A 55,319-nucleotide genomic window follows, 5' to 3' on the forward strand; every position below is an offset into this window, starting at 1 on the left:
AGGAGATATAAAACATTTACACACAACACAAAAATTGTAAATAAATTATATTTATAATAGATAGAAATTCATAGATTTTGTCTTGTGAACAGTTACCTTTCAGCAGATTTCCTAATGCGGAGATGTAAGCAAATGAAAACCCATTGCTTCTTAATTGGTGCAAACATTGACCTGTGTGAGCCTGTCTATCTTTTGTTTTAAAATTTCCATTTTTCTTTTTGCCTCGGACTAGCCACTCCCTTGCTCACAAGTTCCATCTAAATTCATACAAAAACCCTAAAAAGATCATTTAACACACAAGTTAGATGGAGCTCAGTATTGCCAGAAAATGTGTGATGTAACTAGCTATATTTGACAAAATACATCTGAAAAATCACAGGTGACAGTTTCATAGACCACTTCAGTTATCAACACCTACAACTCTCCTTCACTAAGTAAACTAAATAGAAATAGTTTTAAATAAATGATGGACAGCACCTGTTATCCACAGACCACCCTCACCCAATACAGAACTTTACAAGCATTAGCCCTGAACTTCTAACTGAAGTTGTACAAGGTAGCCCCTACAGAAATCAGTGGCCCCTGCATATCATGGAAAGCTGCTCATCAATTAGACCGTACATTCCTTAGGGCAACAATTATGCTCCCTGTTCTCATACTGCCTAACTGCATTATCAATGGACAGTAAATAAAGTTACCCCAAATAACTATTTATTATGCAAATAATGCTATTAAAGCAAAACCTGCCAACAGTTCACACACCAGACTTCTGTCCCGCACTTGCCTGGGGCCTAACTTCAACAGAAATGGAAGTCAGTGGCATTTATCCATGAAGAAGAGTTTGCAGGGCTGTGGCCTGGATTAAGGTGACAACATAAGGTGGGTATGGTGTGACCTATAGGGATGAATTTGAAGTTGGTGATCAAGGTCCTGATTCCCTAGTGCATTACTCCCAACTTATGCCACAGAAGTTCCACTGAAATCATGCCATATAAATATGAAAGAACTAGAACAAATACTACTTTCTTTCTTAACTGAGGATTGACCTTGTCTTCTACATCATACAATCAGACAGAAAACCTTAAAAGTTCCACAGCCTAGTTAATCACAAGGTGTTGTTGAGAGACAGTTTTCTAGTTATACATTTTTGTCTGTTCACTATAAGACATGCTTTGAGTAAAGTTACACGTAGGACTGCATGTAGAACAGTAATAGACAGCCTCTCCAATCAGCCCTGAGCCCTGCATACTATTACAGATGTCATGCTCAGTGCTTTTCTTTAAGTCATCCAGTGCAACATTGTTATCTACATAGTTAAAAAAACAAGTTTGATTCCATGAACAAATGTGAAACCATGACTATTTAATGAACTGCAATCATTTAAAGATATTTTCTATGAATGGAACTATAGGTCTTCTAGTTTATTTCCCAGAGTTATTTGTTCAGGGTTTTAGCTGCCTGCTCAACTCCCATTGACTTAGCTGAATTTTCTAACTGAAACCAGCACAACATTTGAAAATATAGGGGACAGTAGGTCATCTCAGATGCACCAAATAACTTCTGGAAAAATAACAGGAATCTCTGGATCCCCTAGTAAAGAATAGCTCACAATAGATACATTCAGATTCTGAAATGGTAGATTAGCACTGCAAAACAGTCAAGGTATTACCAGCAAAGGAACTGACAGGATTGCTGTAACACATATCCGTTTTAGAACTGTTTCTAACTGTTGTTAGAGCTGTTTTAGTTCGGTTTCTTTTTAAGGGTCTTATATGCAGTAAGAGTGCTACATAGTCACAAGTCCATCTTAAATGAAAAAAAATCAAGAACCATTATGAAAGGAATGCTCAACAAGTTTACAAAAGGATAGAGGTGTAACTCCTATGCTACCTGCTCAAATCTAGCCAAAGGTGGTAGTTACAAGCCCTGGACACTCATTATAGTTAAGATGCAATTAATAGGTTAATCCTGCTTGAAATAGTAACCCAGCATTGTGTTCATGCCAATTTAAGGCATGATAATACAGTAAATGAGCCATAAAAGTTATTCCTCATATAATGTGTAACAACTTTGTGGTTCGTTTTTATCATGCCTTAAATTAAACACGTGGCCAGTTGGGGCTGGTCCATGACAGATCCTGACACTCAGCTGTGTATCAGGATCCAGCATGAGGCAGGTCCAGGGTCCAGGATGTGACCATCTCTTAACCAATTGGGCAGGGGGCATAAAGAGTCCCTGGATCTCTGCCCAACCCCTGGAGGCAGAGAGTGAGTGCAGTGAGCCTGAGATTTGACAGCATCTCCCTAATCTTGGGCTTACTGCATACCAGATCTTTAAAAGCTGTGTGTACAGCTGGGCCGTACATGTGGTTCTCTCATATCCCTGGCGCCTGGGGACCCCAGGATCTAGTAGCCTCTCCCAGACCTCAAGGTGCCTGTGCACTGGGGATATCAGAAAAGGGTCCAGCATGACAGCAACCTGGGATCAAGGGGAATCTCTCTGATCTGCAGGTCCCCCTGCTCCAGGACCCCTAAAAACTGTGTGCACACCCAACTGGAGTTTTGACAAGCCATTGACTGTTGGCTGGGGCCTGGGACTGGATTAGAACTGGTTCCAGTCTCTTGTTCAGTCACCGGCCCCAGTTGATGTTCACCTGATTGTGGACACCAGACTATCAACTAGCATTATGATCCAGGGTTCTCTCTGTACTGGAAGTAAGGTGCAATTGGGATTTAATTACCATCCCAAAATTGTGCACCCTGCTACACACGTGGCATGGCAGGAGGCATGATTGTTGGGTTCATGGATTAGATCCCATCATGCCTTTAAGTGAACATCTGGCAGCAGCCACAGAGTCATTATCATGTGTATCTACATACATTTTAAAAGTATGTTTACCTGATGATATCCCAATGCCTTTCCTAAGAAAGGATCTTTCAGCCTTGCCAACTACAAAAAGCTTGAAGTTATTCTGACATTTTAATAATGCATAACATCATATATATGACAGACTATGCAGTTAGACATGCATAGGGGTTACTGAAAGAAAGGTAAATCAAAGAGATGGGTATGTATTTCATTTGAATGAAATGCACTACTGCAAATGAAGTAGTTCTTGTATAGGGCCCAATTAGTAGCTTACCCGAAATTTCTAAATAATTTTCCTGCATATCAGTGTCATAATTAGAAGGAATGCTCTATACTTACATTTCTGTTTCCAAAAAAAAAAGTGGGGAAAGAAATCAAGAAGCATTCTTAATGGAAAGTCCAAGAAGTATTCATTTCTGATACACAGATACTCACCATCAACAGTTTCCACTTTATCAGTAGTCTTATCAAGAGATACTTGGGGACAGGCCAACCATTGATTCCTAATTTGGTTATCTCCAGGCAAAGGGCAAGGCACAGTAGGCAATGTAGCAAAGCCAGTACTCAGCACTGTCTGCAGGATTCATGCTAAACATGCAGGATTATAAACTACAGGTGTTTCATCTTTCACCAGGGTTAAATATTCTCTTTGGCTTATTTTTCTTCTCAACAGAAGTTAGCTTATACCCCAATCACATGAAAGGAGGCAGGGAAACCCAACCTTTCTCCATCTTTACAGCCCCGGCACCAATCTTGAAGTCAAATAGGGAATCCAGGAACTGCACTAAATTTATGCACAACTTTCCCCTACTAGTCTAAGATGGATAATCAGAAGCATAAAGAAACTGGCAGCACCCTTAGTTATACCAGGAAAGCCTCATTCTCTGGAAAAGAGGGATTCCAGGGATGTATACTATCTAGTGTTCTGCTGCACTGGAAAGCCCGCCTGAAACTCTTCAAGCTGGTAATATGGCTATAGATAAGGTGAGAATCTGGCACAATAGACTATGTGGGACTAGCCTAATAACTGTGACTGTAACTATATTTCTTTTTTATAGCTGCTATGAAGTCCTTTTTTTCCAGAAGAAAAGCTGAACAAGAATGCTGTAGTTCTCAAGTTTAAGTAAAGTATTACATTTTTAATGTAGTATTGAAACTAATTATCTGGACTTGCAAAAGCTAGAGCAAAGGAAGTGTTAGTTCAACAGTTATCATATCATGTTGGTTAAGGTATTGAGCATTCCACCTTCCTAAATAAAAGGTCTAAAGAAAAGCTGCTAGGACCACATATCCTATGAGACAGCCTCTAGCTATCAATTATAGGCATGCTCCTCTGTTTTTACAAACATGGCAGTGGTAAGGGCAGGAAAGTGCAAAAACATGTTGTTTTTCATCTGTTATCTAAGTTGTGACTTGATCCCTAAGGAACAGGAGGCAAGAAAATAGGAAAATAGCTGCAGGGGGATATTCAACTTTACTTGTTTGAAGTGCAATGCTGTTTATTTCCTCACATAAATAGTGCTAAGGAGAACTGGTCAAGGTAGATCAAACATGTGAATTTACTAACCAGTTTACATCAAGCCATTTTAGTTTTACCACAGAAAACACTGTAAATCCAGACTAGCTTTACCTTAAACAATATTGCACAGGCACAGAGGAGGCATGTAAGCCACCTATTTGCCTTTATTTCAAGCCTGATGCAGCAAGTTGGGCATGGGCAGTGGTTGCTGTTGGACCAATGAGCTCCGAGTGTGGAGTCTTTTGTGGAGAAACCTCTTGAGAGCAGTGGGGCTCCATGTGAATACACCTTGGCACTCACTGTAGGATAGGGAGCATGGCTAGCTGCAAAACAATTTCATTCTGTGGAAAATTCAGAAATGTAGAAGTTTATTTACATTCCTGTTTGGAAGGAACACAAGGCCTTTCACATATTTTGTGGAGGGTGAAGTGACTGGGCACTCACCTGAAAATATGGCAGACGAAGGTTCAAGTTAGTCCTCCATCCAATGGAAAAAAGGACTTGTACTCACATCCCAAGTGGCTATCAGTTATTTTGATGATAAACAATAAAATGTTTAACTAAAATGTTCCTCACTGACTAATCAGGAGATTCATTTATTAATCCTGAAAGATGAGAGACAGTGACTTTAACCCCTTTAAAAATGGGATACATTTTCCCTGATAAAAAGGGTCATTACATGTTAAAAGGAACACCACCAACAATTCTGGATTCACACTTTTCCTTTTACTTGTATATTGTTTATTAAAGATAACATTTATTATTGTCATGTTTGTTAACATGACAATGGCTCCTTTGCACATAACCCAACAATATTGTCCATTGTTAAATTGAATATGAATATATATGTTTTCAATACACACTATACATATAGTGTACGTGTGTGTGCATGACTACAGACATTTGGAAGAACCTCCAACCACTACCAGTTTGCTCAGGAAATATTAAACTGTCATATGATTTATATATGCGCACACACACATATTAGTAATCACATTTTAACATTTGTATATGTATACACATATATGTGTACACACACACACACACGTCATTACTATAGGTATAGTAATGACATTTTAACATTTTATGGGCAAACTGGTAGTGGTTGGAGGTTCTTCCAGATTTCTATATTAATTTATGAGTCTACTATGTTTCATAGTAATTTATGAGTCTAGTATGTTTTTACTAAGTTCCTAATATGAACGTGTCTTATATAAAATCATCCCGAGCATTTAACAGCTGTTAGTTGAGCTGCGAGTCAGATCATTTCAATTCATTCCAAAACTACTATCCCAACTTGTACTAGCTACCTTGATGATGCCAGTATGAAGAATCCAAGCAGTAAATACACATTTGGAAGTAATTATTTTGTCATTTCTGCAGGGGCTCCCATCAAAATCAAAGGTGAGAAAGACTGGTGGCAGAGTTGGAGGAATCTTGCATTAATGCTGCTTGCTCTATATTTCTTGGAAAACAGTGTACTACAGTTTCCAACTCTAGCATCTCTCACCATAGCCTTTATAAAGGAAATTCAGAAATCAAATATAATTGACCAAAATAAATAAACTGAACCCCCTCAATGACCTTAAAGAATCATGTAAATACTTGGAAATGTTTACACAACTGCTGTCATAATTTCTGCTACGCAAACACAAGGATGACTAGCAAGATTTGTATTTTTCATGTGCTAATTACAATGCCCTGCAGCTTCTAGAACTAAAAATAAACCTCTTTTTTGTTGAGTAGGTTAAAAAATTGCAACTCGTGTGTGTATTTACAAAAATACCATTTTCAAGTAGATTGACATCAGCAGACATGCAGATTTCTTCTCCCCTCCAGGCACTAAATTGCTGATGTATGTACATGATCACTCCTTGGCATAGTTGATTTTCACATTCTGCATGGTGGCACATTTTTAGAATAAGTGGCACATTGAGAGGCATGGCTGTGCTAGTGAAGGGCACACCAGTTGGGATTAAAAGGTGAATCTATACCCCAACATTGAATTCTGATCTTTTTTTTTTAAATGTCAGATTTGAAAAAACTCAGGTACAAGTTCATTAAGACTGTTTATTAACATCCTTAAAAGTTCAGCTCAGATTGGAAACTCAGTGGTCAACACAGTACCCATAACACTTCCTGGGTTACTGCATGTACTGAGCAGGCAGCATGTGCATTCCATTTTCTAGACAGTACTAAACCAAACCCTTAGAGTATGGTCTATAATATGCAAGGAGCAATAAAGATAAGAAAAAAAGCAATGTATTTAGCAGAAATAACTGCTTATTTGCTCTGACCACCTGAATGACCCCTGATATATACTGGTATGTATATGCTATAGATGCTCATTTTGGTAAAAAGAGAATAAGCCAAGAGATAATAGTGTGTTTTTCCCTTTGTGCTACCTCTCTTTTTTGCTAGGTACTTGACCTTTAATATGGTCTTTCTGAATCCACCAGACCTGGGAAGCCTTGTGTTAATTTTTCTGTAACCATCTGATTGGACAAGAAAGCAAACTTGACTCTTTGTATTGGTCCTTCACTGATCCTGCTAGCATCCACAGGATTCAGTGGGACACGTACATCCTTAGTATGTTCAGCAGATATGTCTCAGGTGGATATAACTTTAAAGTACTGATTAGCAAGCAAGTAGATAACCTATGAAACCCCTGAAGGTAGCTGCCATTTGTGAAGTTTGTGAATCAAATAAAGAATGTCAGTATACTTCTTAAATGACTCTGGTAGAATAAGGATAAATACTAAGGCAAGAAAACTGATTTAGGTGTAGAATGAACTCAGGCCTTTGCCCAAACTCATATTCAGCTAAATGTAGATCTTTTAAAACATTCAAGAAAACCACACACCAACATGTGTTACCATCTCAGTCCAGTGCCCGAGAAACATCTCCACATCACAAACATCATCCATCAGTTTGGTACACACCTGTCTTGGCTGGAAGGTAAACGACTGAATGCGAAAGGACAATTTCCTCTCATTCTTTGAGAGATTCTCCTTTTCAATTCAGGGTGGGGGGCACAATGCTGGGGAAAATTCCAGTGATACCACCCAGCACATAACTGAAGAACCAATGTCAGACTCTAAACTTGATCTTCCACTAGTATAAATTTAGTTCGCACACACACAACTATAAGTAGTGTATGTTTTTACAGCTTTGTTTCTTTACTTGAAGCAGCACTAAAAACAGGAGTGACAAAGAATCTCAATAAAGATATCTCTTGTATATGCACTAGAAATTACCATTGCTAGAAATCTCCTGAGAAATGCTGGTTGGGATGTATTCAACAGAGCAGTTTTCATCAGGAAATGCCAATTCAGAGTTAAAACTTTTCATGGTAATTACTGGGTTTTGACAAAACTTTTATTGACACGAGACAGAATCTCTGGTCAAAAGGTAGGAGTCACAGTCAATACTTTCTAATAGCATTGTGGTTATGGCACTCAGGTCCAGGTTCAACTCCTCTCACATTTAAAGAAGGATTTGGATTAGTCTCTCGCACTTGCTGCCAGGCTACTAACTACTCTGGGGTGCTTTTCCTTAAAAATGGGAATATCTTCATTTCACTCCAGTGCAGAATGGAAAACTACCTGAAGTCTCAAAACTTTGTTGTGGAACAGGAAAAAAAGTTCCCTTCTCCCCCCATAAGACAAAAAAAAACTTGATGTCTCTATCCTGAAGAGGCCTCCTAATTTTGGAGTCCCATGATAAGCTGTTGTTTGTGATGTGTGCTTAGCCTAAAACTGCTTACAACCTCACAGACAGCGAGAGAAGGTATATTGCATGTATTGGTTCATGGCTCCTTGGCTCAGCTGGCCAGCACAGACATTTTTATACAGTGTGAATGGAAAACTACAAGCATTACAGGCAGACCTAACATCCTATTATATAATGCAGTGTTTTGAAATCATCTAAAAGCTCATGCTCTAAGCAGCAGTTGGACCATGTATGTAAAATACTTCTGGAATGCTAGAGCATACTGGCACAATAACATTTGTAAAAGATGCTGAGCATGGACATGCCAAAAAGTTCTTTAAAAAATAATGTGTAAATGTGGTGTAGCATTTCAAGGGCATACAAAATGCTAACTATTCTGTACATTGCCCTCTGACTACATTCTACACATTTCTTTCCAATAGTCATTCTGACTGCACATAACTGCAAAGCACTGAAACTAGACAAATGCTAATACTATGTGCCTTGCTAGAAGAGAAGAGGTACAAAGGTCAGATTCCACAGCTTACGTTTTGCAATAGCCAACCACAGAAAGGGGCAGTTTGGATACGTATATGAACACATGAAGGACCAAGGCCAGATCCCACTTTCATTACTTAATAGGCAGTAAAAAAAGAATACTCTATACAATCAAGCTCTCTTTCCATGCTGTCTCTCCCCCTTTGACCTTCTTCTCTTTCATCAAGGCAAATGATGTGACATTTAGTCACATGTACAGGCTCTGTTTATGAAATCAGACTTATTACTGAACAGGTCTGTGTGGAATGTAACAAGCGACTTGAATGGTTTAAAGAATAAAGGCTACAGATGTAATATTTCACAGAGACTCCCTTTGTAATTAAGGTTGCAGCCTAAGATCGGAGTGTTAATAGATCTTTGCAATTACTTGCTTTTCTGAAGTAGGAAAATAATTTATACACTTTGCCCAAGTTCATTTAAGTACATTATTTGTACCATACTGAAATTCAGCTCTTAATCTGTTAACAACTCTCAACCTTGTCCATCCAGTTTAACAAGGAATATGTTTTTTTTCCCTTTAAGAATGGGGGGAAAAAACAGCTAACTTAAACAGTAAAATCTGGAAAACTTCACTTCATAACCAACTTCTTTCTAATTTTTCATCAGTGTCTTTCCTGGTTATTATTCCTTAATTTATTATACTAACTTCTGCAAGCCTCAAGCAAGGTTGAGACCACTTTGGGTCAGGCATCATACACACAGTAAGAGTCAGCTCCTGTCCTGGAGGTTATACCATCTAACAGAAAAAAAACTGACAAAAAGGCAAAGGAAGCAACCAGCATCACCATAACACAGATGAGAAACTGAGGCACAGACAAATTAACTCATTTAGGCCGTGTGTAGACAAAATGAGAAGCACGTGTGCATAACACTTTAAAGTGGGCTAAATGCTTTTACACCGCTTTAATGGTGTCGGTGTTTGCACGCGCCGGTGGCATATTGCACATTCATTCCAACCTCTGTAGGAAATTCGGAGGCATAATGCGCCTTAAATGACTTAGGGCACTGAGCTGCCCCTACAGTCACAGAGCGAAGCACCAGGCTCCATGCAGCTCAGGGGCTCTGCACGAAGCCCTGCAGGCAGCCTGGCAGCAGCCCGGGAAAGCAGGCTCTGTCCAAGAAAATCAACAAGCCTGATCTGGCCCCTGCCAAGCCTGCCTGCCTGCCTGAGCTGTGTGGGGGCCTGGTGCTTCCCTCCACAGCTGTAATGTCTCCTGGGACCGCCCGAGCTGGGTGCCTGTAGGCAGGTGACACCTGGGGAGGGCCGCCGCTGTCGCTGTCGTGGAGGGAAGAACCAGCCCTGCCTCTCACAGCTCAGGGATCACTCCACCCACTGGCAGCTCACCCTCCCCTCCCCGCCAGAGAGGCAGGTAAATCAGTGGGATGTGTGCACAACACAGGGGTTTAATCAGCCCTAAATTGAAGTGATGTTTTTAAAACTCACCGCTTCAATGTAGGGTCCCCGTTTAGTCTCCACACACCCTTACACATTAAATCTGCATCATTCAGTAATTGAACCAAGATCTCACAAATTTCAGTCCAATGCCTTAAAAATCACAAAGGTTAACCTTATTCTTAACAACACTTTTCTTGTTGGGTGCTTTTAAATTTGCTAATGGAAGACAGGTGGAAAAAATCCCCTTGCCAAGACAGGCTTGATGACTAACTTACCTTGAAGCAAGAGGCTTTTCCGACTTGCTTGGCAGAATAGCTGCTTGCATAAGGGTGCTGCTTCAAGTCCCCTACATAATAAATGAAGGACATGCACAGGGCAAACAAAGCTGTAGCTCTGTTGATTAAGCCTGGACTGGTGTCTGTCCACTAACAAAAGATGCACACATTGAACTGTGAATTTAGAATGGCACTTTGATGTACTGTATATTACATCTTTAAGGTGCTGACAGTTTGTTCAGGAAGAGGATAACAACAGCTACACTCAGACCTTAGATAGCCTTCTACATCCATACCTCTCAAAATTCTTATTAAAAAACCTGTCATCATCCACGTTTTACAATGATGGAAAGTGATACACTAAGGGAATGACTTCTCCATCGTGACATATCAGGGGCAGAGCTCATAACAGAGCTTCACACTCAATTCCCAGGTCAATGTTCTTGTGCCTGCACCAGATGCAACTTTCCTCCAAGGCCAGCCTAAGATAGGGGAAAACAACCACCATATCAAGGTGCCATTCTAGACCCCATCACATTTCTGCTCTAGAAGCCAAACACATTACTTTGACTGTACCTTCTCTCACCTACCTATAAGAACATGCATATAGACTTAAAAATAAGAAAAGGAGTTCAACACACATGTTCTACTACACCTTTAAACTTCTCTGTCCATGAAGAGGGAGAGAAAAGAATACATACTACTCATGCTGCTGAAATGTAGCAGCTGCCTCTCTCCCAGTGAACTGGAAAATTGTAGGAGCTGCAATGTCTTGTGCTCAGGCCTTTATGGGTACATACACCTGCACTGATCTAAAGTTAGAGCAATAACTATAAAAAGAACAACTTGCCAACTTGACATTAAAGCTGGAGCTTTCATAGCTGCCTGCTTCCTACCTTCAAAGTTAGGCAAGATTCACATTGCCCATGCTATTATGAAGCCTGGGATGTTTTTAAAATGTCTTGAAGCTGAAGCTACTGGTTAAGCTTAATGAACTTTGTCAAATTTGCTAATTCTAACTGACAAGCGCCACTCTTGGTCTCAGATCCTTTTGTGCAGGCTTAGTAATGGACAGAATTGGGGAAAAATACATTTTTCCTACGCATTGACTTGTAGATATTGTTAGTTCTGGCTATAGATCTGACTACTGAATAGATTACTCAAAGAAGTGTTCACTGAGTAATGGTCTAAAAAAATAAAAAATAATAAAAAATAAAGAATTTAACTGTCCTTTGTTAGACATAATCAACCCAAATATTCTTATATCCTGTTCTTAGTTATTCAATCCAGGCAAATAAAATAAATAAATAAATTCCCAAATCAGTCAGAGGAAAAAGGAAGTGATGGGTATGTCTACACATGCAATCAGGCTCCTTAAAATGCTCCAGGGTGCATGTCTACACATGCATGTGTGTCAGAAGCAGATTGTGTCTGACAGGACCAGCCCAGTCCAGGGTTCTGCCCTCCTGCAGGAGCTTGAGGAAGTCTGCAGCACCCCTAGATGCTAGCCTCAGGCTGGCAGGGGTCACAGGGCTTGCCCTGAACCCTGGCAGTCAGGCGAGCTGTGCCAGCTCCTGGGGCAGCTCCCAGCTGCACAGAGCTCAGGGACCATATCAGTTACTGGGAATATATAGTTTTTATTCAATTGCTAGATTACGCCTTTTAGTTGTATAGTGTAAGGATTAGAATCCCCCAACCATATGATCCCCCCAAGACAAAAAAAAAGATCGCTTTCCCTGTGTATTAAAAAAACACCCTACTCTTAGTTATGGGAAATGAATATTTTTTTCTCATGCTGTGATTTCTGAGGGAAAGTAGGCTGTACTGATAATTTAAGCAATTTGATTATGAGATGCTCAATAAATATAAAGGTGGTAAATGAAGATGGATTTAACTGGGAGCAAGGTACTCAAAGTTCTATCACTGAGAGAAGGATTTTTTAACTCAGTTGATAGGACAAAGCATGCCTCAGACAACCAGCAACCTTGGTTGGATTTATCAGCAAAAAATTTCATAGATTTCATAGACATCAGGGCTGGAAGGGACCTCGGAAGATCATCGAGTCCAGCCCCCCGCCCAAAGGGCAGGAAGTCAGCTGGGGTCATAGGATCCCAGCAAGATAAGCATCCAGTTTCATCTTGAAGGTGTTCAATGAAGGCGCTTGAACCACCTCCGGTGGCAGGCTGTTCCAGACCTTGGGGGCTCAGACAGTAAAGAAATTCTTCCTTATGTCCAGCCTGAAACGATCTTGAAGTAGTTTGTGACCATTCGACCTCGTCATCCCTTGGGGCGCTCTGGTGAACAAACGTTCCCCCAGATGCTGGTGGTCACCCCTGATAAACTTGTAGGTAGCCATCAGATCACCCCTGAGCCTGCGCTTTTTCAGGCTAAAGAGCCCCAGGGCTCTCAGCCTGTCATCGAATTGAACTGCTATAAGCTTTTTTGCAATGAGAAATTTACCAAGCACTATGTTTCAAACTATCCATAATCATTTCAGAAGGAAGGCTGGTATATAATTTTATGATGAAATAAAATTATATACCTGTTTGTTTTTATAAACATATGGCACCCAATACTCTGGTGCCAAGTCATGCATTTCAGCAAAGAAACAGACATTTCTAGCACAGACAATGCAAAAAGAGATTAGATAGAATGTGAATGGGAACTTTTAAGAACTTTTTTTTTTTTTTTTTTTAAAGAATTGCTCTCATTCAGATTAACCCAACTTTTCCAAAATGTCTTTCTTGGTCATTTCTAAGGGCTCATGAAAATACAACAAACCCCAAAACCAAACAAACAACAACAACAACAACCAACAACCTTATTTTCCAGGTTGGTCAAAAAAAAGTCTGTCAAAAAAGTTCATAAAAAAAAAATTTGATCTTGCTGAACCTAGCCAAAACTTCAAGTCCACAGAGTAATACTTATACTGCTCTCCCCATCAGTTAGTGCACTGTTCTAGAATGAGGGGACTAAGGCTGAATCCTGAAAACTTCTTGCCTGTCTAAAAAAAGTAGTATGGATGGGGAATTAGTCCAGTAACCAAGAGAATTGGATTTAACTAAACCTAAGCCTCTTTCTTTTAATGAGGTTAAAATTAGGTCGTAAGAGTTAACCCAACATGCGCCATAAGCTTTGGTGATATACCATAAAGTTTACCATTGCATCTCAATAGGAATGTTTGCTGCCTTCAAACCATGTGCTATTTGGGACTTGCCCAGTACCACAGATACACAAGGAATGTCTCAGACCTCAAAAGAGATCAAAACTGTCAAGTCAATTAAAAGATACCAGCCATGATGATGGGGCATCATACCTGGTACCTGCATTAGCCTAGAACTATCAAATAAATGTTCATGGGTCATTTAAAAAGGTGGGACAGTCCTATTGAAGTCAAAAGCAGTCAATTGCTTTGCATAGCAATTTCTGGGCAAGAGAATAATTGTAATGTAAACAATTCATGAGGGAGAAGCTCTTCTCAATCGGCATATATCTTTACATTCTGTCATCACACAATTCAAAGGCACTGCTCAGTGCTGTGCCTCACCCTCATAAGTTATTTTGAATTGTACTTCCCAACTGTATTGGTTCATACAGTTTGAGATTCAAGGTGCCAGAAGCAAACCTGCACAATGTGCCATTTAATTAGTACTAATTCATGCTAATTCCAGCAATATGCCAGTGAATGAAAGAAAGGCCATAACTAAATGGTGTTCAGAACTGCAGACAGCGCTCTGGATATTGAGGTTTGATGACAATTTTCCCACACACCCCTAACAGCATTTTCTAATACATCTGAAAACTTCTGAAAAATGTGTGGAATAAACATTTAAAAGAAGCAAACCAACTATCCAGTTCTTAAGGACCTTTAAAAAGTACTCTTGGCATTAGCACAACTCAGCTCCTATTACAAGTCCTGGTGAAACTGCTGTTAACAGCACTGGGAAAACAAGTTTAGTCGATGCTGAGACTTTTATGAAAATCCTACCAAAGGGGTCTGCCATGTTGCTTAGCCTTACTTTAAAATTTCATGCAGATATAGATTCCAGGCACCACTTCCTTCCCTAAAGAGACTGCAGCTTTGCACATATATGGAGAGAAAACAAAATGAATTGGCACTTTTATTTTGAGGACACAATGCCACAAGTCATACATGTCCTGACTCCGTTTGCCATGGTTGTGCTTCGCTTGACTCTGATCTTCTCTGAAGTAGTCCCAGACTAGCCGACAGAGCACCACCACTGCCAGACACCCCACAGGGAGCGAGTTGTTTATCTTTTCTATCATAGAAGAGAAGCTAAAGTGCTGCTGTTCTTGGCAGCCAAGCCTTTCTGAAGAAAAAAAGAGGAGGAAGGGGAGGGGGAACTTCATCTAAGCAATCAAACCTGTTGGACAAGCCAGGGCTGCTATAGAGAGAAGCAGAGGGTGGGCTTTTCTTTCCTAGTGTGTGCAGTGCACACATACAAAAGCCAGCCCCAGTACACTCGGCTTCTTTTGAATTGGACAAGCTCTCCCTCAGCCAACAGATTGCTGAGCCGGGGACTGACGTCAGAGGCAGCCCTTGGAAACTGCCAGTTTTCTGGGTTTGTTCAGATGAGCCTGAAACTCTTCAGATGCGAGCTGGCTGGATCTACTATGGCTGGCTGAGGCTTTTATACTTTGAAAGAAAACCCCACCATCAAGATTTTGAGAACTGCCAAGGCTTATGTACATACTACAGAGGAAAATGAGGGTAAGATTTCAGATCTTTAGTTGTTCAGCTATGTATGTGATCTGTGTGTATTTGATTGCAATGCAGAGCCTTATATGACACTTTTTGCCATGGTGAAAGCTTGAGCCAAATTTTGCTCTCATTTACATCAGTAGAAGACTACAGGTTGTTTTAAGGGACTCAGTCCTGGATTACTGCAGTGTAGCGGAGATCAGAATCTGGTCATGCGGTCCTTTGAATTCTTTGTTTTGCTGCCAAAAAAGATGTTGGTTAAACGAATGGGATCCAGTTGTTCACCTTAGAATTTCTGCAACACCCTTAAAAGAATGTTTTAAGCAAGTTTTTAAAAATATATATTTATGGCAGTTCAGTTTACAGTCTTAATGCTGAAATCTAAAGAGAACTCACCTGTAGCATGCGGCATGTTTTCAAGATTATTTTGCTTGCACTGATAAATAGGATGTCACCAATTTTCTTTCTTTGGCTGTGTGTCTGTGCTAGTCAAGGGTATATACATATCAGAAAGGAGTGCCACTGTCTTATTTATTATGTGACTGGCAATTGCAGGTGGATTTTAGACTTGACATGAAAGACTGTACAATGTCTTCAAGATTTACATACCCACTTTTGTTGAAAATCAAAGAGACTGGGACTGTATATGTGAACACTTTCTGCTATATCCAGGGGAAATATCCCAGAAGCAGTGTTAGCTTTAAAAGTGACATAAAAACACACTGGCTTTTTAAAGCAGATTAACTTATTTTTCAGCACTGCCAACCTCCCATAAAGTCAAGGTATCTTGGCTTATTCTTGAACTAAACACATAATTTCTGTATTGAATTTTAGTGTGGTGATTATCATGGAGCTTTGCTTGTTTATAAACAGATTACTTGCCAAAGGCTTGGAAGTGCATTTACTAGGATTTAACACCGGGTACCACATGGCATCAGTTCCCAAAAAGACTCCCCCCACCTTCCCATCCCCCCAGAGTAAAATCATGAGGACAGTGTTAAATTTGGCAGTGCAGCTTGATACTTCTCATTTGAAGTCATTCATTGTTTATGGTTAGGTTGATCAAGCATCATATGCAATTAGCATAAGAGCTGGTAGCCCTTTACCTACTAGAAGCACAGAATTGTCCACATCTACATTTCAATTAACTAGAAAAAGATTTATTACTCCTCCTTCCAGAAAGGATCACTTGAAAGAGAGAGACGGAGACAAAGAAAGATGATTTCCAATATGTTCTAGAAACAATTCACAAAGAAAACAGAATGTTTCTCCCCTCCTTTCCACTCCTACCTAGAAGCTCTATAACTAAATAGTTTCAGTAGCAGTGAGAGTCCTTTTACAAATCTGTACAGGCACCTCCATGCCATTATTAGCCAAACAGCACATACCGTACATTATTGCAACGAGTGACTATCAAAGCTATTGGAATGGACCTTAAAAGGAACAAGAAAACAAATTACTAACAAGTTGCATAATATGCATAGCTAACTCGGCTTCCTCGCCTCACACTCCCAGAGGCACAGTTATTTGTCAAGCTCTTTACATGCTGTAGAGCCCATGTCTTGTGTTTCAATTTGTAAAATACATCAAAACATTAATAGGGAAACACTTGGCATCGTACCATCAAGTTTCATATATTATAAGCCCATAGGTCCTGCACATTGTGTTTTAAAACATGAATCTTAATTATAGTTTAAAAGGGGCAAATACTAGAAGTATGTTGACACACAAGGTAATATTCACTGTTCGGCAGCTGCCATGTTTTAACTACATTTCTCTTATTCTATTACATGTGTGTGTGTGTGTGTGTGTGTGTGTGTGTGTGTGTGTGTTTGTATTGGCATAAATAGAAACATGCTGTGCTAAAGGCAGTCAAATGAAATTCTGTTCATTTGTTTGCCTGGAATAAGAAACATAACTTCCCCACCCCACCTTGAAGTACAAGTACTAGTAACTGACATAGCTCCAGTTGACACCCCTACCCACATCTGAATAAAACTAAGGGTAAATCTTGTGCCTTAGCTATTACATACTGCAACATCTGTTTAAAGAACTAAATGCTGAAGGCCTTGCTGTTGTCCAATAATGTTGCAGATGTCCTTAAAAAAAATCCTGTGGTGAGTATGATTTGTTTTCCAGCAGGTAACTATTTTAGCAGTAACATTTGCCAATAAGTTTTAACTTCTGCATGTACTGCATTGACTTCACGTTGCAGTCAGACTTCTCTATTTGCATATGGTGACTATAACACAGTTGGGCTTGTGGCCACAAAAAAAAAAAGTATGGTTTTTTTTGGGTGACTGTTTTACTTAGTGGCATAAAAGGCCAGGCACAAACATGGGTGTGAGCATTCAGACTTACTTAACTCACACTATGAAATCCTAGGTAAGGAGACAGTCTTGCCCAGATGGTGCATCCCCAACCATTTCCAGTCCTGTCCAAATGGCAAAGGACATGCCAGAGATGACTCACTTCTGTCAAGATCTAGAATACCATGTATCCAGAAATGCTGGATAATTTATCATCACATATCCAGATCTAATCCTCTCTCAAAGTCCTAAATCCAAAAGCTTAGAACAAGGAGATTATGTCTTTGTAATGCAGTAGTTTGGACAGTGCCATAATTTTTACCTACGGGAGATTTCTTCTTGAATTGACAAGGCGTTTCACACTGACGTTTCTATATCCTTATTTGTGATGGACTGAAAACCTGATGATGGCAACTGCACACAGGGGGAAAAAGTTAGTTTGGTTACACGTAATTTTAAAGCTAAAAGCAATGTTTTTAGGCTGACAGGAGTGGGGGTTCAGAACTCCCCCTTTAAAGCCCAAGCTGTGTTCACTCAGATGATGTAACTGACCACAATTTATGCCTTGTAAACACTATGCATACTCACAGAAGACCTTTAAAGAAAACTGAAAACTTCTCTTTTTCTTCTCCAAACACCACAGGAAACTATGCCCCAGACGCCAATATTTTCCAGCATGCTTGGTTCCACTTGTAGTGGGCAGGTGCAGCCAGACATGGGCGAAAGGTGTGGTGATCCTGTTTACCAGGATGGAAATCTCATCTCTGGATCACTGGAAGCCCTGATAGAGCGCCTGGTGCCTACCTTGGACTATTATCCAGATGTAAGTAGACATTTGAGGGTTTCTTTCTATAGCATTTAAACAGAATCAGGATTCTAATGCAGGTGCTTTAGCTTACTGTCTTGTTCCGCTTGAATCAAGATTAAGAAACAAGTCTAAAGAGCCATTGCCTGCCCTCTGATAATCAGCCTCATACTTACATAAAGTGATGCCCAAGTAGGAGGCTCCCCCTACCTGCCTGAATGGGAATATTTATTAGAAAGATTAAACCCTGGCTAACCCCATTGGTACTTCACGAAACAATTAAAAGTGGCATTAGCAGTAGACATTTCGATCTGTCTAAGCTTCCTTTGCCCTAATGCAGCCTAGATTGGCTACTAACTAGACTCTGCTCAGGGGAAGTACAGAAGTTCTGTGTGCTGAGGGAAGCTCAAACTCTTTAACTTCATTTTACATATTCCTTTAGTTTGGTTGTCTAACCAGCAAAAATATGTGTGTTGAAAGAGAGCATTTTAATTTTTATATATATATATATATATATATATATATATAAAAATCAGGATCATTGTATGTAGCCTTAATGACATTGAGCTATGACCCACTTCCCAAACCTAACAGAAGCTTACATTTCTCTTCTTTTGTTCAGAGCCAACTTTGAATAAAATGCAAAATGCTCTCTTTCAACACATTTTGACTAGCCTGAAATTCCAAAATGTCTCTTTCTCAACCCAGCAACAGTTTTGTTATGGTTTCAAATCTCCTCACCACAATCCCCTGAAATGAACACCACGTCTAACCGTAGGGTTCTAAACTCAGGATGTCATTAAGAGATTATTGTATTACTTAAAATGACCTACTGTGTCTCATAAAGGATGGCTGCAAAAAAGCAACACAATTATATGGCAAAAATTGGGTTTAAAGTCCTGGGAAAAAGGGTAAAGGTATCCAAACCCTTTGTTTAAAGGCTACCCGAGCAATTAACTATATCAAAATCACTACTGCAGTGGGCTATGCTGGAAAGAACTGTATTGCAGTGCAAATGTTTGTCAGATTGATTGATACAGGATCTTGGATTTCGGATTCATGTGAGGTAACAATTTAAAGATAAGCTCCAAAACACCACCAAAAAAGATAACATTACACTCCTACTGACACCGAAACCCAGGTGTATGATGTGGGAGATTTATAAAAAATATGAGGTAGATAGGGAATGCTTCAACCTTCCTATTCAGAACTGTTGCCCTGTGGGGTCAGGCCAACTCTCAGGATCTCAGTATTGCGCTGTTAGACAGGAGGGTGTGACACAATTGCACATATACAAACACACAAATCAATTAGGTGCACACACACACACACACACACACTACCAGCTCAGGCACATGCACACCCAAACCAGCCTAGGCACATGCATACCTATCACCAATTCAAGCACGTACACACTAAAAATTAGACAAAAATCAATTGTCAATACCTGCACACTCAGTATACATACACAGATCACTAATTTGTATATCATGCACTCAGTGATATTATTGATTTTTATATGTGTGTGTGTGTGTATATATATATATATATATATACACACACACACACACACACACACACACAACCCACCTACACATACACACAGGTAAGTTCCTAACTTGGATGGTACAGTGTGTATCTGTGTGCTTGGGGTACCTGGGGTAGTTGGGGGAAGGTTAAGAGTGAGAGAGAGTCAAAGTGTAGGGAGTGAAAGTTGCCAGAACCAGGATTAAAACTGTTGGACTAGAGAGAAGCTGGCTGAGGAACTGAGGCTTGGGGTTACTTAAGATCAAGTGGCCCCAGGGTTACTCAAGGTCACTGGTACAAGGGAAAGGAAAGGGAAAAAAAAGCCTGGTGGAGGAAACAGCCAGGAAAGAGAGAGAGAGAGACAGAAACCTAGGAGCTTGGGACAGAAAACTGAGGCAGACAGTTGATATATTGTGGATATTGTGAGGGGTAGATAAGTGGTGGCAAGGAGGAGACAGCCATGAAAGAAACTGAGGCAGAAACCTGGTTGCTCAGGGGAAAAGGAAAAGGCAGTGGGGATAAGATAGTGGCAAAGAAACAGGGGGTTTGGAGGCAGAGAGGAGCTCAGGACAGGTGTTGGAGGTGGCGCTGAGCCAGAAGCAGGAGAGGGAGAAATGAGACCGAAGTTAGAGGATCGAGGAGCAGACATTGGAGCAGGGCCAAACCATAGTAAAGCAAAACCCAACTTAGGGGTCCAAATAACAATTTTATTAAACAGACAACACGCTACACAGCCCCATGAAGTTATTGGTTCACACACACACACACACACACACACACACACACACAGCTATTTTTAGACCTGCTTCCATTGTCTCTCAAGCCCCCTCGTTCATCCCCATCATTCAGGAACCAAGTTACATAGGAGGGGTAGGTGCGAGTCATGGGTTACACAACCAGGCATGGGGATAAGATGGAGACTTGACACTACAAGATGGAAACTTGACATGACTTATGCTAACTTACATATATAGACCTAAAACAGTAATCACACAATATAAAAGCAGTAAAAAAAAAAAAATAAATTAAAAAAAAAAAATCAATACAAAACATAATAATTATCACTTATAAAACAGTGGATATCTATATCAAAATATCAAAATAGCAGGGCACTTATTTGCAAATAGGGGAGAGAAAAATAAAACTTACTACCTAAAATAAAATGTTAAAGCTTATCCTGCATCTTAGCTTACTTATACTTATCTAGGGAATAGAGACGGAGAGAAAAAGTCAGAAATGGTTGGGGAAGGGGAGGGAATGCATTTTAACATAAATTTTAAAAAGAAAAACTGGGGGGGTTGCTACAGAAATAGTCCTAAAGCTTCTATTTGACTATTCATAGTTACAACTGTACTTCACTGACAAACGTACACATAATATCCAACTTGTTATAACAAGTTATAGACTTAACGACCTCCATTTATTCTGTTATTTTTTATTTAAATACACACTATACAGCAGGCACAGTTTGTTCTTTTTTTAAGACACTGTTAATGCATTGAAAAAAGCAGCAGGCAGAGTTTAAAAAGTGAACCTGAGTAGCTTTTTATTGCTGTAGCTCAGAATTCAGTTCCCTGTTATGTATACTGTACACAGCTATAAAATCCTTGGGTTTTTGCCTGCAGCTGGCCATTTATGAAGTAACTGCTCATAGAAGTCCCTTAGTACAAACTGCATTTATAACACAGTTGTTCTGAAACCTGTTCCCCTATCATAAGTGTTATCCTTAGGATTTTAACATGTAATCATTGGATCAGAGGAGTTACTATGGTTTCTATAGAACTGCAACCATGCTCAGATCATTACAAATCAATAAATCAAAGTCCTCACCATAAGGACCTTCCAGTATTTAAATAAACAAGCAGACAAGTGAGAGGAGATGGGCTACAATAAAAACAAATCAAACTGAGCCCCTAGGGAAGAGAGACAGAAAAAATTGAATTAGATCAGTCACCCACCCAATTCAACAGGAGGACACATTCCTTTTGGAAGGTCAGATCACCGTCACTGCATTCATTTTAGCCCAGAGGGTTAACTATTAAAAAGAAAAATACAAAAAGCTTTACAGTGTAAAGACAAAGCAGCACCTGAATCACCCCCAAATCCAAGTTTTCTGCATTTTATCCCACTTACAAATGTAACACTTGAATTCTCTGCTTGAAAAGAAGTTGTCAGAAAATTTCAATGACACCTCATTTACTCAGATCTGGTCTGTGCCAGAAGCCTACACCAGATACTCAAGAGAAATAAATATCCCTCCCATGGTCATCCTAATGTATTTTACCCCTAGTATATGCTGAATAGCAAAGGATCTCCAGTTCAGTTTTGCTTAGTAGAACAACCAGTTACGTCAACATGGATTTCCCAGTTTCTACCATAGCACATTTGCACGGGCTGTGTTCCCAAAGCTGATGAACTAACATCCCTAAGTACATGGCTTGGAAAACATTCCCCTTTATGTCTGTATTAAGCTAAAGATCACAGTAACCTTTTAGGCATAGAAAGGAAAAAACAAACATACAGTATCTTCCCTTGCTAGTTACAAGCAAAATAAGACTTCTATGCTATATTGGCAGAATGGAAGAGGAACGAAGAGGTCAGTAGGAGCAAGACAGCAGCCAAGATAAGGGCCAGCTCTTCTGTACTGCCCTTTGGAGGCTTGTTTGTGTACTGAGGCTTAGTTGGCATATGGAGAAATATATGCTCACTACACAGCACCATTCTGGGGGTCAGGAATGGAATGTACCGTCTGCAACCCTCATGCCCAAGCAAGAGAATGTTTCGACTGAATATTTCACAAACAAGAAGTTCCAGAATGAGTAGCAACGGCACAAGGAAAATAATATCTTTTTCCCTGAGAAGGCATAAGTACATTCTTGGGCCATAAAGTAACAGTCCCTTATTTAGTCTTTGCTCTTACTCTCTTAAAAATAAATAAATAAATAAAATTCAACACATCTCTTAGCAACAAGTTTAACCACCAAAGGAATCTGCCTCCCTTTTTTCTAATAAAACACAAACCCCTTTTGTGTCAGCTTAAGTTTTCTAAGTGCTGAGGGCCCTTTTTTCTCTCCCAAATACCTGTCACTTTTGTAAGATAAGTGGGGCATAACTTTTGACCTTTAAAAATAAAGGAAAAAAAGAGGAATTCCTCCCTCCCTATCCCAACCTCCCTGCACACACTTTTTTGTCAAGCCCAGCTAGTTGCATAGCTGAATTTCTTTCTCCAATCTTAGTTGTGATGACAGGAAGAAAGAGTGTAGAAAAATATAGTGTGTGTGTCTCCATCTCCTACTTTTGTTCACAGAATTGCTGTTTTTAAACCAACTTTAATCTGGGTTAAAATCCCAGCTCATGGCCCACACACAAAGGGAATGTGGTGATCTCATCCTAGTTCCAAGTACATTGATTTTCAACCTTTTAGGGCAATTTTGTATCTAACAGATCAAGCTACGTCTACCCAGTAAAAACTTATTGTGCTCCAGATATGGGGCCCTCAGGCTGATTGTATTGCTCTAGGCAGGCTTCTTTCTGAACTGCCACACCCATAGCACTTCAGACAGAGTGAGTGCCAATAAGTCTATTCCCTGCATTGACATGACTTCTGGTACAACTCTGCCCTGCCTTTTGTCTCATCTAGGAAGTCATTCTGGAGCACAGCTTTACACAGACTAAAGTGCTGATCCAACTCTAATTCCAGTCACTTATTTCAACAGAGGCAGCAAATTGTGATGGCCTGAAGCTCATATAAGCTTCAGTGGTCAAAGGCAGGGTTTATTTGGGTACAGCACATAACACCTAGGGGTGCCTATACACGAGTAATTACTGAGCATTGGAGCAGACTCAATTAATCAAGTCTGCTGGAGCATGGTAATTACTGAGCTCCAGCAGACTCCAGCATCTCATATCAGCTTCCCTGCACTTAAAAATGGTGGTGGGGGTGGTTTAACTATAGCTAGTTCAACGTGCTTTAGTTAAAGCTCCCCTGCCACCATTTCTAAGCGCAGGGACCCTGATACATAGAGCAGCTCTTGGAGCTGCTCTAAATAAAAGTGCACCTCCCCAGAGCACGTGGAGAAATGCCCTTGATGCCCATCAGCTCAGTTTGAACAAATCACCAAAATTCTCACTGTAAACAAGGCAGTGAACTGAAAAGAAGCCACATCATCCCAATACAGAGTTACACAAACCTACTACTACATTAGAGATTGTTGTGTAGCATCAGCTGAACTCATACAATTGAATATGAAGCGGGCAGAGACCAATAGGCCAGTTGCATTGTTTAGATGGGGGAAGGGGCTCTACTTTGTTCTGAGATAAACAAGAGCATAAAATCAGTGTCTGACTGGGAGTTATCCCTGGTTTATACCAGCATAAAGTGTCATAGTATCAAGATAGAGAAGCCTAGAAAAAAGTGGCCAGATCCCCCAATCTGGTAAACAGGCTTTACTCCATTGACTTTACTAAAATTATTCTGTTTTACACTCATTGTGAACTAGGTCTCAGTCATTTTGTGAAAAACAGTAACCAAAAAACAGTGCTATGAGGATATTTAAATGCTGGAGAAGCCTGTTCTGACATAGTACAGACATTACTTTTTAGAATGGGCATGAATAAAGATGTCTGGATTAGGAAGCTTTTACCCTGACTGCCTGGGCACATTAAAACTTGCTTCCTAAAAACGAGAAGCAACACTCTGGATTTGAAAGAACTGGTTCTCTCAGTGAGATTGTCTTGCAGTCACTCTGGATAAACAGTTTCCCACATCACAAAAACTTTCAGGAAGGAGACCCAGACTAGAATTAGTGTGCAAGGCTAAATTATATCTTGCCTTAGAAGAATGTGGCACAGCTTATCCGAGTGAAGGTCATTGACAGGTCAGTGCAGTTTACATTTCAGCTGCCTAGCACTTACCTTGTGTAAAAGGCAACTCTTTTGACAGGCTCTTAACCTACTTAAACAATAGTCCCTGCTCTCTCCAAAAAAGTCAGAGGGAGGATAGAAGAAACAAAAAATCCCAGCAGAGTTGAGAGAATCATTTTACTCCCCCTTTTCCCTAGTAATTTACAGAAGGGGACGTGAGGTACTATAAAAGCCAAAGCTACTGGAAACATTTCCTGAACAAGAATTTATACATAGTCTGATTAAAGACATAAAGGATATACCCAAGAGGTAAAAAGTCCCTCCTCAGTTACACCAGGCAAACTCAATGATTGAGTCAATGGGGTCACAGCCATGTAAGTGAACTCAGAATTCAGCTAAAAGAAAGAATAGGAATAGAAGAGAAGCTCCCCCCCCATGCTTCTGTAACTTCTTTGCAGAGTTCTGGCTTTGGAGGCTGGTATAAAAATTGGCATAAATCCAAGTCCTCAGTAGAGCTTTGCTGAGCACCACCATCTGAGGACCTGACCCTGAATCACCCCTATGTCTCACTTAATTTACTGCAGGTTGATGTAGAAACTAAGAATTTAATACGCCATGCTGGTTATTCCTTCCCCGTTTTAATTATAGGGACGTTACTTGGACCAGTAAGATTACTAAAACCCAAAAGTGAACATTTCATCACCTCCTCACCCTGTTCATCATACCTTCTCGTCTTATTCTCATTTATTCTTCTCTTCCAATAAAAAGCCTCCCTTCTGTCAGGGACAGAGTTGACTTTTTAATGTATATACTATGGTTCTTTCATTTTTTTAAACTCAATCTCAATATTAAGTTTACCATAAAGCCTTTCTTTTACTCTTTCACTTCTGAAGTGTTAGGATGTTGTGTGTAATGGACACTCTGGAAAAAACAGACTGTATTTCATTAATAGCCATTTGCCAGCAATTAGATAAAGTCATGATCTTCTACTTGGATTCATAAAGGTCATCGTCATTATGATTTAGCTGAGTGTTTCTGCAGAAAGTAGACAATAGAATATAGCATGCAGCAGATAACATTATCCTGCTAACTGTCCTTAAATCTGCAGGTGCCTCAGTTTACTAGCACTATTGTGACAGGTGGGGAGAGAAGGGAGAAACTAAATTAAGTTTACACACTTGCTTGAATTTGTCATGCCAATTCAAGTTTGGCTGTAGGATCTGTAATTGAAATTCATGCTCAAGTGGTTGACAACTCCAAGCTGAACCAAATCAAAGTACCTAAAGAAAAAACAAAATCTTTAGAGACAGTATTATTTAATAGGCAGGAGGATGTTTCTAGTCCTCATGGGGTTACATCTCATAGGCCTTTAAAGAAGAGCAGTCACAAATCAACCATTTACATTAGGAGGTCAGAAAGACATGGTGGAACAAATTTTACCTTCTATTATATGAAGGTATACTCAATCAGATTAGTGAAACTGCCTGGGTATAAATTAAAACAGAATATAATACATTTTTTTTCTTTAAAGTACTAAGAACCAGATCTTTATTCCACTATTGAATACCTAGGTTGTATTTAGGTCTCTAAAACCACTGACATATGTTCATTTAAAAGGCATAATGGGCTCTCACCCCGCATATGCATGGCAGGATGTGGGATTTTGGGATCAGAGATCAGAGTCTAATTGTACCCTAATTGCTGGGACAGGAGGAACCCACTAGCAAGTTGAAAGCCAGGTGCCTAACAATCGGCTGACTGTCATCCAGGTTGTCATCAGGGTTCCCACTGGCCTGGTGTGGTCCCTACTGGCTAGCAATCAGCTGATTGGGACACACAGTGGATTGGGACACACACTGAAGCTCCAACCGGCCCAGTGCCATCCTTGCCAGCCAAAGACAGCTGACTGGATCACCAGTTGGAGCCTCACTGAGGTCCTGATCCAGCCAACAATTGGCTGATTGTCTATCCACGGGGACCATGCAAAGCCAGTTGGAGCACCTGTGCAATCAACCAACTGACAGCTGACAACCAACTGTCTGCAGGTAGGGACTGTATTGGGACCAGTTGAGACCCAGTGTGATCCACCCTGCCACATACTCAGTTTAAGGCATGATGGGAATCTAGCCACAAAATTCTTACATGTATTTTGTGAAAAAGTGTTGTGGTTTATTTTCTTTTTTATTGTGCCATTAGTTGTCTGAACAGATATGTAAATAGGTTACTATTTAAAATGGGATTAACTGGTTAATCATGTATTAAGCGTAACATTTGTCAGATGCCTTAGTATTCTAAGTACAATCATATTCCACCCTGTTCCAAACCCTGAAAAAACAGGATAGACAAGATGCTGGATCCTTGCTGCTTTATGTCCCTTAGTCGTAAGGCTATGATCAAGGCACATTACAGAAATAAATACATTCCAGGATCTCAAACACCATGGAATAGGATTGCAATTTAGAAATAGGATGCCCAATAGATGCAATAGGATCTGCCTTGGAGCACAGAGTCTTAATAAGAAATTGTAATGCTTAGAGTTTATATAGCACCGTGCAAGCTCAAGAGAATCAGAACTGGGCCCCAAATAAGCAGAGACTTCTACTGTCTCAAAACCGAATTATTGTCATATGGGAGAAAACTGAGCCAAAGTCTGTACCACTGATTGTGGGAAAAAAGCACCGAAAAAAGAAGTCACACAGGGAACAAAAAATTATGGCTGCAGTTTGGAATAAACATGCGGTACAGTAGCTTTCTGCAGCTAAATAAAAACCAATTGTTCTTAAAGGAACAAAACAGCATAAATAAATAATGGTGTTCAAGAAGGCATAGTAACCCATTTTGGACATGTTTCATTTGTCTCTTTGGTGACTGATGATCTCTTAGGAATACGTAGTTTAGCATCTTAAATAGTTTAGGAATCTAAAAACAATGACTCTTAACAGCTTTGAAACATGCTGTATTTCCTCCTAGTGACATTAACTGGCTAGAAAGAACAAGTGAGAAAACAAGATATAGGAGGAGATTTAATAATTAGGGAAATTCACATTTGTGATTTCTAGAAGATAGTTTTCCCTTGTAGTCTTCAAGGTGGACAACTGATTTCTGTGAATGTGGAGTAATGTTTTTTTTTCCTTCCTTTTCTTGTTGCTTCTCCCTCCATCCTTTTCCCCAGAGGACTTACATCTTTACTTTTCTACTGAGCTCACGAGTCTTTATTCACCCACATGAACTCCTGGCAAAAGTGGGGCAGATCTGCATTAAACAGAAGCAACAGCTTGAGATGGGGACCGAGGCAGAAAAGGTAAATGAATGAACAATTGTTTCTGCAATGACCTAAGCTTCTGCCACATTTAATTTTTCTCTTTCCTTTTTTTTAACTGTACACATACATAAAAAAACAAATGGACATAGGGAGAAGTATGTCACAGAACTGGTGACCTCTGTGCTTACATCACAAAGCTCTGCTAAATAATTTAAATGGGCTGCAGCTTTATAGTACTTCCTTCTCTAGTGGGCATACACTGTAGTGCCTTTGGTCACTGTGAGATACTGAATATTCAAATTGTTACAATAGGCTTTTTAAATATTTGAACAACTAAGTATAGCAAAGATTGCAATTTGGTGTGTCACAGATTTCAGTTTATCAACAAAGGCAACTCTGCAGGTCTTATTTATATTCTTAACTGACTGACTTTAATAAACAGATACCAAGTGTACTAATGAGGGGCAACCACCCAGCAGGTTTTGGTTTCAGTAAGCAAGAAGTCTGATACAGCTTTTGAATCATTTCCCAAACCTTCACCCTTCCTGCTCTGCAAGCAGCCTATGGAATGCAAAGCTTACAAGAACAAGCTTTCTCGGGCCTTCGTTCCATTAAGGAAAGTTTTAAATAGCTTCCCACCAAACTGGCTTAAATAGCTTGCCAAAATTGGTTCAGCCCCAATGGCATATGTTTCAATAGCAGTAAACAGGCACAGCAGTAGGGACATGTAAAGAGCTCTCTGTTTGCCTGGCAACAACTCAGCCCCAACTGGCCCTTGGGATTACACCATTTGAAACCTGGCTTTTTTCTGCAACTCCCCTCATCATACCACAATACAATCAAATACTGAGCACCTTACTGTAAACTGACTGAAAGGCGAAGGTGATGTTTTAAGCCCTGTGTCAACTGGAAAATCTCTGAGCAAGGTTAAAATTTGATAGTGTAGTGCTTAAAATTGTAACTTGGCAACAAATGACAGAGCTGAACCTATGTTGATAGCACTGATATATATTTGAAAATTTCCAGGTTTTGTTTTTTCTGTTAGGAACATTTTTTCTTGAACTATTGTGGTATTTCAGATTTCATCTGATATTGGGATTTGCTGAGGGACACAGGAATGGGAGGATACCAGAAATATTATCAATGCTGTCAGTGACGAGGATTCAGATCCAGTATACAGGCATGTTTTGAGACTGTTCTTTTTGAGTCCCCAAATCTGCAATGCAATTACATTTGTAATTTTAGGCACAGTAATAGTTGCACTGCTTAAACACCTTGTTGAATCAGCTTCAGCCAATTAAACTGTCCATATACATGAAGAATGAATTTGATTGCAATCAGGAATGAAACCTTCCAAACTCACAGGCAGGATACTTAGGTTTAAAAATAATTGAAATACAAATTGAGAAGCCTCATTGCTAAACAGTATACTTCAACATATTCCTGCTAAAATAAGCCTCAGCCATTCAAATGTAGTGGCTATTTTTGCTTAAGACATGAGATGTAAGGGCAGGGCATTATGTGTGGAACTTTGACACTCAGTGGCATAGAAAACACAGGTAACTTACACACACAGATGACGCGGCAAGAAAAGCAAGTAGCAGAAGGATATCAACCAGAGCCATTCACACTCCTGACATGCATACTCTTACACCTTCTGTTGACAGTTTGGAAACAGGCCTAAAGGAAAAATCAGCTAACAGCAGGGCATGAAAATAAATCGTGTGCATTTGGGAGGCTGCTTTACTTTACACCTCCTGTTCACTATTTTTTTTCCTGCTTTACCCCCTCCCCTCTCTCCCCTGCAAAGTCCTATCAGCCTCCTCTTGGGTCAATTACACTTGTTTTCTATGCTCACTAGACACAAAATTATGATTCTGTATGATTTGGATTTGTTTATGCAAATCACACTTCTGTGCATCTTGTGGGCCTCTGTGTGCCTTTGGCCAGCAATCTTCCACTGGTGTTGCACGAGCTTACACCCAAGAAGAATTTGGCCTGTTAACATTTGCAAATCATTTGCTTTATTTAGCTACTCTGTAGGAACATAACACTGATCTCACAGGTGATGTGGAGCTTACCAACTGAAATCACTCTTCATGGAACCTAATGGATCATGACTGGGTTTCAGCATCTGCAAAAACCTTTGAATTGAAGTACTGCTGCAGCAGGAAGTCACTAGCACAAAGAGTTAAATAGAGCTGATGCTTCTTATAAGAGATTTGCATAAACAAATCCTAAATAAAAAGCTGATTCCCTTGTTATTTGGGTAGTGCATAAATATGAAGCGCTGGCAAGGAGCCAGTCTGAGGTTATGCACCACAATGCTTATCATTCCCACATTTCTGACGTCACAGCCCTGTAGAAAGTATTCCAAGGCACTAGCTGACAGATTAAAAAGGAGTGTGTTCTAGTCTGTCAAGTACACCCTGTAGTAGTACCTGGTGACCAGCTAGAAAACAGGTCTCATAAGTTAGGGCATCAAGTGCAATCATAAACCCTTTCAGTAAGAAAAAAATTTAATTTTCCAGGAGCATAGCAAGATCAGACAGGGCCAGAAGTGAATGGTTCAGAGAACACCAGTGTTGCCCAAAAATAAACATAGTTGCTGAAAGTGTGGTATATAAGGAATGAGGAAATGGTTTTGCATAAGAAAATGTTTGTGCCCAAGGACAACTTTGTTTTGAATTATTATTTAACTTGGATCGTGACCAATGTCTTCCATTGCCTGGAATTGTTCTACCCATCATTTTAATTAAGTCTATTTTACTGCAGACACAAAGAAAGTATACAAGCTTCTAACAAATTTTACCCTACCAAACCACCCCCTTATTAAAGGCTTCCCTTTCCTACAGCTCCTCCAGTTAACCTAATTCCTGACCCTCAGTGGTCTGCACCCTGCAATGTGAGACAGTCATTGTCCCTATGGTTCTGGATTGGCACAGGTACTGAAGACCATGAGAGTGAATTAAAGAGTTTTTCTTGAAAGGTAGAGAGCTATCATTAAATCTAGCAAACACTACAACTTACCTTATATGTCTGCTATCCCTCTGCCAGTGTTGAGTACTGAATTCACAGTCTTTTTTTTTTTTTTTTAAAGAGAGAAAACAAATAGTCAGAGCTTTCATACGTCAGGTGGTGAGCCAACTTCAGGGGAGCAAAGACAATTTAAACTGAGGAACTGGACAAGAACCTTGCTATATTCAATAGATATCAATTCACACTTTTTACTAAGTATTAATGTGCTGTGTTAAAATGTGAGAGGGGATGTGAGAGTGGGCAAGAGTGTGGAGTTGTCTTCCTATAACAAAGCACTCAAGGTCTCTGTCCTATTTTGCAGCTGTGGATAGTCATTATGTGGTGCAGCGTTAAGCTAGCCTTGTCCCCTTTTAAGGGCCCTTTTCTATCGTTCCTTGAAGTGAATGGGTGTGTTCTCCTAACTTCACCAAAAGAAATATTCATTCCCACAGAATCTAAAAAGGTTTGGATCAGGCCTCAGAAGACGGGACATTTCAAATCTGAAGCAGAGATATGGAAGAGTGAGGAGGATATAATTTTGGAAGCATGTCATAAATGTGCCTGTTGCTGCCACCCACACAGATCTTCTCAATGTTGTATCTGGGTTATCACAGATACATGCATCAGCAGAAGCCAGTCCCTCTGTGCTGTGTTTTATCAGCATGCACATGAGATAGGAATCTCATATTTTGTTGTGGGGATGGTTTCCAGTGTTGCACTCAAAAGGAACATCTCGTTTTCATCAGCCATTCTAAGAGACTGATGAAATAATAAGTTTTTGTACACCTGTGTTCTTGCAGGGTAACGCAGCTTGTAGTTCATTTTACAAAAGATTCCCAGCTTTCCACAGGGACAAATCCTGACTACTTGTGAATGTGCTAGAGAAAACACACCTCACCAATAAAACATTATTCTAAGTAAATGCTCAAAGCACCACAGAGCTTTACAACTTTGAGGAAAGAATGTGGATTCCCCCACCCAAGCTTCCAAATGTAAAAGATGCATTGTCAAGATAATCAGTATTAAAAGCAAATGTACAGATATTTGGTGATGTTAGATGTTAAAAATGGCCACCTGATCAGGATGCAAAAGGTTAGTGGGGGTGCTTGGGGAGATCCAGGGGACAAATAGGGTCCGTGGGGGGAGGGATCAGAGAGGCTCTCTGATCCCGCCCCCCCCCAACCCTTCCTCTGCATTACCTGCCACATGCCAGAAAACTTCCTCTGAATACAACTGTGTTGGCCCCAGCAGCTTTACCTGGGGTCCTGGGGGCCTTGGGGAATTGCAGCCACAGCACTCCTGCAGCTCGGAGCCTGGGTGGCAGCCAGTGTGACTCTGGCTGGCCAGGCTCTGGTTTGGGGCGGTGTGCACTGCTGCCATATGAGCTACCCACTTTTTTTCAGTGTGGGTTTTTTTGACCCCATGAGATCTCCCGGGGCCAAAAAACCCCATGCGAGGTAGCAGTGCAGGGAACACCTGCATGTGCAACGTGGCACACATCCGCACTCATCTGGACATGGCCATGGAGTGCAACTTACATTCTTTTATTAAGCAGCCCCGGCTCCCATTCCCACTCTCTTAGTAGTTCATTTCTGAAATGTCCAAACCCTGTGTGATCTAATTTTAAATTCATATTAGCCATCATTAATTCCCACACTGATTGTACTTCAGTGAGCTGTTAAAAAGAAAAAAAGTCAGCATAAGCAGCCAGTTAATAACAACAGACAGGGAGAGTTCTTTCATAACACTGACCCGATGTTTGGGAGGGAATTCCCACCAGGGTTCTGGGAAGACATTCTCTTTCGACTCAATGGAAAACCCATTCGTTTCCTCAACTGCTACTTTTACTTGCTAGTTCATTTTCGGTGGATTCCAGCAGGCGTGGTGGGGAGGTAACTAGAGGGAAGTACCTTGCCAGTTCCGAGGAGGAACTGCAATTTGCATAGTGGAACTTTTTTAGCTGACAACTGAGACTGTAAAAACCCAAATACTTATTCACAACAACAATCTTCCTCTTTTTTAGTGCTTCATTTATTCTTAGTAAGTCTCTTAATCGGAGATAAGGATCAACAGGACTAAAATTAGATGCTTCCTGTCCCATCAAGAGCAGATTCTGTCCTTATTTAGACAATGTGTTCACATGGATTTGTACTGACTACAGGGAAGAATTTGGCCCTTGGCAAAATGCAATGTCTCTCCCAAATGACTAGATATTGTCCATAATTTACTCTAGCATTGGACAGACATCGGCAGTTACTGAGTTTTGCAGAGTAACAAAAATGTCATCTGCCTCTTTGAGCATACCTTGACCAACACAGTATCTGACATCATGTTTCCTGCCTTCCCAATTGGGATTCATCACCTTCTGCACAATAAGACAGTTCTTGCCAGGAGTGCTGTTTGAGGTGCAGCATCTTAGATAAAAATGAGTGAGAACGTGTGTGCAGTCTGCTAGAAGGCACTCAGTGGAGGTGCTGCTGCATTATGACACTGTGGTGAGCTATTCTAGCTTTGTCAGATAGTACGCAACTTAACAAACCATGTTTCTAGCCAAAGTTGAATTTTACTGATAGCTTGGATAAAATGCCAAGTAATCATGGAGTATGGGGAAGTATTGTTTATTAGCACCGTCTCCAAACCTTACAAGATAACTCCCTCGATTTTACTAGTGCAACTCTCTTTCCCCACATAGACAGAAGTAACTGGCATCTCAGTTATATCTGATAGAATGTCCCTGGAGCATTCACTTGTAAGTGACCAAGCTAGAAAATAGCTTCTCCTTACTTTGAATGATGGTTTTTTTGTGTAAGAGCCAACATTTTACTTTCAAGGTCCATTTGGTTTTAAACGTAGCACAATTGAGTGGGTCTGATAAATTTCTAGAAAAGAAAAATTTTCTTTGTAAGAGCTTCATGTGAAAGACACTTTGGTTAGAATGCTGTAGCCTGCATATATCTGAATCAAGATAGTCCCCTGACCTTCTGCTAATGTAAATAAGAAACAAATCTACTCCCCCTTGGAATTGATTGCATGCACTTGCACAGACCTACCATTGTCCTGACTTTTTCTAACTAGCTTTAAAAAAAATTATCTTCAAAAGGAAGCATTAGTGGAGTCAGGCCATCAGCTGTGAATCTGATGCTGTACAATTTTAAATTAGCAATGGTTTCTTTGCACGATACCACTGCAAAGATTTTTCAGCTGTGGATAACAGTTTAATTTTTTCTGTCAAGCAAACACTTCCTTCAAAGGCCGTAAAAAAGGCCTGTGGGTCAGTAATTAACTAATCTCTATTGCTCTTTAGGCAAAGCTAAAATCCTTTGCTGCCAAGATCATTCAGCTCCTGAAGGAATGGACTGAAACATTCCCTTATGACTTCCAAGATGAGAAATCTATGAAAGAGTTGAAAGAGATTGCTCACCGGATCACACACTGCAATGAGGTATGGTGGGGAAAATAACCCAATATACAAGAACAAGAATGATACTAACTTAGAACTAGTTTCTCTCAACATGTCAGGTTTGCTCTCCTACTTTCTTTACATTTCCTCAGCAGTGGCTTAACTCAGTTTAGTAATGCTGACAGCTAAGTGGTGAACTTAAGGGTCAGTTAGTAACAAACTCTATATAGCGATTTGCACTTGAACCAGCACCAGATTATGGTACAGAAAATGAAATGGGAGGGAGGAGATGGAAGACTGGTTGTAAGGAATAACACTGAAATTGTAAAATATCGGTAAGAAGGTCGGGTCTGGAGGTCTCAGGCTTGGTTCCCAGTGATAGCCATGATGACAACAGTAACATTACCAGGTGTGATGCTATGTTTATATTAGCTCATCAGATTTCCTTTGAGCAACAGTCTATCTATTAAACTCTGGTCACATCACAAATCCAAAATCTTTGAAGATATTTTTAAGATGAGTCACAAAGAGCTTGAGGTACAAAAGGATTTTATGCATGCTTTGTTGATTTGTGTGCAGAAGAATGAAAAGCAACAAGTCTGACAGAATTCTGAAAGGTAGTTATAAGACACGATGCACTCGCACACTGCGTCAGTCCTCAGAAGGAAGTAAGCCAGTTTTATTGTATTGACAACATTGTTTACCCTCCATACTACCAAGGAAAAGTCAGTGTCTTCAAATGGAAAAGGAGGAAGGATTATGGTATGCCATCTGCCACAGTTATAAGTGCAGGGAAGGCCAGAAGTTGATTGGCAGGGATCCTACCATGACAGGAGGGTTTTTTTCTTTTTCTTTTTTTTAAACATCTGCCATTTGCAGTAAGTCCAGATAATTTGCAGTAAGTCCAGATAATATAGCCTTCTGGAAATGCTGTGGCTCCCCCCACTCCGCAAGATCCATTGTGCACAAAGAAATTGCTAGTTGCTAAGTGTACTTGCCTTGTTTTATAAAATAGCTCAATGCACTGGTTGTTGAGGTTTCTGGTACCATCCATTTATTATGGTATAACAGCATTTATCCCTTAAACAAGGCTACATACCAGGTTCTCAGTCTGCAAAAGGCTAGGTTGCCTCTGACCCCTAGAAATGTAATTTGATGACCTGACAAATAGTAAACGGTTTCCAGGATCACTTCAGGCCTATTCTTTTATGCTGTAATAAATTACTTAACAGTGTCTAAGCAACACCTTTTCAGCTTTTACCTTTCCGGCTTCCCCAGGGAAGCTCTCCTTGAAATACAAGACATTATGAGTTAATAGAGAACAGATGCAAGACAACAGTACTGAAGATGACAGTATATTTGGTCTGGAAACTTGAGGATGGCAAAACAAATTGTCATGCTTGAATAAGCAAAGATGTAGGACAGATATGATCCCAGCACAGGTAGGCAAGACACAGGCATATTACAGACGCAGTTCTCTGGAGGATCAACTCACATCTGATGTGCAAGACATTACTAAGATTTAACTGACCCTTGTTTAGGATCTTTCAGGATGCAGTTTCTTCCAACATTCAGGACCATGCATTTGAGTTTAGGATTAAGCAACAGCCCTGTTCAGAGTCAAATTTACTTCTGACATCAGCAAGGGTGAGTTGTGTACTCAATGGCACTGGAAGCAAGCTGGGAGAACTTTAGGGTAAAAAGACCACTGGGAAAAAATAAAAGTCAAGCTAAAACAAAATCATCAATCTAGAAGACTGTTTGACTATAGTTGCAAAAATAGGTGATCTCTAAATTTAGAGTAGCTTTAGCCACTATTTAATTTCCTGTTTCCATATGATTCACATCTGGGGGGGGGGGGGTGTGTCATTCCCTTCTCACTTACACAAGTGTCAGTCAGACATAACTGAAAGCATGGATTTACAGTATAAAATCCAACATAACAGGGATTAGACTCTTAAAGAACACCCTATCCCCATATTTCTAGACATGTGTAGCACAATAGCAATAACAGTTTCAACCAGCTGCTGTTTAGCAATAATCCAGTTGCTTCACCAAAATAAGATATGCTGCCTTCAGCTTCTTATTTGATTCCAGTTGGAAACAGATTATTGCTTTGTAAAGAAACATTCTGACAACATTATTGCTTAATTATCATATACTGTATACAAGTATTTAGTAGTCATAGTCTCTCACATCTGTTACATAGGTTTCGGTCATCATCACATGTTAATGGCATCGTTGAATAACTACAGACCTATTTCAGTTCTTTGAAATGCATCCAGTTAACTCTGGCTGCAGACACATGACAGCAACATTAACCCTTAGATGGCCGTAGTACCAAGCAAATGAGGCAGGGAAAATAGGTGATTAATTGCATAGGGAAGAAAACAAGGAACATTATCAGAAACATTAGTTAACCATAGAAAAATGGGGCTGGAAGGTACCTCAGGTCATCTACTCCAGTCCCATGTCCATGGCAGAATTGTCTCTAGCTCAGCTATCCTAGCCAAGCATTTGCCTAGCTCACTTAGTGGTTCTCAGCCTTGTTAGACCCAGGAAGCCTCTTGAAAAATGCCTGCTCTTAGTATTCACCGTTTTCCTGACTACAGAAAACTAGAGTAATTCTTCTGTTGCAAGAACTCATAAAGACTACAACAGGTCATAATGCTTCTGATACTGTGGCTTTCTATGTGAAATCTCTGGATTTAACTTGTGAATCATGTGTAGGTGCTTGCACATTTTAGAGGGCCAATAATGCATGACACCCCTATAGAATATCATGGCACCCCAGGCTGCCACAGCATCATGGTTGAAAATTACTAGTTTAACATGTTCTTAAAAACTTCCAGGTATGGAGGTTCCACAACCTCTAAGTAATTTGATTTGTTCCAGTGGTCAGCCACCCTCATAATTAATAAACTCTTCATGATATCCATCCTAGATTACCTTTGTTTCAAATAAGACCATTAACTGTATGCCCTGTTCCTGTGTGAGACTGCCAAGGGTCAGAGCAGCTGGGGCATTTAGAAGGTGCTGCAGCGAGATACAGGCACTGGAAAGTGAACTCTACCATGGAGTATTTGCATCTTCTCCTTTTGACTGGTTGGGTGTGAAAGCAATTATTATGCCAAGCTAGAACAGTGCAGGAGAGTCTTCCAGCCTGGGAATTCCCAGGAGTCTGTTCAGGGCAGCCAGACTTTAGTTATGTGTGCGAGTCTAATAAATACTTTGTCTCTGTCAAACGAGAAAGAGACCAGAAATCATTATGCTGACTTTCAGTCTTTCATTACTCCTGTATCTAAGTGACTAATAAACCTTTTGAAATGGATTTGGAGCCAAAATGAGCTGCTACAATGACAGCCAAGCTACTGGGAGCACAGTTATGGAGGAGGGGGTTAAAATGTTAGTAAAGCTACACAGATGCCTAGGGTATCCTGAGCTGGGCTCAGAAACCACATGATAAAGAACTTTGGTAACTGGATAGAAGATAGGATGCTAGGCAGCATTTATGTAGCTCAGGTAGAAATTCCTTGTTGATACAAATCCCTAATCCAAAGTAAAGGCTCTTAATCAATGATCCTCCCCTCTTATGCTCAGGAAAATGGAACTGTGAAGAAGATCATTAGCCAGATGACACAGAATCTGTTGATGACCCTCTCAGCACGGAGTCAATACCAAGAGATTAGAGAGAAATTTCGGCAACCTGTTGCTGATAAAGGAACCATCCTTAAAAACAAGCCGCAGTCAACTCAGAAGGACATACTGAGTGTGTGTTGTGACCCTCTCATCTTGGCACAGCAGCTGACTCATATTGAACTGGTGAGATTTTGATGTTGCTCTTTTAAATCAGTTCACTTTGTTTACCATCTGTGAATGTGTTCTTGCCCAGGCATTAGGCTTCTGTCTTCAACAGGAGTCTTCAGCCTAATTAAATGCTGTCATCTAAATGGTGACAGTAATGAATGAGGGCAGGTAGATAGGTTTACGAGGGAGGAAAACATACATGTCCCAAAAATCCAGAGGCAACTTTATAACCCAACTATGATGGAAGCAACCACAGAGCCTCCCAAAATGTTTAGCTTCTTCTTCAAACTCTACTGACAGAGAATGAAGGTGAGGAGACCTCGCAGCCACAGTAAAAACTTCTTACCCAGGCCCCAGTTGGCACATGACAAGACCTACGGTCACAACTAAACAAAAGACAACACTTCTTGTTGGTTCCCTGGATCAAACAAAAAAAGTAGAACAAAGAGAATTGGAAAATATCAAAGTGGCCTTCACGCCTCAGCTCAATTCCCTGTCAACATCTGCATGTGTACAACTGACAACCTCTTCTGTCATTCTAATGCAGGAAAGGGTGAGCAACATTTACCCTGAGGATCTGATGCAGATTGTCAGCCACATGGACTCACTGGATAATCACAAGGTATGTGTGTAGGGGAGGAAATCAAGCACAGCCAAAGTAAAGAGCCTCAAGACTTCAAATATGTATGGAATATCTATTAAAGGCAAGGAGGCAGCACAACTCAATGGTAGTTCCACTTCAGCTACCTGAAGATGAGATGATTTGGTTTGGTAGCACTGAATCTAGCAAATTTTCAGTGCCCAAAGGGATATGTTATTCTGTTACTTATTCAGACTACTTTATGAACTGGCTACTACTACATCATGCTTTTTGAAACTGTAAGTATGTTAAATCCAACAAAGTTGATTAAGCAATCAAGTTCATTAGCTCTCTCTCATGTTTAGTTCCATTCAAATGGCTGAAAAATAAGACAATGTTCAAAGGCAAAGAATAACTAAATGTTGAACAGAGCATATAGGACATCACTCATAAGAATGACATCCACCAAGCAGAGAGGGTAGCCTACTGGGCTCACTTCTTTATACAAGTATTATAGCTCAAGAAGGTGGAACTTGCAGTTTCATATATTCAGTAAAGCAGTACAAGAATCCTGCAGCCTTAGTCTTGCTGCTTCTAACTGTGGGTTTCTTCCTGTTACATGTGGCCCTTTGTGGCCTGCAAAACAGCTGAGAGAAAGACAGGGACTGTCTCTTCCCCCAAGTTTTCTGATACTTTAACACTGGCACAATTAGAAATTTAAAAGACAAAAAAGGATGGAGACAGAATTGCCCTTTCTATGTATCCTATTCCTTGGTTCCTCAATAGCAGGAAAACTATGCAGAGATTAAAAAGCTTTATACAATGTTCTCTACACAAAAAGGTAGGAAAGATCCTTGCTTTTCTCATCCTTTTGATTAGGTATTTTAGCAGAATTTGCAGATATGTTGAATCTGACAGGGCTGTGCCATAAGCACTTCTGCTGTGGCCTCAACCCCTTGACCTCCGGGCATCCAGCCACTCACCCCAGTGCCAACACCGCCAGAACAGGCTGATAGGAAAGATTAATAATTCACATTACTAACCAATAATTCTGGCTCCAGGTCTTGTTATTGGCAGGGAATCCTTTAGAAAAATGTTGCTTAAAGCTAGCATGTCATGGTCTCACCTATTAACTTTCTTTTGTTGTTACCTTTAAAAAGGATGTTAAGAAGTCTGGACATACAACAGTATGTGTGTTTTGGTGAGGGAAGGTAAAGGGATAGAAAAAATAAACACATTTGGCCAAACCATAAATCCATGCCTGCTTCTTTCACAAATCTTCAGAGGAATAAAAAGAAGTATGTTCAGCTTGCTATTTTCTAAGAAGTCTTTTTCCTCTTAATCCAGAGCCATCCACTTAGATTTTCTAATTACTTTAAATGAAATAGGGGTTTATACTTAGTAACAACAGCACACATTTACTGTCATCTTCATCAGGATTTAGTATAGGATTAACACAGAGCTTCTTCTCTTTCAGTGCCGGGGTGATGTTACCAAAACCTACAACTTGGAGGCCTACGACAACTGGTTCAACTGCCTTAGCATGTTGGTAGCTACAGAAATTTGTAGGGTAAGTATGGATGAAAAGAAAATACCCAAGCAATCATTCCAAAAAGACAAAAAACCCACCACAATTATGATGTTACATGTATGGAACCAGATCCAGCACAATTTTAATCATATGAGCAGCCTCTTTAAAGTCAGAAAGGTTACATGTGTAGAGTTAGGTATATGCTTAACGTTTAAAAGTTCAGAATGTATTTCTGGGTAGTTTTTATGTTACCAGCAGTCATGGCCAAGAAATAAAACTTTACAAATGCTACACTGAATAGAATTTTATGAATGTTTTTATGGCACCTGTGTCTTCCCAAATTTGCCCCTCTGTAAACAAAGGTTTTTCTACATTGCAAACACACTGTCCTTTTAGTGCACTGTGATATCATGGTTATTGCCATCAGAATACCTTGTGCTGTTACAAGGACAAGGTTAAGGATCTTGCATAAGGATCAAGGGGAAGAAACAGGGCAAGCAGACAGACGATCTATGTTAAGAACTGTAACATACAGAGAAACATATTCAAGAAATGCTTTCCATTAATTCCTTTTCTATACAGATTTCCCCTCTCTCAAGTGAGTTCACCTTTCAACTCTTCTATAGCTCTGGGAAGAGCTCCGGGAAGAGCTCCCAAAACTCTGGGAAGAAAAATGTTACCACTTTGAAAACATTTCAGAGTAGAATGCACTTAGACCTCTGAAAGCTTAAGGCAACTACTTTAGCTGGTATAAATTAGCGCAACTTTTCTCCCTTTTATCATCTTTGGATATGACCACAAGTCCTTAGAACAGCAAGCACAAGGAAGATCCTTCTGCATGCCTTACTCCTAAACTGAAAAAAAAATTGGTTTTATGGGAAAAGGATAGTTCAGTTATCATGCCTGCTTTATCTACAGACCCTCTGCTAAAAGTACCATTGCTGGAGCTTCTGGAGACTCGCTTATTATCACTGATCTTCAGAATAACTGCTCCCATAATAAAAGTCACCATGGAATGATCTGTTAGTATTAGTGGCTCTTGGACAATCGCACCATAAACTAGTGATTAGTAAAGCCAACTTGCAGAACAGTCTCTGCTTACGCAAGATAAGTAAATCAGCAGTGCGGATGTCTAGTCTCATCCACTAGCAACACTGCAGTAAATGGGGATTGTTATATGTCAGCATCTTATTACATTTCCCTCATCTATCATCAATCTAGAGAGTTTGGATTAATCTGTTGATTTAGAAAGGGAAAACTTGGACCTTGGTAGCATTTGCCTTCCAACCTCCTTTATATTTCCCCCTGGAATTAATATATACAGACCCTCTAGCATACCCACATGGCATTCTTCTTACTTTGATACTTGAACTGTTTGCATATTTCTGGCATTCTGGTGGCTGCTTCATTCTCTCTCCCTTCTTCAGAGAAAGGAAATTACTTAATAGTGTCTAGCTTGCTTTTACAAGATTCCGTAAAACACTGGCTTTATCTTATGTATAAACAAAGAATTCCATGCTTCCACATGATAACAGCCCAAAATACTATAACTATTTTTAATAACGAAAGGAATCTTGAAAAAACACCCAGAAGACCGCCTCAAGAAAAACTCTTAGCTGGTGAAAAATGGAAATGCTTATAACCCCTCATCCAACATGCATCATTCCCTTAGTTTCAATGGGATCTTCTTTGTTTCAGGTTGTGAAAAAAAAGCAAAGGACAAGAATGGTGGAATTTTTCATTGATGTGGCAAGAGAGTGCTTCAACATTGGAAACTTTAACTCCATGATGGCCATTATCTGTGAGTGTCCTCAGCATTGTTGCTGACTTTAAGTCAAGAGCGCTAGACTTGACTTCTTAAGTGACCTTAGGTGTTTATCTAGTCCCTAAATTAAATCACTGGATCTGTATGCATATCCTTCCTGTGGTACCATGCACTGGTGACAGATTAATGCAGTGGGTGTTAGCCTGACAAGCTTCAGCTGTCAAGCTGAATGGCTTTCTAAAGTATAAAATGCACATTTTAAGTGCATTTTGACACTTAGTGCGGAAGAAACCCAGCCTTTGAATTTAGGTTTTATCTTTTTTTTGTTTTTCTTTTCTTTCCTTTTTTTTTTGCCTCTCTCCTGTCCTTTTAGCTGGAATGAACTTGAGTCCTGTGGCAAGACTAAAGAAAACTTGGTCCAAGGTGAAAACAGCCAAATTTGACGTCTTAGAGGTGAGTATATGTAAGATTAATATCCTATTTAAACAAGCGAAATGTAACAATGCCAACAGCACAGGCTGGGGTGCAGCATAAGTAACAGATATGAAGCAGGCACTTATACATTAAGGGTCCTCACTGTGTACATTGAGGCTGGCAGAAAAATACTTGCCATTTACTCTGTTTTGAAAATATCTCCCTATTGTGGAAAAAATAGGAAATAAATTATGTGTTGGAAAAATTTACCTCAAAGTGGTTTAAGATTCAATTCAAAGGATGTTCTTTGGCATTCCTCTTTAAAGCGAGCATTTTCCTCACCTCCCCCTGTGAAAAAGCTAAGGCCTCATTCCATGTGCTCCAGGGCACTTTAATTAGGGCGGCTCCAAGAGTCACTCTAAAGCACCTGCAGTGTCCTGTGCATCAGAGTCCACACAATTCAAAATGGCGACAGGGGGGCTTTAACCAACGCTCTTCGAACAAGTACTATAATTACAGCATGTTGGACAGCTTCCCCGGACATCTACAGGCACCCCTGGTCTTTTTTTTCCTTCCAATCCCGCCCCCATCCTTATCCCTAACTAAAGTGCTCCATCTAGTGGAGATTTGAAATAATACTACAGCTCAGGGCTGTCCAAATTTGAAGTGGCAAGGGGCCACATGGCCCTCAGGCCACACTAGCAGTGGCTGCATCCACGGAGGCCATGGATCCAGGGGCTGGAGCTTGCCCAGCCCCTGCTGCTGCACCAAGTACCAGGGTGCCGCCCCCCTCCCCCACCTACACAGCTTCCTGCATGCACCCAGGCACCCATTCTGCAGTACCATCTGCCTGGGTACCCTGACTCACCCGTAGCTTCCCTGAAGCAAGCTCTCTTGATGCAGCATTACTCAGGCACTCTAGGTTTTGGGGTCTACTGGCATTGAAGGCTGTGCTGGACCACCTACCCCCTGCAGGGCAAGAAGGGGAAGCTGGAGACAGAGGGAGCCTGGAGCCCCCAGCTGCTGCTGCAGTCAGAGCAGTGGCTGGGTGGGAGCCCTAGGGCCACAATTTAATCCTTCATGGGCCACACATGATTGACAGGTTTCCAGTTGGACAGCTCCGTTACATTTTATTAACAACTTCAAAGCAAGATTCGTAATGGACAGAAATTTTGATCAGCCTTTTCTAAAGGCAGTTTCTTGTTTTCCTATAAGCAACTGAAAGTTATTTACTAGGCATGCAATAAATTCTATAAACTCTGCATTTAGGGAAAGTATGGATCCAAACCCCTTTTATTGCTTGAGCGCATCTTAACTGATTAAGAATGGAACCTGAAAAGTAATAAAATAGAAGCAAACACTGATAATCCCCGATTTTTTTTCTCCGTTGACCTAGTCAGAGCACTGGTACCTGTGAGCATTTTCACCATCAGTTTGTCACTTTTCTGTTGTTTTGGTTTGTTTTAACGGAACAGCATCACATGGATCCATCTAGCAACTTCTGTAATTATCGAACAGCCCTGCAAGGAGCAGCACAAAGGTCACAAACTGCCAATAGCAATCGGGAGAAAATTGTCATTCCAGTTTTCAACCTGTTCATAAAAGATATTTACTTTCTGCACAAGATACACACAAATCGCTTGCCCAATGGACAGATAAACTTCAAGGTGAGGCTCTGTTGTCATAAAATAATATAATACATTAATCAAATGCTGTACATTGCAAATTTTTTAAGCATTCCAAATTAAGTCAGGATCCCTATAGCTCAGTATAGTTGTCGAACCCCTAAATTATTCAACCAGATTGTCATCTATATGCAAAGTTAAAATCATTGTCTTGGGCATGCAGGGTAAAAAATAATGAGGTTTAGACTTATTCTGTAAGTATACTGCAGCAGTGGAGACTGTATCTAGCACATCTAGATGGCAGATTTATCACCACTAAAAACTTACATAAAGTTGCCCATTCTGTTTTCAAATGTTAAATGAACATTTCAGCACATTTTAATACTAAAAATAAATTGCTAGTCTCTATGAAAGAAACAAAGCAAAATTCACACAAGTCTAGAAAGCATATAATCAAGTAGGTCATTTAACAGAGCTTATATGCAATAATGTTCAGTGGGAAATACAGGATTTCAGCAGAGGAGATTGGGTTGTATTTCATGAGATGGAAATGCTAACATGAATACAACTCCAAATAGAAAAGCGAAGTCTTTTAAGGAAGATTCTTGTTGGACAAAGAGAGAGCAAGGTGCCGGAGAGCCTTAAAAGTAAAAAAAAAAAGTTACAATACATGAAGATATTGAATTAGGAGGCCCAAACAATTATTTTAAAAAGGCAGGGTAGAAAATGTAAAGAAAGTATATGCTATAAGGAACAATACATCACCAAAGCATAAAAGCAGACCTGATGGATTCTGTGGCTTCTATGTTTTCAAAATCCAAGTCAGCTTTCTTTTATTATTCTGAAAGTTGAATGGGAAGTTTTGTAGCAGAAACAAGCTTCTCCCCTCCCTGGGAGTAGGACCAAAAAAAAAAAACCCCTACAAGTTATTTGGCTTAGAGTAGATGAGTTTTACATTAGTGTATATACAAAGATTCTGGTACAGGCAGATTCTTACTAGGTTACCAAATTGCTCACCCAGGGAGAAGTCTGGCTTACTGAAGACAGGTAATTTCTCTGGACTTGACATGAACCCTCTTGAAATACCTAGAGAAGTAGAGAACTGTTTTTAGACCATATTTAAAACTGTGGTTGGGCCTAAAATGTGATGTTGCTCCTTCAGTGTAACCTCAGCTCCAGTAAAAGAGACACAATGCAACTGAGTGACGGGATCAGCTTGGCATCAGAGCCTGACTGATAACAGAATGTGTGGATTTAAGGAAATGCAAAGTCCTAAGCCTTCAAAGCTACTCACAAGGGCTTGCCTGCACAAATTCCATTGCTTTCAAGTGGGGTGCTGTGTTCAATCACCAAATGCAGCTAGCATGCGATAGTTAAGAGGGTTGAAGAAAGTTTATACTGCTAAAAGAAGAGTTTACTGTATGCTCCAATAAGTAAACAATGAAAACATAAGATGAGTGGTCACTCTCTTTTATGAAAGGCACGGTATGTCCTACAAGCATATGGGGGACTGGGAAGGGCACATTTTAAATTCTGGGTTCATTTCTGACCATCTGTGCAGTCATCAGGTTGCTATAGAAGAACTGCAGAAGATAGCCTGACTTGTTGAAAAACTGAAATAGAAAGCTAATGATGCCGAGTCTGTATTCTTTCAGCAATAGTGGTGATGTTAAGGCATTCAGAGTCTGAAAGGGCTGAGTGTGGGTGGCAAAGAATAGTAACTGTAATGCTATTGAACTATTGTCAAATGTCAGATAGAGGAGGGAGGGAGGGGGGAGTTTTAAAGCTAAGTGAATGTCAGAGCCCCTAGGTATTTCCTCCTCAAACGGAATTGCTAAATATATGGAAGAGACTACAATGGACAAGTGCAGCAGCTCTGATAAACAGCTTTAAATGGCAGCAAGAGGGAAGTCCAATTCTCACAATACAATTCACTGAAACAAGCAAGGAGTTAAACTAGGAGCTTCTACCTGCCCTGCATTAAGAAGGCTTACAGCAACAACAAAAATCAGGGAAAACATTCGCACACAGTAGGGGAGGCTGTTGTTTCTAATCAATACCAAAAAAATGTCTCTCTGCAACTGTACAGTTTCCACCAATTTCTAAGCCAAAAGGAGATATTGCTGTAGCTTGAAAATGCTTCTTTAATACATTAGATAATTCTCAAGGCCTAGCTTTGTCTGAACAAGAAAACAGCAAGAAGAAATCTCAATATGCAGAAATAGGGAGACAGAAGAGTTTATTTTATTTTCCTCAATTAGATACTGCCTCTCTGAACAAGAAATTAAAAACAAAGGCAATCAAAAAATACAATATTGGTTTACAAAACTAAGCTGGGCTGGTTTTCTCACAGAATTTTAATGGAAATAACACTGGCCTCCTGAAAGCCAATTTACTCTTGTAGCCTGTGCGTGCAGTATTTGACTTCTAATTCCCCCCACTTGATCTACAAATGTGTTTACACAGCAAAGTTTGAACCAGATTTGGATATTCCCTTTCTGCTTAACTGAACAGTACATGTTATTATATACATAATCATAAAAGCAGAGTTAGTTTGTTTCTTAAGCCCATTGCAGCATAAAATGAAAGACTGTTTCTGAAACACTGAAGCAGGAAAAAAATTATACTTAAGGTTGATTGAAAATTCCTTGAAAACTTGAGTGGACATCGCATTTTTGGCTAAGCTAAAATTCTTTGACAATACTAATCTCAAGTGTCCAGAGATTTTATTGGAAGATTTATTTAAAATAAACAAACCCCAGAAAATTAGGGAAGGGAGGAAGGGAGCCTTTTGTCAATGTTTTCCATTGTTTCAAGCGGTATTTAAGAGGTGTTGAAGAAAGTTTAAGGTGCTAAAAGAAGAGTTTACTGTATGCTCCAATAGGTAAACAATGAAAACATAAGATGGGTGGCCACCCTCTTTTTTTCGGGGGGTGGGGGAGGGGGAAGGGGGAAACGTGGAAAAACACTTGTTTTTCCAGAAATACACCCAGTAAAATATTTTTTGATCGGTTCTAATCACAAGCTAACAGAAACAAAAAGACACAGAAACAGGCTAACAGCTCAAGTGAAAAATTAATAGGCAACTGTAGATGAAGAAAGGGGTGGGGAGGCAGGAAACTAAGAGAGTAGAATATGAAAGAAGAGAGTTAGTTAGTGTTTGACAAAGAGGGGTAGAAACTGTACCAAGCCTAAGGAAGATGCTCAAGTGAAAGTAGAAGAAAGGAGTAGTACAAAAGGAAAGGGACTGAAAAAGGAGATTAATGGGGCGGGGGAGGGAGGCAATGTAGAGGTACTGCTAAGTGCAATGTGTGTGCACACACAAGAGAGCTTGTATCTGAAAGAAGGGCAAAGATATATTTATTTTATAATATTCTCTTTATTACCTCTGCAGAAATTTTGGGACATTTCAAGACAGATTCATGATTTCATGACATGGAAACAGGTTGAGTGTCCTTTTGAAAAGGACAAAAAGATCCAGAGTTATCTACTCACAGCACCCATTTACAGTGAAGAAGGTAAAAAAAAAATCTTTCAATCTTTACTAAAGGTTATACAAGCTCTTTCTGCCTGTTGATACACGGACATAAAAAATGAGCACGAGAAAAAAAAAAGGCTAATGTAAAAGATGAAGTTGTGCCTCTTGATCTCTGCGCTGAAAGAGCTCTTTAAGTCAGGGTCTGACAAGGCAGTCCTGATAAGTTTGCATGACCAAAGCCCTCATAATGGCATACTGCCCCAGGGTTACTCAAACTTCAGTATTGCCAATAATGCTATTTCACTTATCCACAATTATTAAAAAACAAAATATAAAAAGGTAGAATGCCTATACCTGATTATTTTCTTTTATAATCTAGCTCTGTTCATAGCATCTTTTGAAAGTGAAGGTCCTGAAAATCACATGGAAAAAGACAGCTGGAAGACACTCAGGTATGAAGCCTTCTCAAAATGCTAGCCTTCTCCCTGCATACATGCACGCACACACACAAGTGCACATGTTCCTCCTTTTGAGTATACTCATTTTGTGTTCTCTGTTAACGCAAACCCAGATCTATATCCTGAGAATGGATGGAAACAGCTTCCAGATTTCCCCTTTTATTTGTATACACAACTCAAGCAGTTGGTTTGTAAAGCAGTGGGCATCACACACTGCAATTGAGATTCAAGACTGCAGGTGATCTGGAATATTTTGGACCAGAATTCCATTCATTCAGCGTCTCTTCTATTCCACCATGTTCAAATCCCCAACCATCCATTAAAGCTTCTATGTTTGTAATATTTCAACACCCGATGTTAAGGCTTGGTTACAAAAACACAAGAAGAAAGAAAGACTTGTGCATCTTTTGTATTAAAGGTTTTTTCAGACAGCTAAGCAAGGTCAAATAGAATCATGCATAAGTCCACTCACATACCTAGTAGCTGGGATAGAATGTGGACCTTAGTTTTGGAACCTTCAATACCTGAAGGAGAGAGACCCTGACGAAGTTGAGGGCCATTGAGGAGAATAATCAAGTCCCTTCTAGGTGCATCTACATGAGATGTTTACTACAGTTGACAAACTAGCTGCCCAGTAAGCATCTCAGTGTTTACACATGCACCCCTGTTAGGCTGGAGTAAACTCATTTACTCCACAGCAGGACAGTACTCGTAAATACAAGTACTGTCCTGCTGTGGAGTAAGCTCTGCAGAAGCACACATGTAGATGCTGTCCCGCTGGCTGGGGCATGAAGGTACGTGCTTCAGTGCAGGAGCTGCCTTCTGGCTAGCCCTACACTGAAGTTCCCTTGTACCCCAGCCAGCCACTCTGCAGCACACTGAGCTGCAGAGAGCAGCCCTGGGCTGGCAGGCCGACCCTCAAAACTCCCTACAAACTTTGCCCGAATAACCTACAGAGCTTATTGCTCTGGAGTTATTGCTCCCAGGCATGCCATTTGATCACGAGTGATTAACTCTGAAGCAATAAGCTCCGCAGTTTATTCAGGTGCCATAATTGCACATGTGGATGTGCCCTCCAACAGCTAAGTTAAAGCTATAATAGCTATAATAGTAGCTGAAGATATTAAGCCAGGGAAGAGCATAATGGTGCAGTGCTTGGGAAGAGCTTGCTTGAGTATAGCAGGTTGCTATATCTGGAGGAAAAGCATGGAAAAGAGTCCTACCCTCCAGGCACTAGGTAGGATGTTGAAGAGAGTAGATTATGGAAAGTGTATTATTCACTAGAAGCCATTCATTCTTCAGGATACTGTTGATAGGGCCAGGCTCTCAAGGATATAAAAATCAGCACCTCTGTGAATGCCAAAGATGCTCATACCTGCTGAGAATCTGGCCCTGGAAGAAAGAATCTGACTGTCAAGCATTGTGTCTAATATGGATGCCTTCCCCAAAAGAATACAATCTGTCATGTTTTAGTGGAAGGTGGAAGCACTATAATTCATGAGATTTTTCTTTCTTTTATTTTTAGAACAACTCTGCTTAACAGGGCCTGAGATTCCTGGATCCAGTCTGCAGACTCTTAAGCACACAGAAAGAAACTTCTTTTTAAATCCTGAAAGACTGGGGTTGAGATAAGCAAGACCTCACTGGCTGAGGTCTAGTTTTGTATATACAGTACCTTTTATGAAATAAGGTTGCCATGTGAAATAGTTACCACATTTTTAAGGCACTTAAGTGAAGGATTTTTGAGTTTTTATTTTAAATTAAAGGGCAGGGCCCTGTTCTCAGAGATGGTATCCATGGTGAATTCTTATTCAATGACATCCAAATCTTTATTTTTAATTACATCCACCTAAAAAAGAATTACTTAATTAAATAAATAAAGCCACAACACATACCCACCCTGCCCCCACATGACAACAACCAAAAAGACTGTACAGGTTTAAAACCCTTTATGACCATAGCCCTGCAAGATACTTACTGCATCTTCTTCCATTTAAGCATGGGAGGAGTTAAAGGGAAAAGGCAAAGGGTCTCTTCAAGTGAGTGGGACTACTCGCATGCTTAAGGTATTACTTATAGGACCAAGCCCTTAGACATCTGCAGCGAGGGTGTTCCTCCCTTACATCAGAAAATAGTGCCTTATAAGGTACTGAAATTGTCTAGCGTACCTTCTGCTATTCTAGGCTGGAATAAATCTAAATAAAGATGTGGATGTCTAAAAACCAGCTACAAAGTACTTTGTAAATAAACAGGAAGCTACGGCACATGAACTAGAGTATACCTGCCTATAACAATGAGGGTGCAGCAAAACATATTTTTGTTATGTGATTTGAAGAGATTGATGAGATAAATGCTAGTGTGTACGCGTATGCGTGTGTGCTTGTCTGTCAAGTTTTTAACACTTCTGGGAACTATCCTTTGAGTTCAGGCTGCCAGAATAGTTTACATTTTATTTTTTAAACAAAGAAGGCTGTATAAACTAGATCATCTCTACAAAACAAATGTAATGTGTCTTTTTCAAAAACTTTTGGAAACTAATTTATAAATATGATAGGGAAAGTAGTGAACAGGGAAGCCAAATCTGCGGCTTAAGGCTAGGATTTTCAAAGAAGCTTAAGGTGTTGTACACTCCACGTGTCCTGAATTTGAAGAATTTTACCTTATTGCCTAGGTTGCTCTGAAAATGCTAGCCTAAATGACAGACTGAATAGTAAGACAAAGAGAACCTCGTAGAGCAGATTATTCTGGCATTTATTAAAGTAGCCGCTCTATGTTTGGGCCAGAACTCATGGCAACTAACTGAAAAAACACCATTACACATATTAGATCAAGCCTTTAAACCCAAGTCAGTGTCAGAATTAGAGATGGATTTGTAAACCAATGGTGCTTGCAATTTCTAATTTCTCCTTTTAACTGTTTTTGAGTTTATGGCTTATTTGGCAACAATCATGAGCCTATTTCAGATGCTCATATTAAGATTCAGGCTATTTGCTTTCAGGAAAAAATAACTCATTTTGGGACTTTCTTCCCCACCAATTCCCTTGATTTCTAAATCAGAGGAGAGAAAGCATTCAGGCTCAGATTAAAAACTATTTTGTTCAATGAATTTACTATTACCCATGAATGACCATTCATTCTCCTTTCTAACAATTGATCTCTTTAAGCCTGAGGGTTGAATATTTATATATAATGAGACCATTAAGACAATTATATTAGAAAGGATTTGTTTTCCAAAGCTATCAGAAGCTTGGAATAACAGAAGCCTTCAAATGCCAGGACATAAACCAGTTTCAAACAGGGGAACCTGGGAGAAGCTTTGTGTATGAACAGTTTATTTGACTTTAAGTAGGATAATTTTCTTTTGCTTTATCACTGGCTGGCCAGTGTCAGAAACAGGATACAAGACTAGTTAGGCAACTTTATCTGGTCCAGTCATGCAAAGATTTCTAATCAAGCTCTTACAACTGTACAGTACCATAACATAAGATGGACAAGTGGGACTATCCCCAGCAAACAATTCAGAAAGGCCACCACAACGGCCACATCCAGGGAGCCAATGCCACCACCCCCTCACAGCAGGATGTGTTCGGAAAAGCTAAGATGGTGCATGCTGCTGCTGCCCTGGCACTTTACTGCAACAATCTCTGTGTGAGGAGGTAAGCATTTGCTCCCTACTCCCCCCACCGCACCGAGGGTGCCAAAATTTCAGGTTATGCTTCTGTAACCATGAACAGTCCTATTTACTTCATGTAACGTGCATTCACTTAGCAACAAGTGCTTGCAGTACTGGTCCTGAGTGGATTCGTGCAGGGAAACCTCTGCTTCCTTCTCATTTGTACTTATGAGAAACCAATACACCTGCATGGTGTAAAGGCAGGGGGACAAAGGCAGCCAGCATTTTGCTCTTTCCATAGGACTGGAATTATAAAGGGGAAAAATTAAATAGATGCCATAAAACAAATTAAATAAAGTAGAAGGAGGAAGTAGAAATGCTCATTGTTAACAAAAAGAGCCCACAGAAAGAAAGAGGATAGCTATGTTTCTTGTGATCTGCTGCTAATTTTCCTGGGCTGAAATACTGAATCTCAGCCCTGGATTAAAGTAAGACTATTTATACTGTATTATTACAGTGTTTTGCACTTTCAGAGATGTTCTAGCTAGAAACATTGTCAGACACTATAAAGGAGATTGTATATCAGCTTTGTTTATGTAACTGAAATTTTAAAAAGGGATGCTTAAAATTTAAGAAATATATATTTGAAATGCAATTTTAGAACACTTTCTGTACATGTATTAAAAAAAAGCTTTCACATGAATGTGCACTTCACTGGTCAATCAGTCCTAGTATATACTTGAAATCAATGCAATGTCAACATGGGTTTCTTCTTTTTTTTTTCTTCCTTCAGTTTGATACATTTCTTAAATACTGTGTTTTTGCAATTCTGAACTCAATTGCTGAATATAAAAAGCTGTACCATAAAGCAGGATATTCCGTGTTTGACTGGATGTGCTTGCATTAATAAAAAAACAAAAACAAAGAAAAAAGTTGCTTCAACCAGGATAAACTTTTTGTCTGTGGTTATTTCTCTCTTGCAGCCAGATAAGGTCACAAATGGATAGCTGAATGAGGCAATCCATTGTGGTGCATAAACAACTTTTGTGCAAGTCAGTCAGCTGTCTGAAGTTTCAGGCCTGGCTTCCTACGTGCCCTATGAAGACTGCCAGTACATTTGACAGAAGTTACTGCAGCACTATGCTAATAATGTTTTGCTTATTTAAATGTGCTACATATACAACAGCTCACTTTACATAACTGTGCTTTTGCTCTGAAGCAAGTAGAACGATGGACAGTTCTGTTGCTTGCAATTTTACACTGTTGGTATGTCAGGCGCTGTTTTAAAGTTTCTTCTTTCCCCCACATTCTTTTCCTTTTTAAGGTGGAAAGTACAGAGGGGTATATTTGATTTAGTACAATAGAAAACTATCCTAGGGCAAAAGCCCTAGGATACTGAGGCACTGTGACACCTCTATAAGGCTTTGTTCCCAAGATCTACATCTGACAAGTGTTATTCTCTCCATTTTACACTGTTCTTATTTTACAGATGGGGAGAATAAGTTAATTTGTCCAAGATCATGCAGTAAACAAGAAGCACTACAGTGCAAATTCAGGTTCTCTTATTTGTAGTCCTATCCCCTATCCATTAGGCCACCTTTCCCCAAGCACAACAAGCCACTTAACAATACTGTATCACCTCACAATTCCACTCTGACAGGAGAGATCTGGGCAGCTTATTAGGTTTGTCTATATCTCAGTTTCTGTAGCTGATGCAGTCTAGTCAGAGAACTTCAGAGAGCAGAAACACTTTCAGAGACTACATCCTTCACAACAATTCCCATTATGGCTCATTAGAAAAGTAATGATGTTTACCAGTAATACGAGGATCCAATTGACAAGCATCTTCCTGATGGCCAGTTCATGATCATAATTAATATGCATATTATGTACTTGGAGACTCACTTCCAATTATGTCCCATCTAGTCATTAAGGATAAATTAGCTATTTTTCTCTACTCAGGCATGACTGCAAACAATAAAATTGCCTTCCAAACACTTAACTTCCATTAAAACACAATGTGAATGCACCAAGTAGTAATCTGATTCCAGTAAGATGTTTCTGAGCGATGCTAGTAGCAACTTGATTTATCAAGCTAATGAAATCCGAAGAGCAACCTTCTTCTAGCAAATACCACCCAAGCAGCAAAATTCAGTCAACTAGTCACCTTGTACAACTGATATTAGTACTCCCTCTTCAGAGGATCAATACTTGTTCAGCACAGACATTAAAGCTCACATCTTTCTTCTTTAGCAATCTGAAAAATATCTGATTTTAGGTTTCTCAGGGCTTCCTGGAACCTCCACTTTCCAAATAATCAGAAATGCCTGTGAAGAGTGTCTTAGGGCTTTCTATAGCCATTAAACAGGAAGATGTGGACAGCAAGACTCACATACACAAAATAAAATTGCAGAACATTTCCAGATCAGTGAGCAGGCAGTCCTCAACTTATGGTGTTTTAACTTACAGCAATTTGCACTTGCGGCACTACGCCATTTACACCCATGTTATTACTTACAGCGCTGGATCCTCGCACTTACAGTGCTACAGGGAAATTTACAATGAGAAAAAAAGGGTAGCAAAACAAACATCCCTGGATCAGTTTCTCAAAAAACCATCAAGTGGCCCTAAGTCTCCCCAAAAATCTCCCCAAAGAAGCCCTTCTGAATTCCATGACGCTGATGCTGTTCCTTCACCTTCTGATTAAATACAATTTTATGCAACTAGTTACTGTATTTTCCTGTTTAATCAATTTATATACAGTATATTTTAGAAAGCTTTGTCCTGTACAGTGTATATTTATAGTTGATTAGTTTATTTAAATATGGTGCTTATGGTCATTTCTGTAAAAAGCTGGGCATCAGGCCCTTGGGTCAGGAACATAACTCTCTATTATAACATTGTTTCTATGGGAAAATCAGATTCGACTTACATCATTTCGACTTACAGCACCTTTTCCAGGAATGTAACCCACCGTATGTGCGAGGACTGCCTGTAGCTATTTTCAAATGCTTCCACACTGGCCACTAGACTTTTAACTTTTTAAGAGGCGTTTATTCCAGGGAGGGTGACAAATCGGGGCCAGTAAAGAGTATGTACAGGTTGGCCCGAACACCTGGGCCTCACGGACATGGTCCTGGGCTCACGGCCTGCAAGGCCTGCCCGTACACTCTAGACTAAAAAACCATAGCGAGCCAAAGGTCTATTTACATATTTACATTTCTGCCAGCGGGGACACCCATGGGGGGCCTCAGGGCCCAACCCGCGTGAAGCAAAGTCCAAGGCCTCGGCCCGCTGGACGCACTGGCCACTAGAAAAGCAGAGATAACTGGCTATGCTTTGAGATTTCTGAACATCTCTATACAGATGCCTTAATGATACATCCTCTTGGGAAAGAAATCACTAAAAATATTTCATTTTAAAAAGCTTCTTCTCCTGCCACTTGATTTATAGAGTCTCTTAGAGGTGGCCCTAGAGGCTGGGGATAGTTTTAGGAACAAAGACTTTGACTTTTAAGAGACATTTATTCCCGGGTGGGTGATCACTCGGAGCTAGTAATGAGCATGTACAGGTACGCCCGGATATCTGGGCCTCATGGACAAGGCCTGGGCTCATGGCCTGCAAGGCCTGCCCGTACACTCTAAACTAACAAAACAACACACACACACACACCCCCACAAAAAAAACCACAAACGAACATTCGGACTATATTCACTTTTTTACAGTCCTGCCAGCAGGGGACACCCATGAGGCCTCAGGGGTCGCCCCGCATGAACCAAAGTCCAAGGCCTCGGCCCCTCTTGAGGCGTCCCTG

At 40.1% G+C, this 55,319-nt stretch overlaps 1 protein-coding gene across 2 annotated transcripts; it reads left to right on the forward strand.

Moving 5' to 3' along the window:
- The first annotated feature begins 14,808 nt into the window (after positions 1 to 14,808).
- RASGEF1A (RasGEF domain family member 1A) lies at positions 14,809 to 52,453 on the forward strand. 2 transcript variants are annotated; one of them, XM_006018472.3, is made up of 13 exons: positions 14,809 to 15,059; positions 18,003 to 18,182; positions 27,727 to 27,855; positions 34,139 to 34,276; positions 37,835 to 38,056; positions 38,589 to 38,663; positions 40,099 to 40,191; positions 41,851 to 41,953; positions 42,291 to 42,370; positions 43,807 to 43,998; positions 47,351 to 47,474; positions 47,814 to 47,886; positions 49,418 to 52,453. In XM_006018472.3, exons 1-13 carry the CDS (start codon positions 15,033 to 15,035, stop codon positions 49,440 to 49,442), a joined length of 1,461 nt encoding a protein of 486 aa, XP_006018534.1. In that variant the 5' UTR covers positions 14,809 to 15,032; the 3' UTR covers positions 49,443 to 52,453. The 2 variants fall into 2 exon arrangements, with proteins under 2 accessions (XP_006018534.1, XP_025053507.1); XM_025197722.1 differs by lacking the exon at positions 38,589 to 38,663.
- The last annotated feature ends 2,866 nt before the right edge of the window (positions 52,454 to 55,319 follow it).

This window comes from Alligator sinensis, unplaced genomic scaffold, assembly GCF_000455745.1.
Source record: "Alligator sinensis unplaced genomic scaffold, ASM45574v1 scaffold188_1, whole genome shotgun sequence".
Taxonomy (NCBI): Eukaryota; Metazoa; Chordata; order Crocodylia; family Alligatoridae; genus Alligator; species Alligator sinensis.

What these genes read in the sequence shown, in the direction of transcription:
- RASGEF1A (XM_006018472.3), top strand. Translation starts at nt 15,033, where the DNA reads ATGTACATACTACAGAGGAAAATGAGG. An exon ending in TACTACAGAGGAAAATGAGG is followed by an intron (nt 15,060 to 18,002) that starts GTAAGATTTCAG and finishes CAAACACCACAG; the next exon opens with GAAACTATGCCCCAGACGCC. An exon ending in CTCCATGATGGCCATTATCT is followed by an intron (nt 41,954 to 42,290) that starts GTGAGTGTCCTC and finishes CTGTCCTTTTAG; the next exon opens with CTGGAATGAACTTGAGTCCT.